We start from the raw sequence: 72089 nt of genomic DNA, 5'->3' as shown, positions 1-72089 counted from the left end.
AGGTCATCTGACCCGAAGCGTCTGGATTACCTATAGTCATCAAGTTTCGTCCGTCGTTGTGCGCCGTCCGCCGTGCGTAAACTTTTCACATTTTGAACTTCTTCTCCAGTTCTAACAGTGCGATTTGGCTGAAACTTGCCTGAAATGATCCTGATATGGTCCCGACAAAGTGATGGTTATTTTTCGGGTCAATCCGAAATCCAAGATGGCCGCCACAGCCGTCATCTTGAAAACACATTTTGAACTTCTTCTCAAGTTCTGCTGGTGCGATTTGACTGAAACTTGCATGAAATGATCCTGACATGGTCATGACAAAGTGTTATCATTGTTCGGGTCGAACTGAAAAAAATGGCCGCCACAGCCGCCATCTTGAAAACACATTCTGAACTTCTTCTCAAGTTCTACCGGTGCGATTTGACTGAAACTTGGATGAAATGATCCTGATATGATCTTGACAAAGTGTTGTTACATCTCTGGTTGATTCTTAATCGAAGAAGGGTACCATGACACCATATTTAATGAATTTCCTATAAGATTATTGCCAAGGTAGTCAGATGACCTTAAAGCCCTTGTGCCTCCTGTTTCAACATAAATTCATTTCAAACAGTAAAGACGTTATTGGCCTGCTTGAATTTTTTTCCATTAACAATGTCAACATTTTTTACCCTTCAAAAGATTTATGGAGCTCATAACTTATAGAGATCATCGATCTTTTGTTGTACAATTCACCTTTTTGATTTCTTTACAGATTTTGTAATCAGTTTGTTTAAATCTGTTCCGTACACATGTAAGAACGAAATCCAAACATCCGTTCTGCATGTCTGATTGCCTTCTTAGGTTTTCTGAGACAAAGTTTCCACTCACATATTCCCATCGCCTTTTGTCCGTCGTCGTGCGTCGTCCGTCGTATGCCCGTAAACAATTTACATTTTCGACGTTTCTGCAATTTGCACAAACCTTCTAAGGTATAAGGCCGATCAAAATTGTGAATTATATGACCCAAACACATCGCCCGCGGGGGATGATGTGGGAGGAGCCAAAAGGGTTAAAAATGACTAAAAATTTAAAACTCTTCTTCACTCATAGATGTGGTAGAATCAAATACTCTTTATAGATAGAAAGGCCTAAAGGCCCTTTACAAAAACTGAATTATATGAACCGTATGTCTCTCATTTCCCTCTGGTTTATAGTTTATATAGGGAAAACGCATTTTTGAGCATTATTTGTGGTTCGATCCCCGGCGCGGACGTGAAAAGTTTAGGGCCTCCTGCCCGATTACGTGGGCTTTCTCCGGGCACTCCTGTTTCTTCCCACGCTAAGACCCCTCGCGCGCTTATATCCGAGCCATCGAGGGTGATTTGCATAAGCTGTATAATTTGTTCCGTAATCGATGAACAAGAAAAAAAAAGATTATTTGTGATAAGAAATTAGTCAAATGTTGTAAGAATTATCAGTATGAGATGACCATCGAATCCTATTAACAAATTGTCCATGACTGACCCCAAGGGCCTTAGGGGAGGGGTCAAAAAGAGTCAAATATGCTAAAACTTCAAAAATCTTCGGAAATTCTGGAAATGATGGAATCAAATACTTTTTTTCATAGATGGAAAAGTATTTAGGTCCTTTACAAAAAAATGCGAATAATATGGCCCTGGAATGTCACGTGTCCCCCTGGGGAGGGGGTCAATTTTACTATAGTTTATATAGGGAAAACACATTTATGAACATTATTAGCCTGAGATATAGAGAATACATGGTTAGTATCTTACAATACAAGGTTTATTTTGGTGCGAGACTAAGGAAAGGCGATATGACGAGGCTTTGCCGAGTCATCTCGGCTTTCCGTGTCGAGCACCAAAATAAACCTTGTATTGTAAGATACTAACCAAGTATTCTGTTTATCCTGCAACCATTATGGCATTCAAAACGAAAGCAAATTGACAGTTATTTACTTGGTTTCGCTCGAAGCGTGACGCTTCTTTGATGCGGATGTAAATATTCATTCACTAAACCAAATGAGAGTGTACTCCTTTTTATTGCCGTGGGAAATAAATAAGCGAATTCACAAACACCATCCGTAAATCCATTCATTGTGATATATCACTGAAACAATATGAAAATACTCAAAAAACAATATATACCTGTTTAGAAATTACTTTGCAATAATACCTTTGCCATGAGCCAAGAAAAAAACGACACCGCCATACGAGATTTTCGATACCGTAAAAATGACGTCATTCCGGTGAATGTGACGTCACGTTTTAGCGGGACTGAATGACGTTTCATTCACCGGAAGGTTCAAGTTCTGTGTCATGTTAGAAAAAGTTCCGTCAGATATGGAACAAATTCACGTGATCGTATTGACGGATAAATCATTTCGTATTGACGGATAAAGCACAAGTTTTTCCGGCAGTAGTTATCGATCAGTATGTGGAACAGTTGCAGGATAAATAGCATTTTAACATCAATATCGGCCCTCACTGACCCCCTGGGGGACAGAGGGGTGGGGCAAAACAGGGTCGAAACGACTAAAATTTCTGAAAATCTTCTTCAGAGTTCATAGGTTTGATGGAAGCAAATACTCTTCATGGATAAAAAAAAAACAAATTTATAAAATCACTGATCGATTTCAATGGCAGGTATAGTGTCTTTATTTCATTCTATACCCGAACTCATTGTGACTTCACTCCGGCCCAACAGCACACTTTAACAGTCGATTTTAACATTTATTGGCATTTTTGTCAATAGAGTTTATATAGAAAATATTTTATAGGGGTGTAACAAAACAAGGTTTTATTGAACGGTCGGGATAATATAGTTGAATATATTATATTTCCTTATATATAGATATGCGTAAGCAAATTATGTATAAACCTACATGTACTTCTTGTAATGTCTAATAGCTTATCTTGCAGATTTTCAATACAACAGATGCATAGAACGTAAAAACGTCAATAATCAAGGATGAAAAAATAATATAATCAATAATCAAGGATGAAAAAATAATATAATGAAATAAACATCATTTACAGAGGCATTACAGGTTCAAAATGTGCATCAAATTTGATATGATTTGCCGTTTGATTGACAGGTAGGGGATGCTTATCAAGGTGGCGGAAATGAAAATTCCAAAGAAATCTTGATTTGAAATATAATATTTAGATTTATGTATGTCAATGATTCATGAACAGATTTTATTTCCAAATCTTTTATCATATCCTTTTTTCAAATGATGCTTGTCAATTTGGTTATATGAAATATTTCACGCTCCTAACGTTTTTCCCTTTTTTATGTTTTTCTTATTGCTATGGAAATAACAAATGGTGCCACGGTGCGACTATGAATATGGTGAATGTGAATCATTTATTTTCCGTTGCACATTTTATAGAAATCAGACAGACTCGTGAGCGGTTTGGCAATCAAATATTTCAGTTCAAACCCCTAAGGTGTTTGGCAAAAACTCATCAACTGACTTATAGGTTTGGTTTATTCTGTTTCGTTTGTCTGAATATATCGCAAATCTTATCAGGTTTACAAATAAATTTCTGTGTAGATATTTCTCATGAGAATTTATGATATATCTAGACATATATCAAAAACATAGTATGTCATGTAAACAATACGACAGCATTGACAATACATTCTAGTATGAGGTCGTAATTTAGAAAATGGTCAGCGAGTACAATGCGCATGCTATACATTGTCTTTTTGGCCTTTTTAGTTCGGTTTAATTTTTGATGTTTATACACTGTGTAATAAAACCGAATGAAACGACAACAATAAATAACGCTTTAATTTCGGAACGTCTTGTTTGGGTTGATTGTGGTACAGGCGATATCAAACTCCTATATTCCGGAGTCATATCTTAATTTCAGATATGCGACGATTTAAAGAATAATATATTTGCTACTAGTAGTTTTTCCGCTCGTTAAGCAACTACATATGACATTTCAAGCCGATGAACCAAATATGACATACTGCGTCTTTGTTAGGTAGAGTGCGTAGGTCAGCCCATCTGTCACCAACTGTTGTATAAATATACATGTTACTTGGTGTTGAGGATTAAGCAAAAACAGCCAATATTAACCTAATCTCATTTGCAGAACTGAGGCGGACGAAACCTTACAACCTGTAACCCTTCATATGATAAGAAGCATTGGTAGTTAAGGTCGATTCAAGTTTTTATTATCCCAAAAATTATCGATCGAGTACAAAATTGTATAATATATAAGTCAGTATGCCAATACCCCATATGTTCATACCTATAGTCTATCTATAGTAGGAGAAACTTTGGGTTATGCATTAAATTTGGAAACAAAAGTGCGCTCAAAAACATGTCGTCTAATATCTTGCTGAATGAAGGTACGATGTCTAAGAGAGAACGAATTCAGTGAAGTCGTTTTCTCTATAAAATGATATTTTCATGCCAAAGGGTTGTTATTGGTACTACCAATATTTTAGTGCGATACAATAGTTGTCAGTTTTCCGGTATTGACATGATAAATTTGTTCCGTTAGGAGGTAATAAATCAGAATCAATGTTAAATACATTATTAAGACATTTTACATATTGATATGACTTGTTTTCATCTTTTACAAAACAAACATCCTACTCTATCGGTTAAGTAGTATTTTCAGAGATGAAATATACCAAAGTTCCGTAATACTCCGAACAGTTTTAACATCCTTCCTGAAGGGTCAAAAGTATAGGTGTTTTACAGATATTTTAGTAGATGCCAGGTTCCAGGATCAGATTACATTACCCTTAGTTTTGGTACGGTAAAAATGGAAACTTACGCGAGGGAAAAAATTTTACGCTTGATCACGAAAACTCACCCGCACGTAATATTTTCTACAAACATGAACCTTTTTGTTACAAGTCTGAAAGTGTAACTACCGCGAAATAACAACACAGTGAAAGGCCAATGCATCCAAATCGCGAAATTAAGCATTTATGAAAATGTCCGGGTTTACAGTAATTGATGTCTGACCTACTGTAAACTAACTTATTTTCGCAAGCGATCAAATTCTGCGTATTTCGCAGGCTATCAAATTCTGCGTATTTCGCGTACGATCAAATTCTGCGTATTTCGCGTGCGAGCGAATTCTGAATATTTCGCGGTCGATCAAATTCTGAATATTCCGCGATCGATTAAATTCTGCGTTCTTAGCGAGCGATGAAATTCTGCATATTTTGCAAGCGATCAAACTCTGCGTATGACGCGAGCGATCAAAATTCGGCTTATTTCGCGAGCGATGCGAAATTTTATCATCGCGAAAACGTTCTTATCACAGGCGAAGTATCATATGGAATTAAGTCGCCGTGAAAAGTTCATAAACACGTGACATTTACTCGGCAACATGTTGTTTTACGGTGTCTTAGAAGGTCTGATGGCATTCATATCAAACGGCGAGTGATTCAATAGCTTATGAAAGGGACATCAGCGCAACCGTCGATCTACAAAGGTATCAAAGCCAGATGACTTCTTTTGTTCGTATGATATATTCCTCCATGAAAAATCGAGATAAAAAATCGGTCAATCTTATTACATTCCATGAGGAAACAGACACTTGAAGATAGGTAACACATTGTTATCAACCTGGATACCTGGCTATTGGGCTTGCTGAAGACATGACGACTAAGATATGAAATCAATAGCAACGACTTGTATTGTAATGATGACTTTCGCCATAAGGATGAGAGGGATGAACTTGTGTGAAGAAATGATTTTTCATTAAATTGCTATACTGAATCATTCACGCGGACGAACTTTCGCGTTTTCATATTTCGTGGGGAGAAATATTTGCACGATTTTCAATTGCCAACGGGTATAAGCTACAGATGTCACCTTACTTGTTATAATTACCGTTTTATTTCGGATTAATGACGTTCGGCGAAATTAATTTGGCCTCGAATGCTAATCCCCGAGAATAAAAACAACGATTTAATATGATAAAATTTGTAAATATTTAGCAATCAATTAATTAGTTGCATTTGAAATATTTAGTACATCCTTTATTGAAAGGTGGTGAGAGCTTTCGATTATTGTATTTCTTTGCCATGGTAACTATCCAAAATATGGATAAATTAAGAAAAAAGAAAATGATTGGTCGTTTTGATCTAGTTTTGATTGGTTTTTCCCTGTAAGAACAATAAAACACAATCTTGAACAAACTTAATGTTTACTTAGAATACTTAAGATGAGAAATATAAAATTTGTGTTAGGATTCGCTCTATTATGTATTTTTATTATGGTTACCATAGCAACCACAATCCCAAAAATACACGACTATCGTACCAAATTATTTAAGGTGAACATTTGTTTGACGGATATGGGGTTAAAGCATGCATATTTACACGGAGAAACCTGTAACAAACCACATCGGTACAAATGAAGGACTTCTATGGACTTCGGGTTCGACCCTGAGTAGACACTTTGTTTGTGTAATGTCATTTCCTATTTACATTCATGACAGGTTTGATGGTGGAGAGAAAAACACCGACCAACGGTAAATCGCTGACAATTGTCCCACACGGGATTCGAACTCGCGACCCAGATGTGGAGGGATATCTTATTTTTTCGGTCACTGCAGCCCCTAGAGGAAACACACTATGGAACAAGGAACAAACCGCCTTATTGGAAACAAAAACTGTGATGAATCAGTACACGCTTTTTGGCTCCGAACTTCGGGTAGGTGATTCAGTAATGTTTTACGTACGAATGTGGAAATGAACTAAATGTCCGTATTATTGAAAGGCAAGTTCATTACAACGTCATAGATCTACTACCACCAAAAGACTACAGATATGTATTTCAACTTTCAAAACTTCAATCCTATATAAGGTTCATGTCAAAAACATTCATCAAGTCTAGTATATGTTTCAAGCCAAAAGCATGTTTCAAACAAGCCTATACATATGCACGATACTGCAAACCTTTATCAGCAATTTCTCCGTTATGTGCAAGTTAAGTGCAATAATGTGTAGCAATGCAATCATAAAATGACATCCAATGCCATGAAAGTAATTAAAACAGAAAAAGATATTCGAGGCCATATAACAAAATGTGTCAGCAAAAAGAAATCCATCGTCAAAAACATAAAGCTGAGTATGCACATTATAACACTACCCCCCCCCCCCCCCCCCCCCCCGCCATTAGACATTGACCTACACTGTAAGACAATACTCCTTCTGTTCAATGGAGCTAGACGGATTGCGACGGCTTACAATCACAGCAGTGCCATCACAATCCGCTTTGCTGAAGCGTCAGTGATGCCGAGTTACACAATCACATAGAGAAGATTCTTTGTAAATCGACCTGAAACGGATATAGATCATAAAGGATATTCTATCCGCTTATCATATATAGCAACCATTCATTTGAGAGAAAAGAATGGCGCCAACGTTTTCTTTCCGACATAGGAAAGTTGATAATGTAAATGCACTTCAAATTCGATACTGCTTAATTTCGAATGTATTTGATGCATTGCATATTTATTCCCATGACGTTAAGGGCTCGATGAATTTAACAAGCGAATCAAATTACAATATCATAAATGATTACTGTATTGATATATCTTGTTTCCTTGATGCAGATATATGAACTTATTTTACTTAGTATATAGCATTACAAATAGTTTGAACAGATCAGAATAGAGTACCTTAGAATAGCCAGCTGGATACGTAATGTCGCACTGAAAATATTTCACGAAAACTGACTAGATGTCTAAATATACTGAATTGTTAAAGCGATAAATCAAAAATAGGGATATGTTGCCGGTAGCGATCATTGACCTGTTTGTTAGTTTATAACGATAAGATATGACAGCAATCCGCGGGAGGTAAAAGCAACCACAGGAAGCAGGCTTTTTATCCACTTCGTCCACTACCTGTTTATTGACATGTTAAAATAGCCAGCATTGATCCGCTGTCATTGTATGTACACTGCTGATGGCGATGTCACTGTTCGACCAAAGTATCACTGACCACATAATAGCTGGCTTGTAGAGAGTACGGACGTACTAACCAGGAGTTGATGTTGAAGAAATAGAGAAAAATCCATGTTCCGGTGAAAAACAATCGACCAACTGCCAAGACCTGGTAACTACATGTACCTTACATAGAGAAGAAAGGGTCAGAAAGCGTGACTGGAATAATGGGGACGGGAAAGGAGGTAAGGGGGCATCGAATTCGCAGAAGTGATTGGGTCAGACAGATCGACCATTCGGTCGCGTCGGAACAATGAAAAGTATCATCGAACAAAGGCATTGTCTTACAACCCAAATGAAAAATGATAATAAAATCCGTGCCCAAAACTTAAACCGGCATTGGTAGGCTTATTAAAGGGGCCAATGATTATTAGTTTCAGTAAGGGAAAATAGCCATGTTTTTCGTAAAAGCCAATGGGCATTTTATGTGATAGATTTTAATTTTAACCTTCTTCAACATCTTTATTTTCAGCTTAATAATTTTTCTTTGGCAATTGACATTATCGTTTTTGATTAGTTAATTCTTATTGAAAAATTATGAAACGTGATAAAATTACAGCACAACGCTTCCTTTTGCTAATCGAGGTTAAGGTCGATTTCGTATTGAGTATCGCTGTCAAACAAAGGTAGTAGTAAGTGGACGAACAAATAAGAAAGCAGCGAAGAAAACATGGACTGTGCTTCTTCCCTTCAGAAGCGAATTGATATGAATATATCTAATTTATATTCGCCCGCCAGCTTAATATGAAATGACCCATATATCATGACTTTGGGAACGCAATCTACCATGAAGAATGGTTCTTTATAAAGAAATACTTTGACAATGATGGCGACTCAAGGTTGCACACCTTGATTGATGACGCTCCCTATGAAAGTGAACAAGCGTTATTGGAAGACCTACATCATGGTATACTGCAACTAGGAAGATATTCACATTGTATAAAGCAGGTGAAGGTTAGTTTAAATTTTCCATAGGAAAGCATTTCAGATTTCAAGTTTCTTTCACTTTAACTTCTGTAATGCTTTTCTATTTGCAATTTTAAGTTAAAGAGTTTCTTAAAGTTAAGCAATATTCGTGAAACTAAGTTCAGATTATACTTTATGATCTTCAAACAGTATAAATTTCTCTTTCACAAATTTTCTGGTTCTTGGCCATCTTCAGGTACATAGAAACACAAGAAAAGCTAGGTGAAATCCATCTTGTTCCTTTTGATATGATCTATTTCAAGATGAATTTCAGCTAGCTTTTCTTGTGCTTCCATGTACCTGAAGATGGCCAAGAGGCCGAATTGGTGAAAGTGTCATTTATACTATTTGAAGTTTATATATATATTCTCCATTTGGAGGGCTAGTGTTTGGAAGTATACATTATGAGATTGTTGTAATATACATGGACCCAAAGGGATCATCAAACCCTTAATAATAGTACATACAAAGCATGTTTTTATTTTCCTCGTGCGCGTCATTGCATGTTGATACCAAAGTTGTCCAAGTTGGCCTTCATCATCACCATTAATCTGCCAATTTCATGTGCTTTGATTTTATGGCCAAAATAATGCTTCTTTAATCGGCTACTTCCATTTTGATTTGTGACAGATAAATCTTGGTGTTGTTGCTGTCGGGGAAGAATGACAATAAACAGTGTTGTCTACACTGGTAATTATAACCAATCATCGGGGGGCTTATTCGCGGACGATACTGGTAGTAAACTGGACACGGATAGAAAAACAAGCAATTTTTGGTAAATGCAAAATCAATACATTTGTGTGATGAAACATTAAGCGACAAGCATTCATCCCGAAGAGTGATGCATTTGTTAACGTTATCGGAACCAATATGTTGTTTATATGGTGCCGCATTATTAGTGCTGCCCTCATCACCGTGAAAGGTCAATTAGATTTACGTTACAATCAAACATCTACCTCACTCGGGCGTAAATTCGTGACAAAACATCCGGTACAAATAGGACAAGACATTGGCGATGTTGGGACAATCCAAACTGAATAATCAAACATCTGTCACTACTTATTCCTTATCCTTTCTCAAACGAGAGACATATTGATGCGAGATGTCGTTATAATTGTCTGCTGTTCAGGATATAAAACCTAGTCTTTGTCACTTTAATTCCACAATCAATACTGCTGAGAAGAAGTGTTATGACCTACTTCTGTCGCCTCATGTCGTCATTTATTCGGCACGGCACGTGACGTGACAAGATCTTGGCCATCAAACTCCAGTACCAATTAACCCACTTAATTAAGAAAATGCAGAAAATTTACAACAATTCCAGGCAATAGATCTTGTCTTAAAAACAATGGCTTTAATACATGTCCTTGTTCCTAATAAACTATTCCATGCGAAGTTCTTTTTTACTTCCAACAGATTCATGCGCCTAAACAAAGAAATGTGCTGTCTTCTTTGCGTGTCGCGGTTAACAGGTCATAAGAAGAATTAATATTTTTTTTTTAAAAACACACATTTTGTCCATCACATTCTTTCGTTTGTTTTTTAATTTGATTTTTTTTTTCTTTAAATCTTTATACTGTATATATATATTTTTTCATTTGTTATTTTTTCATTATCACTATCTTGTTATCTTGTCTTTCATATCCTTAGAATTACTACATTTTTATTCTAGTTGTATAGACACCTCTATCCATGTGTAATATTAGGTAAACTAGACGAATTAACACAGTCATTGCCGAGATTGGCCGTGATTTCACCCTGCCCTGTAGATCTATTGATTGTGGGGTCTGACTGTAATTGGTGATGTTCGTCTTTTAGCTGCCCGTGGCGGAAGTATGTAATCGTGTAAGTACAGTTAACTGACATTTTATCGGCATGCTGTTCAGTATCGCTCGTTGACCTGTGTCTGCAATCATCACAGCAATTCCCCACACTACTGCAAATCAATCATTTTATGTGAGGCATTATCACAGCGGCAACCACGTGGATGGGACAAGCTCCAAAAACTGCAAGCATCCAAAACTGCAAATAGATCAATTTATGTGAGACATTTTCTCGGTGGCACCAACGTGAATTGGATAAGTTCCCAAAACTGCAAATCAATCAATTTCTATGAACAAAATATCTCGGCGGCAACAACGTGGATTGGACAAGCTCCCATAAGTGCATAATAATCAATTTATGTGAGTAAACATCTTGACGGCAACAACATAGATATAACAATGATCACTGAGGCTCAAGCTATCGCAAATCTATCAATTCATTAGTGAGGACTTTGCAGACGATGAAGATAAGGTTTCTTGGTGTTCCGTTTTGTTATCGTCTTTGGGGATTTTTTTCAGCGATTAATTGACCCTGTAGGTAGGGCGTTTAAATTGTACCTATTGCATGATCGTGAAAGGCGACTAAATTTAGGATAGTATCTTTTCTCTTCTTCCTAACTAACTTTGTTCTTCCTAACGTCTCTCTTGACACCACCTTACTTTTGGCCTTCTGTATAGACTCTGGGTTCTGTCTAGTCCGCTAAACCTGCCTATATTATAAGGCTTTTTTTTTTTTTTAATTTTTTTTTGCCTAATATATATTAGGCAAAAAAATTTAAAAAAAACTAATAATATAGGCAGGTTTAGCGGACTAGGTTCTGTCCACTGGCCAAGACATATCAAAGTCTATAAAAGTGGTAGTTTCTACTCCTGCTAAGCGCTCAACATACTGGGGAGTAGGACGACTGGTTTGCCAATTGTCAGTATAATGTGACACGGGTAGGGTGTGTTGGTTGGTGTCTTCGATGGCATGCGTGATAAGGGGAAGAGTTCCACTATACAAGAAGACACAAAACGAATATATTGCAGTCTCCCAAAACACGCACCGCTCACTTCATACACGTTACACTCCGCATACATGGGAGGCCGTCCTTACATGACTCTGGCTGTTATTAGGACGTTGATAAAGCAAACAAACAAACAAAAAAACATGCAATGAAGATAAGGATTCTTGGTGTCCCCTTTTTGGGATTTTTTTTTCGACGATTCATTCATTTTTACGTGAAGCTATGGTTCTCTAAATTTTCACCAACTGTTCTTTATATCTGATTAGTTGAAAATAGTTTGTGTCACGGAGGTTCATGTGGTAACGAGAGCAAACCCTACAATATCATACCTTTAGTTTCATAATTAGTTTGTGATGGTAAATAGGTCAAACATTTTGATATCAGATCAGTTCAGACATGAAAACATTGTTGACTAAAAATGCAGAGTATTGTGCAGACATGGAAAAATCCCAATGATTAAAATATTAATGTCATTATCTTTTTTTTTTACTGTAATTTACATTTTAAAATATTGTTATAGAATTCTAAAAAAATGACAAATTGAATGTCAAAAGGTACATAAATGTAAGTTTATATTTTAAAAATTGTCATTAAAGATGTAATCATTGATTTATAAATCTAATGCTCCTCTCTTAAGTTGTCCTTTTTGAGGTTAAAATGAACGGTAATAAGCATGCATGATGCTGTCAGAACACATGTAATTGAATTTCCGAGTTGACATTTCAGTCAAGACAGACCCACATATCTATGAGAGCAGGTTATTCCTCTCTTCATGGTATTGCTTTTCGTGCAATTTTATATATCGTATTATATCATATTTCATATGTTGAAGACAAGCTTGAAAAGGCCAATTATTCACTGATAAGCGAACATATTATCACCATGCAATGTTGCCATTATTTCATATTGACATGGTAGAACGAATATATGTATCGGACCTACACACCATTGGTCAATGACATTTTCAGTCTAGATGTCTTTTGAGCTACAATATTGCAGTTAACTGACATCGTATCTCAGAAGTCAAATGCATTCTGATTTATGTATTATCATCTGATAACAACAACCAATATAAAACAAAGGATTTTAATCTTTATGCATATTTTAATATTTGATGATATCACATCCACATGTCATTTGTTATATGAGCAAGCTAACAAATGAACAATCATTGGTTTCCTTTACAAAGTAACAAATTAGGTCAATTAACAACCTGGTCCATCAATTGTTTACATGGGAAATTAAGGTCAGTTCTCATGACCAACACAATAAATATTTACATTGGATGATTCTGAAACATCTATTTAAACTTTTGACAAGTCAAAGACACCATTTGTATTCACAGTGAAATTAATGTTCAAGATTTTTCAATACATTGTTCACAAAGGAGTTTTGACAAAAAAAGCACATATTTCGATGCTGAGGAATTGTAGAAAAGCACTTTGTTCAAGGAGACATACGAAAGCACTGATTTGGTGGGAGAGCCTGTCTAGAAAAAATACAGTACGGGTACCAGGGCACACATAATTATAATCACGTACGGCAGAATACACACAAAATATATATCTCATATCAATGTGTTAAGTACTAATGACTTCTTTCAAGAAATAATGCCCTCTGAAAAAAAAAAAAGTAGTTTCTTCTTCTGGGAACTGCAGATCAAGAAATGTAAGGGTTCCACTGCCTGTAGATAAGAACAATAAATAAAGAACTTACTCTAAATGTAGCTGTTCATTTTTTTCAGTAATCTTTAGGAATTTTCCTGAATTAGTTTTTTCTGATTTCCCAAGAGAAGTTTAATTTAAAGAGTTGTGAGTGATTTTTTTGACAATAATTTAGTGTCTAATGTCTCTCCTCACATGGACAGTCAGTATGGAGTTTGTTTAATTTTTTCACAGATACTCAATATGATGATGGTGTAATTCTTTCAGTCAGTATGACATTGACCTATAAATCTCCACTAAGATTCCATTGGTGTTTCAGCTTCCATTTTATCCTCCTTCGTCAATATCCGGGGTCCATACAGCAGAACATAGGCACAATGCCAGTCACCTGAAACCATAACATATTATTCTTGAAACATTTAACAGTTCATCATCAAGTTAAATCCAAAACAAAGGTCATTATACTATTATGGAAAAAAACGTCTGTACTGCAAAAACTTAATTCAATCTGGTATAATTTGGACACCAAAACATTTGAAAAGATATCCAGGAAATCCAAAGATTGATGAATTTCCAAGTAGTTGTCATGTCCTACCAAGGGATAACTTATACAATTAAAACAATAACTATTAATTTGTAAGATTTTTGATATCTTGGCCATATGCAGGCACAGAAAATCAGGATGGCTTAGAAAAAAACTCTAAAAATTGACAAAAAGAGAGAGATTTATTTCCAAAGTTGATGTAAATTTGATGGTACATTTACAAAACCTCTTATCGTGTTATTGAACTTATTTTATGTTAGTTTCAGCATATCCTAATATGATACTGACCGCCGCCTGATAACTTTAACACATCTTCTGAAGTTACCGGCGTTACATGGTCATCGTCGTACATGAACCACTGATCTGGATAAAGAAATACACAAAATTAATCAAACAACAAATACACATACCATTACATCTCACAGAGAAGTTAACTTTTGCAGCAATGAATTACCGGTAAATATCACTTTTGCTCTTTAGTGTTAGATTATACCACATGCGAGCTTTAACTAAATTTTTGACTCCTTGAAGTCTTTCCAGTATAACACTATAAATAATTTGAGTAGAATAAATATCGAATAGTATTTTTTACCTCATCTGCTAAGTAAAGAGTATAAAGTATAGATTTAAAGCTAAGCTGCCTAAACAAATTTAATAATATTAGCTATACTTGTACACCACAAAAAAGGTCTCAATGTACAAAGGGAACTAACTCTCACTCTTATAAATATTTCTTTCTCTTCAGCACATGTTAGATAGAGTTCTGTTTTTGTGTGAATCTTTTATAATGATCAATAATTAACAGATATGGTCTAAATTGGAAAAAAAATACACTTCTGTTTTACTACATAAGATTACCTTCTTTCCGCTTCACCCAGGCAACATAATGTCCACTGGAACTAGACCTTCCCTTGTGTGTGAGGACAGCATTTAACTCATAGTAACCGCTGTTATTGGAACCAGGATCTAGGCCAAACAAATATAAATGTGTGATAATGACAATATCTTACTCATAGTAACTGTTGTTATTTGATCCAGATTCAAGACCAAACAAACATAAATGTGTGATAATGACAATATCTATCTCATAGTAATCACTGTTAATAGATCCAGGATCTGATGACAACAGTATTTAATTCATAGTAATCACTTATTGGATCTAAGCCATCCTCGATAATCCAGAGGTTGCTATCACTGACATTGTATCCACTCCTGGACTATGTCATAGCGAAACAACAGATGAGATAAGTAGTATGGTCCCCTCAACTGTACATTTACATCAGGAGAATTTAATACTGATACAATGTATGGCTTTGAAGTTTGGGAGTTGTTCTCTGTGTAATCTTAATGAAGTCTATGTAGACTTGTGATTAGTCAGTTTTTTTGTCTGAACTGCTTTCGATTTTGCCATGAAATAGTCCAGGGTGTATGGATATTACAACAGTAACCCCTGGAATAACGGAGATGGATCTAGGCCAAACAAATATAAATTTGAGTGTTACAACAGCTTTTAAATCATAGTAACCACTTTTATTGGATTCGGGACCTAGGACAAACAAACATAATTTAAGTAAATTTAGCCCGTTTATTACAGTGAATGCTTACAGACACTAAGATATGTCAATCCATATTTCTAGTCTCAAACACAACTTTTAATTTAGTTGAATAGATGTGTCTTTTTTATCCAGACCTCAACATTTGTAATTATAACATGTTTATCTATCTAAAAAACAAACAATAGACTAGAACTGTCATAAGAGAGGCCGATTAATACCCCCCACTGCACAAATTTATAGATGCTCCACCACTGACAAATGGTATTTTTTCATTATCAACAGGAGCACACGATTTAGTATTTTTCTTCAGTTACAAAAGTTACTCACTTACCAACCATTGAAAAGTTTGAGCTTCTAATTTTACTTCAAGTTAAAAATATTAAAAATAATAAATTGAATCCCGAAAAAATTCTGTGTCACTATATCCTATATGGAAGGAAGTACTGATTGCACATGCACCAAAGGCGAAATAAATTATTTCATATTATTTTTATATATATACACGATCAAACACCAATTATTGTTCAACTGAGGAATATCATTTATGCTTTGTCGGCAGTGGAGCATCTTTAAGAATAACTCCATTAATAGGGGACAATTTATGTAAGGGTTCTGTGTACCAAATTTCATCAAAAACCTCTCAAGTAGTTTAGGAGGGGTTTCCTAGATAAAATTAAAATTGTGTCTACAGACAGACAGATGGATAACTTGATACCAGTAACAACATCCCCCCACCTTAACTTCATTGCGGTGGGTTTAATATGTTAATGACATAAAATATAAAATAAAGATGAATGTTTTTACTCACCATTTTCAAATTCAAACGGTTCTGTTTCTACATCTTCATCTTTCTTTTTAGCAGGAGCTGCTTTACCAGCTTCTTTTGCCTTTGAAGGATTTTAAATGAGAGAAACATTAAATCATGATTTACTGAAGTATGGTATAAAACTAGAAATATGTCTGTTAGACATTAAGTGCTCGCTAAATACTTCCTAACCTTAATTTCCAGTATGAAATCATCCTCGGCAACAGGTGTACGTAGCACTTTTGCTCATTATCCTTGGGACTATTGCAAGGAGATGACTTACGCCCTTGGTGCATTGTATTAAACAATTTCCTTTACTTCATCAGAACTTTGAATGTGAAATTACTTTGAAGTTCTTTGTTACATAAAAGTGTGTTTATTATTATATTGATAGTGATACGATACACTTGTTTCGCTGATCAAAATTGTCGTCCACTAGAACACCACCCAGTCTCTGTGCATGGTTTCTCTTACGCAAAGCTGTGTAATTTTATAAATATTAATTAGAACTGCAGCAAATGCGGTCTATGGTCACAGGGTTTAGTAACAATAGTGCAATGTACACCTAGGACCTAGGATGATGTGAAATAGATTAAATATGTGGCCGGTACTAAAAGTTATCTGTTTCGTCACTTTCTTTTATTGACTAAATAAACCTGAATTGCATTGTATTGTTCCGGAAGTTTCCAAAGTGGATCAGATGCTTAGAATATCGTGACCGATGTAAGAGTTTGTATGATACCCCGCTTTAAGTTTACACAAAACAAATGCGTCTAGCACAGTGTAATGTCACTGTTGTTAATTTAAAGTAGATTATTGCTGACAAGTATATCTTAATAAATGTTTTTGAAAGTTTGGTGTCACTTAATCATGGCGAAATATATTTAATGCTATAAGACACTGACTTCCAGTATCACGTGCGCAGTTGGAATCTGCGCATAGCGGATGTACACAGACTCTACACCCGACAAGGAAAATAATTGTACTAGTACACTCACACTAAAAATTAATGAAATTTGTCTTAAATTGATAATGACAAACATCACACTCGTTGAGATATGGTATGAATGACACAAACCTTTTGCATCCTTTCTGTTTCTCTGTCTTCCATTTCTTTAAACTTATCTCTGGTGGTCGCTAGCCTTTCCTGTAGTTCTGGTGTACACAGTTCATACGTGTCGAGACTCAGTGGGAATTTGACATCCTGAATAATCAAAATTTACAATCAAAGCTGGACAAAGTGTTACTTTGTAATCAAAACAATATTTCATATTTGTTTAAGAAAAGGATGAATTTTTCAAAAGTTAACAAAGTGTAAGCAAGTGGAGTAAAATGCTTTTCCATTATAATGATATGCTCTTAAAGTTTAATATCTTCAGTTTTTTGTTGTTTTCTTTATTTTACCTTTGATTCAAGATTCTAAGCTCAGTCCTTCAATGGTCACTGCAGCTAAATTTCCGGATCCATAGAGTATTAACATACATACGAACCTCCTCCATCAATGGAAACTTCAGAACATACATGTTGACTCATGTGATAGCTTACCTTTAAGATTTTAGCATTAATGTTGTCTTTTTCTTTGTAATAAAACCGCACAAATTGGATTGCTAAATACCCAGGTAACCTGCTGATTTTACTCTGAAAGAAAACAAAAAAAACATGCTTTAATACATCTTTGTATTTACTCTCAGACATTTTTTTGGTAAATAACTTCCGTGCAATGTTGAGAAAACATCACCTCTAACCTAGATATTTTAATGTACATGGTTAGTTGTTCACTAAATTCTTTCTATGAGATGCAACAGAAGACAATGTCACAGAAGAAACTTGAAAGACTTTGGACATTACATCTCTGGACAACAATTATTGAAAAATCACTCTTTTCATCACTTATATATGTTTTGTTTACAGTGATACTCACACTTTTCTTGTAGACTGCATCTCTACCTAATGTTGGGGAATGCTTAGTTATACTTTCTTCTAATCTCTACAACACAAATCACAAATAACCGTAAATCACATGTAAGGACATTGCAAGCTTATCCAAACAGTAATAATTTAACAACTGGTCTAAGAAGAAAAACATTCTTATTACTTATCCAAAGTTTGGTTTATTCATTAAATTTGTGTAGCTGTATGTATTAAATGACATCTACTTACATTTCTCAATCCACTGTGCATATATTTCACCTCTGAAAAGATAAAAGTTAAGATTGGCTGTGAAGTGGGCGAATAAAGTTTGTAAAGATTTTACAGAATACCGAATCAGCTAAATTGGTAAAATGTCTCATTCCGACTGTATAGACTTCTTTGACAGTACTGTAACAGTTCTGGATGGGTTCAATCTCCTACGACCACATTTCTCAATAGTTTGAGCATTCAATTAGTGTTCGGTCATCAATCTGGCTGTGCAGTTTTTCTCTCCTTATACATTTGGTTATGTGCCAAAACCTTGTTTAAGCGAAATGAATGATTGGCGAAGGGATACCTAGAACTGATTTGTGTGTTTAAACAAACCTTTCTCTATAAAACAGCTGAGCTGGTAGAGCTTCTCTATAGACTTGGTGGAAGGTTCATCTTCAGCCTCCTGACACTGGAGGGTGACCTCAGAATCTATACCCATGTATTTATCTATAAACGAGGCTCCAGAGGAGGCCCCACCTGCTGCTCCCTGTACATGTTAAAAAGAATTCACCTTGTCATATCTGTGTATGGATTAATTAAATGTATATATTTTAAAATGTCATTCATATTTTTTTCTAAATATTATGCAAAAACTTAGTGAAATCTTTTGATAGTCAGTAGCAAAGAGATACTTGATCTATTAGTGTCTGAAGTTCAATATAATGAGTTTTAACTGTATTACTTTATAACAGTATTTAAGGTTAAAATAGTATATCAAAATAATATACAATTAATATATCAATAATGTACACTCTAATCTGAACTGAATGAAGTCTAAAATTGAATAATAGCACACTATCTAACACTATAGAGTTTCTATCGTGTGTTCAGAGAAAACTAGTCTTAGGTATTATGATTATGTCAATCAGATTTTTAACTAAAAGATCACTTTACCATCTATTTTCTATACAAAATGTACACACAATAGAAATCATGCAATCATACTTCCCCCATCTTATAGGATCTTACCTCAATTGCTGGCACCTTCACCTTTTGTTGTAAGCACCTGACTATTTCAGTCCAACATTCATTGGCATCCTGAAATGGAGAAACAAGAAACAATGTTCAGGGACGTTCAAGATAATACCTGGATATGAGACCTCTGTATGCAACTTGGTAATCAGTAACCCTGATCAAAACATGGTACTGCAGTAACTGCCGTTCACGGACAGTCAATTAATCACCACAACTTGCCCCCAAAATCCTAAATAAGGCATAACCCAATTACAATATTATTGGTTTTTACCTTAAAAATAATTGTTCTCCAACTAACATTGCAGATTTTATATTCAATAATACATTATTACTATGCACATGTAGTTTTTTCAACACGTGCACTTAATCTATCTTAGTCAACACTAAGCCTTTGTTTTGTACATCAAAGTGATTTTGTAACCACTTCTAAATCAGTGATAAACCTAAAAATTCCTCCCAGACATGTAACTTTGGAATACAGTAATGGACAATAAGCTGTTACCTTTTTATAGTTAATACAGACCTGCTGAGCGTAGCCTCCTTGTTCCGACTTTTCAGCAAACTGAGGGTAGGCCATGTGGAGTACTTGGAGGAAGATGATTGGTGGAATTGCTGATCCTGACTTTTCAACAGCAACACACAGATCCCTCATGGCTATAATAATAGAAATTCAATATCTGTCAGTTTGGACTATTTCTAATAAGTTTAAATCTAGACTTCTTTTTCTTTAAATCTAGACTTCTATTGTGTAGACTTAGGTACATCAAAGACAGATCTGTATAGACCTTTTCCTATTCAACTTGTATTTTGTCAGTCAATCAAATTTATATAAACACAATTTCTGAAGTTGATCAGCTCAAGGCCAACATTTTGATAAAAAGGCAGAATAATTCAGACTACCTTTGGAATTGATATGTGTTATATAACAAATCTCAGATTTACCTTTTCTGAACACAAAACAATGCAATGCCATTGTCTATATATACATCAAGGTCTGTTTTTAACAGAACAAATAGTGAAATTCTGGTTACAAAATAAAATGTTAAATGAAAAGCATTTTAAATGATATCAAAATCCATCCTGGATATGAAATGTAGGTCAAGTATTTCAGAATGATGAGAACATATCAACACAGTCAATAAGAAAGGTTTTTATTACAAGGCAGTGACTAATGGGATAAGAATCCTACATTAAAGACCGAGAAAAATCATATATTCTGGAATTAACATTTTTATCAGGATTACCTGCAGTAATGGAGTCAGCAGGAGAAATGGCTCCACCCATAGTTATGTCCCCTTTGTACCTATAAAGAAATGTTAAATATGATGTACAACAGGCATAATTCCGCACAAAAAATGGCTGAACTTTTGCAGAAAAAGACAATAGGTCTTCAAAAACAATAGTTCAATTTTTTATAAATTCAACTCTCTCTATAAGCTTACATAATATGCATTATCATTGTTAAAAAATTCATTTGCATGATAGCAAAAATGAATAAAAAAATTGAAAAGAAAATTTATACTTTTTGAGGGCGTCTGTGAGTTCTGGAATGGATCGTAGACATTGGATTGTAGCGTTCATATAACAGGTGTTTCCTAGATTGGTCAAACCACTTGGGATCTCCAACTGTGAAAATTCAACAAAATGACATCTATCACAGACAAAAAAAAAAAAATAACATCTCAATGAATTAAGAATCTGGTCCAAGATTGATCCAAAAATTATCTTGTATCAACACTGATAGATAAATACTGACCTAACACTACTTTAATTTTTGACAAATTGTATTTTCTGTATTATTTATATTTAGACTGATCAGTGAATTTAATATTGCTCATACTAAGTTATATTAATTACTAATTACACAATCCCCTCCATTGACTTTGGTAAGGAATTGTAAATATGTTATTTTATTGTAACAGAAAAACATGTTATTCCAAAATCCATGTTAACAGATATTGGTGTAAAGGGAGAAAACTTACTGCTGTAGCTAGCTGTTCCTCGCTCATATCCTCCATAAATACTGTCTTCTCTACTGGCTCCTGGGGTAAAGCCTCCGCTGTCCCCATCATCAGAAGTGTGGCTCCCTGATAACAATGTCAGGGTGAGATTCTAAATACTTAAAGTTTTAACTTTCTTCCATTAATATGGAACAAAAGTTAAAAGTTTCAAAATATCTGCATCCCAAAGCATTCATCTCTCAATGTGATTTAGTACTTATCATTTTCATCATTTTTTATTAAAATCATTGAATATCAATACAGCATTGATTTGTAACAATGGACTGTACCTATATAGCTAGATATTGTAGGCATGTTTACTTACATCCTTCAGTTTCACCTTTCCCCAATCATCATCCTGTAAAAAAAAAATATTGGAAATATTTTACAGCAGTCTACTGGATAATTAAAACTCAACAGTTGTACCAACAAAACATAAAACTTTATCAATATACCCCCATCTATCTCCAAGAAACATTCTCAAGGATCTTACTTCAAACTGTACCCTAGCCTATACCCTTTGAAATAAATGTGAAGATGTTATATGAGAGATCTGATAATCATTATATGCTTGAAACATTAGACAGATAAGTTGACTAATGCGATTTGTATTTTAAACATTATATGACCTTTGAACTCACCTTTAATACAGCTCCCTTCATCATAACTTTCTGTCTCTCTGGCTGGACACCCGACAGAGCAAACAGTTGAGCCTTGAGGACGATGGGCAGCTCGTCTGTGTTACAGTCCACATCACTAAACTTCTCCTTCCCCCACTTTACATTGACTGAAAGGATCAAACATATTCAGTTTAACTTTCATTTAAAAGAAAAAAGAAAGCATTTCTGATACCGATTATAAAATACAATATGAATGTTCCAAGTTCAGATATTCAAGTTATCTGTTGATTTTTTTGTAAGGGAGGGCAACACACCAATAGAAGGTGGAGTTATTGATGGTAGAGCTATTTTGCAGTTGTGTCAATATTACCTGGTACATGTAATATTGATTAATGTGCACTATATGAGGGGGTTCTCTAGGGTCATTTGGAACCATAGTACTGGGCCCTATTCTAAATGGAAATTATTTCAAATTAAAAATTAGCTAAAAAGGCCTCTGATAAGTCTAGATCTGAACTTGGTTAAAACAATATCATATATGTAAACATGTGAGAGAAACTTTTCTAACTAATATTACTTTGAAACCAAACAGCAACTACTCCATATTAGACCCATTGGGTATATTAAAATTAAGCTGCTAGCTTATCATGAAGCATCTGTCTATAAAAGTATGAACTTATTATATGGTACTTATACAGAATAATCACAATTGATTAATATTATCTCTTTTACATCTAAAAATGTCCCACAACCTGCAGCTTCGCTAGGGTTACATAATTTACACATGCTCCATTATCTCTATATACCCTCATAACCTCAACAAAATAAAGATTTATTTCTTAAATAAATGAATTTCTTCAAAAATAAAACAATTACAAAAAAAAAAATCAATTGATGCAATAGTAAACAGCTCATGTGTCCTGCAGTATATGACAGGGTCACAATTTCATTCAACAATTTTTATCACCAAAATGTTGACGAAAGGGCCTTTATTCGGTATTAATTGTAATAATTAATAATTCTGAGGTTTTGGTTAGGTGATTTGTGTAAGAATTTTCGATGACCATTGTCAGGTAATTGGCGTGCGAGCTCCATTTAAAATCCGCACTAAAACTTCAGAAGTAAGTAAATGAATTTTTGAAAATGCGAAGTTATTGGCGACAAAGGAGAGAGAGTAGTTCAAACTATTACCAACACAATTGACATATGTCGATGGATCATCTCATGAATTTTCAAGAACAAGTATGGGAATCAGGTATAACTCCGAACAGCCTAAAATGTCCAATCTAATTATTGCTCGTTGGAAAGAATGATGAATGTAAGAGATCGCCCAGCTCGAAATTAGCGCGTGCTACGCCGGGACCAGGCCGCATGTAAAATTTCGAAGCTCTACTAATCATAACACGTGTAGAGAGCAAATAGCTTTCCAATACACTGCCAGTACCGCCCATCTTGGATCTTTGAAATCTGTAACTCCCGCAGGAAAACGAACATCGTCTGCGCCTCCATGTCATGGACATAGGCAGTGCATGTTTTTTCTAATTCTCGTTATCAGCACGGACGAAGAAGTTGAAATATATCATTTTCAATAAGACTTTGGCGGAGCCATTGTTTTGTTATCAACACTTTGTATACCCGATGTCAGGATCAATTCATTTTAAAAATACGGGCCACTTGTAGAAGCTAAGTTCTAAAATTTGTTTTTCACAAGATGGGCGGGTTACACATATACAGGAGAACACAACACAATAAATGAAAGTTGTTCCATTTCAGCCTATATACTTGTGTATGAGAGTTCAAACAATCAAGCACGGCACTGTCAGCAACACTCTTGACGTCATAGATCATTCATGCAAAGTCCAAAATCTGACTTTGTAGAACTTGAAAGAAAGTTTCGGCACGGCTGTGGCGGCCAGATTTCGCACCCGACGAGTAACAACAACTTCGATAGTCATGGCATGTTTCATGCCAATGTTTCAGGCCTCTTGCACCTGTTAGAAACTTGAGAAGTCAATGTTCAGTGACGTCAGCATAAACCAGACCGCCAAAGACATAGACATACGCACAGATTCGCATGCGTATAGTTCATTGATATGCACTTCGCATCTGACCGTAAAAGAATCAAAAATGGTCTGAAGATGATGCCTGCAGTAGACCATTATTTTATGAATTAAACTTTCTAACAATTCGATAGTAGTTTGGTTAGCATGTCTAGAATATGATGGGAATATAGGCGTTTATTGTTAATCACGTAGAAAAATATAGACAATATAAAATTATGATGTTATAATCTTTTACATGTAGCTGCGCTCTTCTGAGGATTTGCATTAAATTCATAAGAGCGCAGCTCTCTGCGCTGCCGAAGGCCGCATAAAGCGAAGCTCTACTAATCATAACACGTGTGTGAGCATATAGATTCCAATACACTCCAGTACCCCTTGGACTTTGAAATTGTGTCCCGCAGGAAAAGTCTCGCGCCTCCATGTAGGCAGCCATGTTTTAATTCTCGTTATCAGCACGACGAGATTTGAAATTTCTTTACTAGACTAATTGTGTTATCAGTATACGATTTAAAATTACTGTAAGTAGTTTTAATTTACACATATACAAGAACAACACAATAAATGAAGTTGTCCAATATATACTGTGTATGTTCTCAAGCGCACGGCACTGTCAGCAGTGACGTCACAAAACCTGACGCCAAAGATGACGGCACAGATTCGCACGTATTTTCGATAGCATGGCATGTTGCCAAGTTTTCTCTCCAAGATTGAAGTCAGCAGTGACGTCACAAAACCAGACGCCAAAGATGACAGCACAGATTCGCGCGTATTTTTTGATAGCACCTGCATCTGATAAAAACAAGATTGAAGTAGACATTATTATTTTGAATTCTTTCTAACAATCGATAGTATGTGCATGTCAGTGAAATATTTTATTGTTAATCACGTAGAAAAATATAGACAATATAAAATTATGATGTTATAATCTTTTACATGTAGCTGCGCTCTTCTGAGGATTTGCCTTAAATTCATAAGAGCGCAGCTCTCTGCGCTGCCGAAGGCCGCGTAGAGCGAAGCTCTACTAACCATAACACGTGTGTGAGCATATAGATTCCAATACACTCCAGTACCCCTTGGACTTTGAAATTGTGTCCCGCGGGAAAAAGTCTCGCGCCTCCATGTAGGCAGCCATGTATTAATTCTCGTTATCAGCACGACGAGATTTGAAATTTCTTTACTAGACTAATTGTGTTATCAGTATACGATTTAAAATTATTGTAAGTAGTTTTAATTTACACATATACAAGAACAACACAATAAATGAAGTTGTCCAATATATATACTATGTATGTTCTCAAGCGCACGGCACCGTCAGCAGTGACGTCACAAAACCTGACGCCAAAGATGACGGCACAGATTCGCGCGTATTTTCGATAGCATGGCATGTTGCCAAGTTTTCTCTACAAGATTGAAGTCAGCAGTGACGTCACAAAACCAGACGCCAAAGATGACAGCACAGATTCGCGCGTATTTTTGATAGCACCTGCATCTGATAAAAACAAGATTGAAGTAGACATTATTTTGAATTCTTTCTAACAATCGATAGTATGTGCATGTCAGTGAAATATTTTATTGTTAATCACGTAGAAAAATATAGACAATATAAAATTATGATGTTATAATCTTTTACATGTAGCTGCGCTCTTCTGAGGATTTGCCTTAAATTCATAAGAGCGCAGCTCTCTGCGCTGCCGAAGGCCGCGTAGAGCGAAGCTCTACTAACCATAACACGTGTGTGAGCATATAGATTCCAATACACTCCAGTACCCCTTGGACTTTGAAATTGTGTCCCGCGGAAAAAGTCTCGCGCCTCCATGTAGGCAGCCATGTATTAATTCTCGTTATCAGCACGACGAGATTTGAAATTTCTTTACTAGACTAATTGTGTTATCAGTATACGATTTAAAATTATTGTAAGTAGTTTTAATTTACACATATACAAGAACAACACAATAAATGAAGTTGTCCAATATATACTATGTATGTTCTCAAGCGCACGGCACCGTCAGCAGTGACGTCACAAAACCTGACGCCAAAGATGACGGCACAGATTCGTGCGTATTTTTGATAGCATGGCATGTTGCTAAGTTTTCTGATAAAAAACAAGATTGAAGTACGTGTATATTGAACTATTCCATTTGGATTGTTTTGAATTCTTTCTAACTATCGATAGTATTTGCATGTCAGTGAAATATTTTATTGTTAATCTCATAGAAAAATATAGACAATATAAAGTTATGATGTTATAATCTTTTACATGTAGCTGCGCTCTTCTGAGGCTTTGCCTTAAATTCATATTATTATACTGTATTAAATCTACATGTACAAATACCAAACATTATCAGATTATGAACAAACAAACTTCACACGTGTACCGGCATACATGACAATGCATTTTTTGTGATTGAAATCTCGTTTGTATTTTCTAAATGATTACTACGAGACCTTTGAATGAATAAGTACATATGATCAAGATGATCTTAATCTTAAGCTGATAAATAACCTTTGTAAGTTGGCATTTTCCAAACTTTTCAGTCTTCTCGTTTAGAACCTGCTGCTTTTCGACAGGAAGTTATCGTCTGTACGGGCCGTGCGCATGCGTTTCAATTAGATACTGTTCCGCAGTAAACAGTATATATTTCAAATTAAAAATAAATAGATACATTCATTAATAGTGTTTGTTATTCATGTTTCTAAAACAAGTATATTGTCATACAAATTTTGAGTTATGTTTCACCTTATTTGTTTTCTTTGTCACAGATATTAGTCACGCACTGAATATTTTAGCTTCCGAAGAAACGGGCACCTGCCATTGACTTTAAAGTGGGGCAGTTTAACAAAGTTTTGGATTGATAGTCACAACAGTGTATCCGTCAGATATTCGGTGTTATGGTAAGTTTTATAGTTAGTCAATGTTTACCACATTCAATTTTCATTTGATCATGTTGAATTTTGAGCATGTTTTTGTAAACTTTGAAAACTTTCTCATTTCACCTGTTGTGGCAGTCTGTGTTGTTGTTTTGCAGCTTAGACTTTAGTCAGCTACATGTGTAGTGTCATGTAGAGATTCCGGATAAATGTTGATGTTGTAAGGCCCAGATGTAAAGTAATTTTCCGTTGATGGCAGTAGCTCGATCTTAGATATTCTTTCAAAATACAAATATAGTGATTATTAAATGCATGACAATTGACTTGTATAATGAGATTAAGAAAGAATCATTGTATTTTGATCACATTCTGATTTATATAATGTTAAAAAATAGAATGGAACATTGTTAACTAATATGACTAAAGGCAAGGCCTTAAAGGGCACAGCTAGCTGTTTCAGAAACCATTAATTATGCGATGTTAAAAAGTGCAATTTATGGAAATTACGGAGCTGAATTTTCTGTTTATCTTTTATTCATATATTCACAATTTATCCTTGCCCCAAACCCACATTTGTGAAGAAAGAAATTTTATTTCCGTAGCAGATTTCTGTTTTTGGTTAGTTGATTATTTTTGAAGCTGGTCCGAATCACTGGAACGCTTGCTTCTGTCTGATGAAGATTACGTTCGTCGGATCATAAGAGCGTTTGAACTGCTTGATGAAATATTAAGCTTACTTCAAAGCATCACATTCAGGCGGATACATAGGGTAAAAAAATGGCGATTGCAAACTGAAGCTGTCATTATGTAGGATTAGATTTTGAAGATTGGAGTTTTTCTTATATTCTCATGTATGTTTTACCTTAGAAGTGCTTCGCATTTTGTGCCCTGCGGACATGAAGGGCTGTGCCCTCATAACTCCCTTGATTCACTCTGTAGCATTGGATTAATCAGACAAGGATGTGGATGGCAACTCTTCCAACATCTAATCAGACACCATTCTGAATTGAATACAGGAATTTCCGTGCTGTAGAATTTTTGTACTGGAGATTTTTTGTACCGGTACAAAAATTCTTGACATCTTATGAATTTATTTGCTGTATATTGAAACATATGTAACAGGAGAGGAGAAAATCGTAGCAGGCAGAACAGTATTCGAACCCGGAACCTCCAAACACTAGCTGAATGCTCTACCACTGAGTTACCTGGTCAATAATGATCGACCCAGTCCAATCCAGCTACACATGTAAACTGAATTTATTATTGATATTAAGCAAGAAGTTCATCATACTAATTTGATTTGAGTATTTGTCATCAGCATTTTAATGCCAAATGTTCTTGTTTAGTTATCTAGATCTATTCTGAATAAAACCCACCAACTCTGATGAGGGACTTCAAAACAATGGGTATACACAAAATTATTTGAAAATAATAGATGTAAATACCCGGTATAGATGTATACAAACTACAGATGATTCCGCTTATTTGCATAGGTCATTTTCCAGAAGAAAATATGCAAATAACCGGAGTATTCGAATAGGCGGAGATGACATTTTGCACCTCCGTTTGACCCCACACATATGTATGTGAATAGGCAAATAGATATCGTTTCGTTTACTTGATAAATACGTAAATTATTTACACTTAAAACGAACCACAAGTAATTATTTTCGAAGTTGTAAATCGATTTTAATTGTTTAATAACAAAAAATAATCCAGTATTAGATTCTTGTTTACGTTAGATCGACACGTGAATATTTGAGAAACAGCTAAACGATCGATATCAAATGCAATTAGATTCTACTAAACAGGATTGGATTTGTGTCTACAATTCTATACCTAAATAATAAACAAATTAACGTACATTTGCCTGGCAAAATGAACTTACGATCGTGATTAAACTTCAAAGTGCCGATCAACTAGTAGTGTTGCTTTTACACATGTGCATATGAATTCGAAAATGGCGGCAGGTGATGAAGCCATGCGTTCACTCGACCTAAATGTCTTTTGAGAATTCTCCCTGTATTGTTGATCTATGCGGCGAATAGCTTGATAACATTTCAGAAATTAATGCATATTCAAGTAGCAATGAAACAATTAACGTAGCAAGTATCTTTTGCATCCTAAGCTTACATACTGTACGAAACTTGCCGTAGTCATTGCACGCCGACTTTGCATGCTTTTATGTCTCGTTCAACGAGACGCTTGATACGCACATGACTGTCGTAGTCAACAAGACTCTGTTTGAACGAGACTACTCATGAATGGCGATTGTTGTAAGGAAGCATGGTTTCTCCAACCGAACTAAGGTATTTTACGTTAATGAATAAACATATTTGAATGTGCAAATGCTTTAATTAGATGTTTGAGTCAGTGAATATACTAAAGTTATGATCAACCGCTGCTCATGTAAATCGTAACAGCGTCGAATACCTTTGCAGATTCATGCATAAAATAACAAGCCATACTATAACGTTAATCTGTTACCAGGATGATTTCTAGTAAAAGCGAAGTATCATGAAACATATATCGGCGAATTTCGTTTAAAATATATTGCAAAATTGAAAAATATTCGATTTTATTTTGAGAATTTCCCAAATATTTTATTCAAATAACCGGAGGTCATGTAAAAGTCTATGCAAATACACGGAGTTGAAAAACAAAGATAAAGAAGGAAAAAATCGGGACCGCAGAATTTTATGCAAATTACCGAAATATTCGAATAACCATTATTCGATTATGTGGAGTCCTCTGTATATATTCAAATGCAAACCCAACAGATAATTATATAATACTGTGGCTTTGTTGATTTGGGGATCAAAGCAGTGGAATAGGGTTAACAAATAAACATCACCTGACAACAATATTAATTTGATCCTGCTGTTTCACCATATTTGATACTGTGAAATATCTGAAGCTCCTTTTGCCATGCAATTCTTCAGTAAAAACCAAAATTCATCCTGATGGGGATGTCTGTTCTCTTTCTTGTCTAGAATATCAAGATAGATATTAAGAAAGGACAGAAAGACTTAGTTAACACTATGCAACATACCCCACCTATCATTTCACCATGAGGACATAGAACTAAATCTCAGCCAGTGACTTTTTGATTGGCATTCAGGCTAAATATAGACCACTTTTTCTTCAGAAGTTTTGCTATATTTTCCCAATTGCATGTGCATATTTCGCGATCCAAATAAGGAAATATTCGTTTATATGCGCCAGCCAGTATATTTCTAAAGGAAAAAGACATGTACTGTTTTCCCTATTCAAAAGGATGCCCTTGAAATTCTCGATCACTGGTCATTTGCTTTACCAGTTTTATATGTAATAATTTTTATAATAAAATCTTAATATTTTATAAGTTTATCATTATAAGCTACCAATAGAAACATTTAAAATCCAGAAGAGCTGTTCATTGCTATTTAGATAGACTATTTGAGCATTAACTATATACTCTATATATATATAGCTAACTCTAATTCCTTAAGGTTAAGCATTAGAGAAAGATCTAGAATTATCAATAACTTAAAAGCAGTTTTAATTTCCCAGTAGGTTCAATAAGAAATTTTAATCAATAGAATTGTGTTGCATGTGATAAAATTTCATCTCATCAATAATTTGTATGGTGAACCTCAAAGGTTGCTTTGCTGAAGAATGCAGATGCTGAGTTTAGTATGGATTTGATTCTTTATTGAATTTAATTTAAGTGTATATATATTTAAACAATATTATTGCTCCTACAAACATTTTTGAGGGCCTGCTGCACTGAAATAACTGAATATGTTTCGCAGATGATAAAAATAGGATTTTTCTGCCAGATTTTTATGATGGACTGTTACATTGGATAAATATACTTATCATATTAAGTAGATTTATATTAATTAAGAGAGGAGGGGTATACCACACAAACTACTATGTTGCTTGGGTCTATGAAACACATGTACATACAGTTTAATGGTCCATAATGAAATATTTAACAATTGTCTCCCCCTCCCCTTTCCCCAATTTTAACCCCCATGGTGTCACATGAATTTAAGTAGTAATTAATCGTTAGTTATTTTGTTAAGGGTTTTTTTTTTTCAAACTGATAAAACCCACCTAATGAAATAACTAACAATTATCTCCCCTCTCCCCTTCCCCCAATTTTACCCCCGATGGTGCTATCTGAATGAGTAGTAATTAAGTTACTACTTTTATATATATGTATACTAGATATATTTTCTACTCATTCTACTAAATGTGCTATACCTATATATGTATCTTTCTACATTGTATATATGCTTTCCATTGTATTGCGTTATATATAATTAGTGTACCGCTCTGTACAAGTCTTATGTTATTACCCTCTACCTGGTATTGTTAAGAAATTCTAATAAGCTTTACACCTATTGTACTGAGAAATAAATGGAATTGTCTGTAGTCAATATTACTCTTGTGTGGTAATTAGGAAATCCTTTCAGTAAAACATCTCTGCAAATATCAGTAATTATATAGTAATTCTGATCTGGTTTTGGTTTTTCGTGTAATTTCTTGCATCATCGATATTCTACACTTGTAATCTTTGATCAATTTTGATCTTCCAGTAAACTTGAAAACAAAAACCAACACTCGGCTCTCCTTTTCTAATCTTTTCCTATATTTAGACTATCGTGCATACAATACGCTCGTCTTTAATTTGAATTTTCAATGCCATTTTCTGATGTATCCGTCTATCTGAACCTTAATCTAAAGGCATATCCAATAAATACTATCAAATTCCTGTTTTTGAAATCTAAACTTTTAATAATTGGTTCTGATCGTCCGATTAAGATAGCAATTCATAAACAGGATTATAAATTATATAGATATATTAGTTTGTGTTTTTAGTTTTAATATAAAGATATCATGTTATTAACTTACATAATTATTCACCTCTGAAATTACTTAATGGACTGGCCTTGTCTTTGATTTAGAAGAGTCTAAGTGTATGTTTAGGGTGAATGAGTTGAAATAAGCATCACTATAAGCACTTCTTTTTGGCTGCTGGTAAAGTCTTTAACTACACTGTAATACTGCTTAATTATTTGGAAATATTTATCATTTTACAGATAAACATTGCTTCTATTATATATTGCGGATATTTATAATCCTACATTGAATTCAATTCAATTTAAAAGGCATCAGGTTCTATAAATGGTCTTCTCAATTTTCCTAAAGTATAATAATTGTTTCCCAAAAAGAATTTCAGAATACACCACACAATAGAGTAATTGTACTAGCCTGTTGTGTATGCTCGTTGTTGTGTGTTTATATATAAATAAGTAATGTAATATTTTAATTTCAAGTATTTTACCTCTTGACACAGAAATTAATTTACAGAAAAATATCATTACATGTTGTTTGACGCATGAGAAAAAAAGTTCTTCTCTTCAAAAGAAAGCAATTTTATATGTAATAAACATAAATAATTGAATTGTGGTTACAGCTAGGGAATATTGGGGGGATACTTTACAATGCTTTTAACTTATAATCCTCTCTCCCATTAGCTCTGAATATCTTTTCTTCTACACAAAACAGGACATGTTTTTTGTGTCAATGAAAATGATAATTTTCCTGAATAGTCCGCATACGCCATTTAAATTATTATATAGAAAAATGGAGCCAAACAACGGGGGTGTGGTATATAAAATCCAATATTTAAAGCTGACAGGTATTGACAAGGCATGCAGTGGCCTGGGTGTACTTATTGATTTAGTCAGGGTAGAGGTCCAGTCTTTAAACAGTCGGTGATGTAGACTGCGTAGACTTTTTACCTGCCAGGTGAGTCCCGTCGTATCTGTTATCACTGTTGCATATCTGGGGCTTTGTTCCCTGATCACAATACTCCTGTTTGTTGTTTACGGTGCCGTATTGTTTCCCACCGTACCTGTGTACTACTGCGCAGCGTTATTTTTTGTGTTCGGCAGTGGCTTTGGACATTTTGTGTATAATTCAATCACCTTATGTTTGGTCTGTCTAGATCGTCTGAATCAGATTTGAAAGATTTATCATAAGAAAATAGAAGGTGAGTTTATTATGTTTACAAAATATTGGTTTATAATTACTGGTATAAAACCATTATCGAAATGCCTTATATGTTTCATCACGATGTGTTTCTAATTTAAAATTGGTTTTGATTAATGTAGGCCTTAAGTTTTGTGAAACTGTATTTTAGATTCTAGTGCAGCCTATAAGATCAAATGCGAGATATCCAAATCAACATAAATCAAACAAATAGATTGATTCCTAACAATATGTCACAATCTCTTCAATAAATTATACACTAAATACACACTTCAAGTAGACCAATACTTCTAGTGAACAATTTATGTTGTGATTTATTGATGACATGTGCTAAGGTTCAGTACCCGGACACTCAGTACATCAATTTATCATCAGTTTAGTACTTAAAAACAGACAACATTAGATATCAATGGTAATTTATAGAGAATTAATTTTAATATTTACAAACCGTTTGTCATATATTCTGAGCTATTGTATTATTTGTTGTAAACAGTAAAACTTAAGTACTGGTGCTTTTAAAGTTTACTATTAGATTGAATTATTCATAATGTGTATTTCAACTGGTGTACTGTTAGAAAATGAGGGGAATGCAGAATTCCAGAAAAATTAATGTAAAATAAGACCTGCCATCATTTTGTGGCGTGTGTATTCTAAAGGGGCTAGAATAATAGAGTGTTATTCCAGACCTGCATGGCTCAGGTGTATCACTTCTTTGCCAGAGGACAACTGAGATTTTGGCTATAGATCATCATTATATCAGATATGTAAATTTTCGCTGGGAGCAATTTACTTTTGTTACATTGTTGATATCAGGTGTGCTACAGATGAATCAATACAGTTTTATAGTTCTATGTGTTTATTATGTAGATTGAACGTGAATACATGTATATATCTGATGAGCAAAATGGTTTAGTAATATTGTAAACAGATATTTGACATACCCACTTTATGCATGCCAGTAAAGCTTATTTGAAATCTCTTACTTGGTTAATTTCATATCCAAATCTCTTAAATTGATTATCATAAATTATATCCCTTGTTTCTCCAATTATCTCCCCTGTTTATCAAATTATTGTCCACATGTTTTGAATTATCTCCCTTGTTTTATATTGAGATAATTTCACAAGTTATCACCCCTAATTCCATCATTGACCACTTTACTTTCCTTGTGTTATATTTACATTGTATAAGGTGAGCGACCCCACAACAAAGGTATGTACGAATGTAAATGTTCCTGCTGTATCATTATATCTCAGCCTAGGTACCGATGTCCCCGGCTCATAAAGGTCAGGTTACAGAAAATGACGGTGGTAATGAAGTGGGTGACGATTGGTGTGTAACAACATTGTCAATGTATAGGTATTTAGTGTAAATAGGTTGTGTTATTGTATATATCTGATTTATGTACTGACCCATACCTCTCTAGGACACTTGTAATCTCGTACATTTATCACCTAGGCTGTCGTTAAACCCTAGCACTAGTCCGGTCAGATTGGACATGTTATCTGAGTGTAAACAGGGAGGCCACTTTGTCCTGAGATGGCAATTGCTTGATGGTGGGGTTAATAACGCTGATAACCGTGCTATAGAGCGGTGATAAGGTGTAATTATAAAGTCAAACTGCCCAATTTACACACACTAACTCACATTTCAACTTCTGGGATTTCAAGCTTGTTTGTATATACCCTGTCATTAGCATCAATAAAACTTGGCTATTAATGCTAATTTACACAATCACATTTAATATACAAAGATGAATAAACGTTTAAAAACCGTCATCTTGCTCTTGTAAAGGTTGTAGGTTATAAAAGTTTCCTGATACCATTTGTTTGATAATGTATTGACACTAAAATAAGTAACTAAAAAGAATAGTATGCTCCTACCATGAAATGGAAGAGGGTCAGGTACATATATCCTGGAAGTATTACTATATTTGTCTCTTATGTCCTGTCCAAATATCATATTGAGGCCAGGGTATATTGTTTTTTAGATATTTCTTGTTTCATTATTGTATACATCAAACAAAACATAATAGTTCTAATTATTGTCAGTCTTGTGGTACATGTTATGCTTTGTTGAATTTACTATAACAGTACATTATAACCTGTGATATTAAACCATTAATCAATGAAAACTGCCATGTGTCCCTGCCTGATCCAAGGTGAACCGAGGTTAATCCTGAGGTATTATCCAGTTTTTATGGCTACAGTAAAACACCGGAAATGATTCCGACACACCTTTTGAGCCATCAATATTTGTATCGAACATATAATCCCGAAGAAGTCACCTAGCTCATGAGCCATATTCTGATGTACCACATAAATTTAATTATTAACTCATTAACCACTAAAATGTTATAATTCACTGGTCTAGTCTTTGATTTAGAAGAGTCTAAATGTGTTTTCACGGGTAAAACTGTGATTTTATCCAGATCCATAAAAATATCATTTCGAAGGTAAATGTTTCAGTTCTTAATTTTCATTTGTGAAGTAAAGAAAATGTGATAAGAATGCAGCACATACATTAAGATGACGTTCACTTTTAAAGCCCAAAAGCTGCCTGGTCTAGCAAGGTGTGTAAGCATTTAAAAAGACATTCATCTTTTCAGGATTCATGTAGGAAACACAAAAAGTTCGGGTGGGGAATAAATGGAAGATTGATACAAATAGTTGTACTTGTTGAACCGTCAGATGTTCATACTTTAGGTAAACATTTGCCTTGAAAAAAGTTTACATACATCAGTTATATATGACCATTACATTTCTGTATAAAAGGGAAGGCTGTTAGAACAGAATGTAAACATGAATAACTCGAATAACAAGTCTTATATACAGAGATAATGATAAATGATATCAAGGACCTTGTCTTCATTGACCACCTGTTAATAAGTAGTTCTATAAAGCACTTTATTTATGTGTTTATATCAAGTTATGTGAAGCATGTCGGTTTTATTCAATCATTTTTAAAAGTAAGGCTATAGCTACAGGTGCATTTTCAGTATTTTTATGTTTAAACTTAATTTTGTATATGCTTTTGTTTGAACTATAGCTGCCAAACGGGTTACAGTAAACGTAGGTGTGGTATATATTGAGTATAATTCTCATCTGAACACCACCCAGCCTCCCAAACATGTGTTTGAGGTAACTTACAGGTGATAAGATAGTGAGTTTGAGGTACAAGGTGAGATAGTCTATGTGAGTTTGAGGTACAGGTGAGATAGTCTATGTGAGTTTCAGGTACAGGTGAGATAGTCTATGTGAGTTTCAGGTACAGGTGAGATAATCTATGTGAGTTTGAGGTACAAGTGAGATAGTCTATGTGAGTTTGAGGAACAGGTGAGATAGTCTATGTGAGTTTCAGGTACAGGTGAGATAGTCTATGTGAGTTTGAGGTACAGATGAGATAGTCTAGGTGAGTTTGAGTAACAGGTGAGATAGTCTATATAGCTACCTGCTATAATTTGTTTCCACCTCATTACCAGCCTCCTTTACTTTTAACTATAATTAACCCCTGAGATTTCATAATGGACTGGTCTAGTCTTTGATTTAGAAGAGGCTAGATGTATCTCGAGGGTTGAATGAGTTAAGATGTTTTTGTTGTAGAAATGATCTCCTTACAATATTCCTACTGTCATATTCCAAATAACCCTATAGACTTGGCTAATTACACACACTTTGAAAATCAACAGTGCTTACAATTTTTAGAACATCAAAGGTTTCATCTTCGATTATGGTCCACTTTGTAATTCATACCTGAGAAAATATCATTTCTTCATGCTAATCAATCCTGTCATTCAACCATCAAATGGTTTTAATTCATATGATATCAGCAAAGTTATGGCTAAACTATCTGTAATAATAAACCTGTTCCAATAAAAACTGCCTATCCCCTTTTTTATTTTTCATAAGCCTGGTGACTCAGAAATCATCTTCCTTTCATTCCATCTTTAAACCTATTCTACCCCCATTTTTTCCCTCCCTCCCTCCCCTCCTCAACTACAGTATCTGAATTCAATAATCCTCAGACCTTCCCATTTGCCTCCTTTGACCTTTGCTCTATATTTCTACACCTTCACATTGATCCATCTAGAGACTTTTTTTTTTGTGTTTTGTGACATCATTAATTCTTCTTTCATTTCTCTACTCTTTCACTCATCTTTGCTTCTTTAATTTTGCATTTTTCCATGAGCCTTTTATTTCTTCCTCAACTTGTCTTTCTTACCCATTATATTTTTCCCTTCTTTCTCCTTACTTTACTTTCAAGTCTCTAAAGCTCTCTTCATCTTGATCTGCTCTGTCTCTCTAGTACATTTTTTTTTAGTTGTGGTGGCCAGGTGGTTAAAATGTCCAACCAACATATTATCACAAGCCCTTGACCTTCAGATCCTATGTATGTGTACATACCAGTGGCAAGGCACTGATTGCTGTTCATGACTGAGTGTTTTTCCCTGGGTACTCCTGCTTTTTTCTACCTGTAAACTTGACATGTCCTTAAATGACCCTGGCCTGCTTCTGTCGTCATTTCCTTTGTTTGATTCTTATTTTTTATGTCTCTGCCTTTAAGTCAAGGTTTACCATTAATTTATTTTTTATATCTCTATCTTTAAGTCAAGGTTACACCCGATTCTCTTTTATGTGTCTTTTCCTTTAAGTGAAGGTTTTATTTCACTAGCAAGTTTACATACTCTTTTTTCAACATATTTTCTCATCATTGTCCTCTTCATTTGATGGTTTCATCAGATGGACATATAAAGCCCCGGTCCGCTACACCTTGTTGGTTTTACTGTCCCTGTACCTGGACTGACAGCCAGTATATATGTGTATTGAACCTATACAAGCCATACCTAAGTACAATAGCTACTGGTCATTTGTCTACTACACAAAACCCTGATAACCCTGAGCTATAGTTTCTGGTAGATTACATTTTAAAGGCGATCAGTCACGTCATTGAAGCGGCAGACTGACCGACCAGTGTATCGGATCGGCGAGTGTATCTGACCTGAGTCTATAGATGTCCAGCCCAAGGGTCTGGTATAGAGGGGGATCACTCTGTGTCAATGTTTATAGTGACAAATGATAGGTGAATGGTACAAGGGAACTCATTGATTGATATCTTATTTAGTCCAGTGATGACAATAGCAATCATATAAAAACTGAAACAGTTGAATCATCCTGGTGATGAGCGTTTGGTTATAGTATATGTCGACACCACCATAAACATACATGGATGTGGATTTTATAGGATATACATATTGGTAAGTAAGTTATATGTCCCTCCACAGATAGTACATATTATGTACCATACATGGTTAGTATCCAATAAGCTTAGTAGTTGGCAGTATAACAAGACAGCTAGTGGTGCTATGAGGAGGTAAATGGTCCATTCATCCAACGCTAAGTTAGTTCACCATTATATTAGTGTTACCTGGTACATGTATATGACTTGTTGGTTTAATTTACAGAGTTAGAATGGCATCAGTGTATGAAGAAATTGACGTTTTGCGAGCTGTCAATCAAACAGCATGCAATTTTGCATTGTGTTTGCAATTGCTACAACATTTTCTCCAACATTGAATAGGTACATGAGCTCGTGCGAGCACGAAGTATGGCTACATACGAACTAGTGGTCAGATATTAGAAGGGACTCTAGCTCTAAGCCATCAAAATTCAAATTACTACTTTCGCGAAAGTTTATCTCCGCGAATTAACATTTTGATATGTACATCATTGATCCTGAAAGAAATTTCCGAAGAGTTTTTATATCCGCGAATCTTTGTTTTGCAATGGAAATCGCCAGAAAAATAAGTTGGTTTACAGTGATCATCTTGTTTAACTATCGATAAATCTGTTGTCTAGAAATATTTATATTTACATAATCAAGGAATATGGCTAAGGAGGTTATATAAAAGAGAAGAGGAAATCGCAAAACTTTCTCCATGTAAAATTTATGTTCTTGCAAAATTAACAACTATACACTCATGATCAGTTGACATACTTGGATTGTATCTTGGGTAATAATTTTAAATTCATATCTCAGTTTGTAATTTGCTCTTGAGATAGTAACATTCCATATAAATGTATATAGTACATTTCAAAGTCTATCACCTACAAAGTACAATATATATTATACACTAGCCAGTTATGATGTACTAGCCCAGTAGATTGTGTTGAGTAAGTGAGGACATGGTATTATATGAGCATGTTTGATCTACAGATTACATACTACCAATAGACCTTAACCGAAGGCATCTTGTAACTATTGTTTGTCATATAATGGCATCCACACAAACATCCCCCGTGATAAAGGCATTAAAGAATTTCTTTAATTGATGTTTTACTTTCAAGTTTTTGCATTGAAATTAATCCTTTTGTGAGGAAATCTGGCATTTCAATCAGTATCGTTTAGTATTTAACTGTGATTTGTACACAATGAGTACTGCCACAGAGAAAGTCTTATTAGTAAATAGAAATTCCACTTGAATTAGTGGAGTTTTTTGTAGTGATTATGAAATATGAAAGGGATATTTATCATTGATCTTAGAGAAAAAATCATCAGTACATATTTTCTCGTGTAACTTCAACAGGCAAATAGGTATAAATCTTAAAGTTGATTTAATATTTCTAATTTTGTATTCAACACACTGTGTTATTTTCTTTTGCCAGATGTAATTATATACAGTTCATAGATATATATACGTCATCAAAAGCAATTACATCTGGCAAAAAAATAAATATATCATATGATGAAAGTTTCTGCAGGTTAAAGGCCTAATTTTCCAGACTGAAATTGAGATGAAAATAAATGATAAATCTGCTGATTTACAAACATACTCCTTTAACTATAATAGTTACAGATATACTGGTTTTATTCGTCCTGAATTTCAAAATATTGACTTATATCAATAGTGTCTCATTTCTAATGAATACTGGTATTTGCCGTGTGCATATACATGTATTTATTATGGTGCAGTTTGTCAAGACTTTGGCCATGAGGGGTCGCAGTGGCCAAGTGCATACAAGACCTCAACCTCTGGGTCGCGAGTTTGAATCCTTTGTTACACAGTTGCCTGTTACTGAATGCTGGTCTATAGTTTTTCACCAGGTGCTCCGGCTTTCTTCCACCAACAAACCTGGCAGGTCCTTACATGACCCTGACTGTTGATAGGACATTAAACTAATAAAACCCACAAACCAATCCTTTGGCCTTGATAAATTTGCTGTGGTCATCTGATCCCTACTAATGACAGTGTATGATTTTTGCTCTGGAATAAGTCAGAGAAACAAACGGTCTGCACTGTTGTGGATGCATGGCTGATGACTGATAGCTTTAGTTGACTACTTGTACATGTTATATAGTGGGTAAATCATTCGCCATGAAACTTTTAAACTAGATGCTATTGACTTCATAAACTCAACAAACATTCATGATATTGATGCATTAACTGACTCTCCGTTTATAAAAAAAAATCACAAACAATTTAATTATAAAAAATAGTAATGTATATATGTGCATGACGCATAATAGATGTCACATTAAAAAGTTAGGTGATGCATTAAGCATGGTGCCATGCTATTGTAAAATGATATTGTAGGTGCTATATTTAGCTCATGAAGATAAGGACAAATAAAAGCCGGTTCTAAGATTTATGTGATGTTAACAGTCATCGAGGTGATGTTAATTGTTTCCCAATACACATCAGGGTAACGTATCGGACGGACCATCGGGCGATCCCGACGGGGGAAATTCCATGTTTGATTTCCATCAATTCTTCTGTATGTTATAATGAATCAATATGAAGTGGCATAAGAATCAATGTCTGGGGCCAGAAAATTGATACCTCTTTCATGTTCAATACAATATTTATGTAACTGGGAATCGTTTTATGTTTGCTTTCCTGTCATTCATAATTGATACATCAGTATTTGAGGGCCATTTATGACCACCAGACAGCTGGAAGTACTGATCTGAATGGTTATTTTCTAAAGAATACAATTATATATGAGACCATCATCGATATTCCAGGGTTTATTATCACTGACATTATATCTACTGAACTCTCTCATAGTAAAACAAGTACTACCAGCAGAAACATATATACAAAGAGATTGGAAACTCCTTCTTTGTCTTTGTTGACAGGCAGAGGGTCCTCTGGTTTATAGGCATTTTGCCTTGGCTTACTACTTTTAAATGTATTCTTTTAAACATGATATTTTGCGATCAACACAAAGTTTAAACATTATATTATGGTTTGATGTGATCAGTTTTCCTGATTGATGTTATTTAATATGATTTTTGAAAGTGCGAAAATATTCAATTTTACCTGTTTTTTCGAAAATCAGGCATTCAAAACCGGAAGTGTGTTTTGTTTTATTAATAAATAAGTTAAAATGTTATTTTTTCTATCCAAAATCGTACTCAAACCATCTGAAAATTACTGAACTTTTACAACATACCAAAGTTATTCTTTTATATTCAACTATGTCTATTTAAGAGTTTATCTAAAAACCCCTAAGCACATACAGAAGTACATCTGCCGATGGCAAAATTGGAGGAGTTGCCAATCTCTATGTAGATATGTTTCTGCTACCAGTAGTAAGCAGGTTAAGGAGAAAAAAAAACACTGACCTATCACAGGCTTGAAAAGGCTTCCTTTGAAGATTACAGATATAGTGATGCCTAATTTCAAAGCCACACAGTCAACCACAGTGTACTGTTATTTGGTTCTTTTGATTTACATCAAAGGACCAAAATTACCTGTCTTCTGTTGCCTTAAGTTTATATATCCTAGGGGTGGATATAAAGACAGTGATAGTAAACCCTGGAGCATCAAGGATGATATGAGACATATATGCACAATTATTCCACTATACTGAATGGAGATACATAATCATATCTCAGATTGCACAAAAGTTACTTAAAATTATAAGATTATAAACACAATTAGACAGCACAGTATAACTGTTTTATCCTTCTAGTATCTTCAAAGTGTCGAGAATAAAAAGTGATACTTGATAGAAAGCAGCTGAATGGGAATAATTCATGCACCATGTGATACCGGATAATGCTTGTGTGATACTTAGTATTTCCAGTGGTGATGGAACTTAACCCTTTGTGTAATCTTCCCACTGAAATGATGTTAATTTTTTAATGTCATTCCATCACCAATAGAAACAATAGTCTGGCACAAACCTTGTCAGGTATCATGTGATACATAAATTATTTCTTTTCATATCTTTTTATATATCAAATGAAATGTCAGAGACATAATTGAAAGGGCAAAAAAGCCCATTGTTGGACTTAAAGTTGGTAGGTAGGACGCTATACTGTCTTTGACTGATCAGAGACATGGTCTGGGACCTTGGCCTATATTGTCAAACCTTTTGATGAAGACCACCCAAGTATACAGAAAAAAAATTGTCTTTATATTAAATCAAGTGATCAAATTGTGTTTAATAATCACACTGAGGTAGGTGCTAAAGTTGAAATATTGGAGGAAGAGTTGTAATCTAACTGAAAAGTCTTAATTTTTGACGAGAATTTTCTTACATAACAACTTGTCCAGTTATTTTATGACTTAATTTTTAAAACTTTTTTTTTTTTTCCTATTTTACCACAGTTAGACCTGCAAGTGCCAGATGGTCATAATTTGGAATTTAAATACTAAAAATGGTTTTATGGCATATTGCCTTTGCCAGAAAGTCCCAAAAGCCTTCTGATCTAGACCTTTTTCACCCTACTTCATTGGTGTTATAATATATTGATGTGACCAGTCTGAATGGCTTACTGAAACTGTTTGAGCATAGACGATAATTTGTGGCCTTTACCCATGGCCATAGGGTCATTTTGACATGCATGTTATAATCGGGACTGCCTTGTAATACTTCCACACTATCAATGATTCTTTGTGATGTTGTAGTGTTAATAGATACCCTGTACAGTATTCTTAGGGCCAGTCGTGATAATGTCAACACCTTCTTAGCCTAGTTCCCATCGTCTTTTATCTTACCTGGGTACCGATCCACCCGTCTGATACCGGATACCTATACTTACCTGATATAGTACTAAATACCTGTATAATTCTATACCCTATACCTGTGATAATTACCTATCCATATTTATACGTATCTTTAACAAGAGGAATAACGGACGTTCATTTACATATACTGGTATGTAGCTACTCATTTAATACATTCAGTGTCCGTAGAAGAACAGTAGAAATTCTGTCTTGTGACTAACAAATGCTCAACTAACAGTTTGGTGAAAAATCATTGTGCTGTGGCTAGTTCAACGCTATATCTAATTCACTAAACTGGAGACTATTCAGAGTTTAAACAAGACTTCAGCATTTCCAGATAGAAGATCTCAATATAAGCTGATTCATGTGATTAAACCAGAATAATTGAACTGCTATCGGACACTTGACAGTGTAGATAAAGCAGTATTGTGAACCAGTGAAGACCAGCTTTATATTTGTTGGGCCATTCTGCCGAGTTAATGTGAGTGAAAGAAAAGTGAACGAGGTACTTGGATCAATCATACCTCTTCGCCAATATCTTAACAAAGCGTATTGTCACAGAATAGTTTTACAGTGGTTTTGTATCGAGCAAAATATAGTACAACTGTTTGACCCTTCACATGATCTTTATGGATATAGTGGCCATACAATAGGAGAAAATGGTCGCTATATAGACTAATGTTAAGTCTAATAGTGAATTTGATTACTTTGAGTGAATTTGATTACTTTGCCACTGTATTATATTAAGGTATGTTTTGTTTACATCTAAGTGACTGGTAATACAAACATATTTATTTATTATTCATATATGCTGCTTGCCACAAGCTGAATATATTTTATATGTTCGTATCAAATATAAACTTCTAGAAACGTTATATATATTACTTACATTCTATTACTTTTATATTATTTTATATTTTATTTTCTATTTCATTTTACTTATATTACTTTTTCTGCATGAAAAATAACTTGTTTATTTATGAAGTGGAATTTGATGGCTGACCAGGGTAGCACAAGTGAATGTTGTAAACAATTTAATGCCTTATACACCTAACAGATTGGATTCCTCAATTAGATTTGAAATGTTAAAAGCCATCTCCCCATACACCATGTGATCATGCATGATTTAAATATCATTAAATTTATAGAATCAGCGTGAAATAAATAAATTTTACTTTTTGCCTATCAATGATATTTTCAGCCCATGAAATCCCCCCCTTAATCCATTTGCAGTGGAGTTCTTCTAATCTAGACACTTATATAATCCGGAAAACTAAAATTTGGATGGATGTATCAGGGAACAGATTTGATTATTGACTTATAAGTAAATGGAATCAGGTAGTAATAGGCTAAGGATGCAAAAATTCCTATTTTCGAGGGTTTACTGTATACAATGTAGAAGTATAGACCAGTCATGATACAAAGTTACTCAGACATAGAAAAGATACATGTTGTTTTGTAAACGATACAAGCTAATAAAACTAAAGATACATTTTACAAATATCTTGTCTTTTTGATAACAACTTAGGGCTGTTTTTTTCTAGTTAATATCTCCATTATATTTCGCCTTCAGTCAGATTTAATGGGTTATAAAATGCTGTCATGCAGTAAACTCCCCAGCTATAAATTCTAGAATCATCTTGATGTCTTTAATATGTAAATTGGACGTTGCTGAGATAACCAGGGTGAGTTGGTGTGGAGACTTGTTTCTGTGTACTCTGGGTATAGACAGACATTTGTACAATTCACCATTACCAGGTATATATTAATTCAATTGTCGCATCGCTGTGTTTGAATTTACATAACTTTTATCATATTTATTAGTTTTAAGTGAAATAATTTTGGGCTTAATCTGCCTGATAAGAATATAAATGGTGATTTAAGTGAGTTTATGTGGGCGATGTGGGGAATCGTCAGAAATATCTTTGTGTGTTACCTGAGTTGTCCTGTCACAGGTGGATGCCTGGATGATTTATATGAGTCTGTATTTGCAGGGCTGCTGTAGACATATCTGGATGTGATGGGGGAGACTGCTTCTGCACCTGTAATATGTGATGTACATCGCTTGGAATCCATCGACAACACTGCGGGATTTAACCACGATCAATAACACCAACACAATTATGTAAAAAACCAATATTTTGTCATGTAATATCAACAAAGACCATGTGTAGTTCTTATTTGTGCTTTTTACAAACCTGGTATGTGTGACCTTGACCTTTGTGTCTTTTATGACCTTGACCTGTGTGACCTTTAAAGACTAATCATGCGGGAAGAGGATATGGAAACGGCCATCAAGGTCGTAATAGTAGGAAATGGTGCTGTAGGAAAATCTAGTATGATTCAACGCTACTGTAAGGGGATCTTCACCAAGGAGTATAAGAAAACTATCGGTGTAGACTTCCTGGAGCGACAAATAGAGTAAGTACTGTAAATATAATGGTTATATAAATCTGACATCAGCTCTTTTCGTACTTGAAAGATTTCTGTTATATCGATTTAGTGGCAGTAACTTGCTTTGGTGTGTATCATTGATAAAGCAATCATTATAATGGTTGGGTAAATTCATTTCTGCACTGATTTGTCAGAAATCAATAGTTAACTTAGACATTATTGCTTCAAAATAGGTATGTTTACAACTTTACAGTGTGTACTGTAATAAAGAAAAAATATTAGCATACAGAAGCATATCCAGCAATTTCCAATGATCATTGAAAAATTCAAACACAAAAAAAAATACAAACTCCATTTTGTCTATAGAAACTCCATATAGGTACCAGACATCTTGAGACAAAGCTCATTTGATAGTGGAAATCTATGAAGATGACTTTTCAATCCCCATCCAACCTTGTTTTGTAATGATTTAGAATGTTGTTGTGTATTACAGAGTAAACAATGAGGATGTAAGACTGATGTTGTGGGATACTGCTGGACAGGAGGAGTTTGATGCCATCACAAAGGCTTACTATAGAGGTAAGTCATACATGTACCTTATGGCTTGATATAGATCTAATGCCATACTTTTATCCCTTATTATCCCTGAGAAATGCGTTTGTGGGTTAGCCCCCGCGAACCACTAAATTACTGTTTTGTTTCATTTCTGGACTATAACTCCAAAAGCGTTCAACAAAATAAGCTTCATGAAACTTTCTGTATATATCAGGCTAGCACTCAAGTTGTGCCCTAGTGCAATTAATTACTGAGCATCTCATTTTCTATAGTTTTTCTGTTACTTTGAAACACATATAGATTAAATCTACATCAAAATATATACTAATGTCGTGCACAGTGGATATTACCATCATGCTTGTTGTTTATTTGTTGTTTCTCAATCTGAACTATAGGAGTGCTCGTGTGGTCCTGTTGGCCAGGTGTTAGGGGTCTCCCCAGTACAACAGCTAGGTCAATTTAAAGGCAGGACGATTCCATTGTCTCTGATGACTTATCTATTGTTCTGATTAATAACGGTGATCATTAGATCTATAGCAATGTTTAGTACTGGTGAACTGCTCAAGGATCAGATTCCAAAATTAATGTTACCCTCACATGGCATAAACCTGCCGATACTTGCTAACCTCGAGTGGGGTTCTTAATTTCCATGACATCAACCATAGACCTTGCTTCTCTGTTACCTTCCTTTCAGTTCCATTATGAAAATGGAATTTGTCGTTGTTTCACCTTATATTAGCTAACTATGAGCTTTCATTGCCTCAAATCATTACATGTTACAAAATTGATATTTTGCACAGACATAGTATATGTACAAATCTATGCAAAAAGTTGTGCCATTTGATTGACCTTGACATTCATTCAAGGTTACAATAGGGTCCTGGTTTCATCTGGAAGCAACGTCAATATTACATTGAACAGATCAACATTGCTAGCTTTCACTTTTCATCTAAATCACTATTGTGAGCAAAATTAAGCCCTACAAGACTATGGTAAATATATACAGTCGGTTAAAAGCAAAGACCATTTTAACAATTTGTGCTCTACAATGATGTTTGAAACACAGACATTGTACATATACTACATATACAGGTAACAACAAGCAGAATGTCATTTCTGATCCAGCCAGTACCGATTTAAATGTATACAGTGTAAATATTTCCTCGTTTTCAAACAATGGACACCAAAAATTGGTGAGAGAAGTCCCCCTTGCATTGTTACTGATACCATTTACAAACAAACAGTGTATTGTGATTTTTCACCTGATCATTGTAATCCTAGTAAAAAGTGTATAGCTCGTCTGTCAACAGGTAGCGCCATCTATATATATACCCGGGGATTAGCGGCTTTCCAGGGGCTACAGGTGTAAAGATTTACCTATTGTTTATGGGTCATTAATTTCCCTATCAAATCTGACCTTTGTCACCTTGAATAATCACTACAATAGAAATAACACCAGCCTACCATAGAGTTTCTAGTACATGTATGTAAAGTAGTAAATCTGAATTAACTATCCCAACTTTACAGCTGAATGTGTATCAGTACCTATTTAATGTTTACTAAAGTTGTTTTAATTTGAATTTCCATACAAAGAATGGTGGCATAAATATGGAGATGTAATTGTGTTTAAATTTGACAATAAGAGTGAATACCAAAGTAGATATTTTTATATACGGCTATCTTAAAAGCTATTTCATTCGGAAAATCAGTCATGTTCAAAGCTAGAGATGCAGTAATTAGAGTCAGGCTCCATATGATCACCATACAACATACCTTAGTGACTGCCTGCTTTTTGGGAAGAAATTCATTATATACCTCACAGGGGCCTGATTTATTTGAGAAACAATACATTTTATATCCCACAGGGTCCTGTTTTAGTTTGCAAGCATTGCCAAACCTATATATAATATATCGAACCCCGGCCAGCTAGCTATATAGGTGAAGGGTGAGTGGCTTAACCACTACCCCACCGAATCACCCTATATATATTGATGTTACATATCAGTAATGCCAATTATATGTGAAAGATTACTACAGTATAACATATAATATTCATGTGTACAATCATATCTGGTTTGGGGCTTTGATATAATTGAATGATAATATTCATGGTCAGCCAATGGAACAATTTTGACAGTAACTATATAAAAACAAAATCAGTGTAAAATATTTGTGGTTTCACAGCAACCACAAAAACAACAATTTTCTTTTACACAATGAACATTTCATGTGATACAGTAGATAAATGTACCTCTCAGCCACCTAGGATAATTGTGTCATCTGCAAACTGAATATACCCAACAGGGGTATGTCGTTTGTATTATGTATGATAATTAAAGTGTATGAGATATTGTACATATAGTTATATTGACATCTCTCTAAACTGGGATGCCACCCGACCTCCTGCAGCCAAATAAGTCGGATGAAGCATAAATAACTGTTATAAAGCAATAACTCGTCATCATTATATATAATAACCAATCATAAAGATGTAAATCCAGTTAAGTCAGGAAATACAATATACCCCAATCAATATTTAGTCATATTATTATCACAAACATTACAATGTATATTAAGTGTCATATTTTGAGATAAGAATCATTTTTATTTTGCAAATTCATTACTTAGTCATATTATGTTTAAAAAAGAATTTCTTTAATCCTACAAGTTCATCAGTTTAAATACAAACATAGAGGTGGCCTTTTGTTCTATGTTATTTAATCAATACACACCTCATTATTCATTAAACAGTGGCCGTTTTTGTGGAACAACAAGGATTTTTCTCCTTATATAACTGGGGTCGGCAAACGACCCCATTCCCAATGCTAAACTCCCCTATATTTTTCCCAATTACAATGAAAAATTCCTTAATCAAACTGCTGAGACAAAAAAAACTGTCCTGATAAAAGATTGTTTTGTTGATACAATACAGGTCCATGTAAAAACAGCATAACTTACATCAAATAACACAGTTATACAATGTTTAATTAGCTATAACACCATGTTCAGTAATGGGTAACTTTTCCTAAAACCCCTCTTTTCGCGATTAAAAATTCCCAATTTGTGTCAAAAATGGTTTTCCCAAAATACCCTGAAAAATCACTGAACAATTAAGGAATGTGATGACTGTTTCTATAACCCTTTCACCTATTGATCGATCGTCTGATTTTTGATTTCACATAATTAAAGAACAGCAGATTCAGTGAAAAGTTTTATGTTTTGAGAGTTGAAGTTTAAAAGAATTAATCACATTGTTAATGGTTGACAAATTATTGAGTTTATTGACAATTCATTATGTATTCAAGACATTATGTTATAAATAATATCATGTACCATTATGTTGCATTCTATGTGGTATTTAACCGAGTTGAAATCTCTCTGTGAATTATAGGTAAAATCTCTGTTTTGCCTATAGACACCTATAATCAAGCCCTGCATAGATAGATTATTTATATTATATTTAATTTACAAAAATCACCAAAAGGCCCAATGGGTATATTGGAGATTTAGTACTGTGGCCATTTGATTACTGTGCTTAGCTTTATCATGATCATATTACAATTCCTTGCGGTATATACCATATTATTAAAGAGACTCCACTGTTTTAAACTAATTTCCAAGTTAATATTTATCTCGGTACATATTTGCCCTTTTTCCCTGGGATTCAGCATGTCCTGGTGTGTTCTATATGGCTTTAGAACTGATCCCTTACAAACATTTTCCTAACCATGTTTTTAAGCTTGGTCCTTAACAGTTCACCTTGGAATATGACCTATAAGATAGAGTCTGTCTCAATGAAGAGTTAATATGTTTAACTTTTGGCCCAGCAGGTGACTTTCTGTGTGCAAACATGAACAACCCTCTGATTACCTGACTTATGGTTTTAATATGTAGAACCACAGGCCCTAATCCACAGACAGACCTATAGCTGTTCAGATTATCACCAGATGTCTGGATAATCCAGTCACTAAACAGAATAAATCCTATTTATAATCCTCTCCTACTGTAGTACTCATTTCTAAACAAATAAATAAACCGTTAAAAAGAATCGTGTTTCTTTGTATGCCTTATGTGTGTATTGTTGAATAAGCATATTTATAATAATGTATCATCTATTTATACATGTAAATAAAAACTGTCTAATCCAGCCCTTTTATAATTTCAATTCTTGTTTATTCTGGCTTAATTGGGGTTTGGTTTTTTTTTTAATTTTTCCTTGTTTCTGTTTTAGGAGCCCAGGCATGTGTGCTGGCTTTCTCAACAGTAGATCGGGATTCATTTGAAGCAATAGAATCATGGAAGAAAAAGGTAATTTGCATATGGATTATTATGTCATTATTTGAAGAACTTCAGTAGATATTTATTTGAAGCTACTTAATTGTGATGATCTTTATCGGGCCAAGTCTAATTTAATGTATCAGCTGGTGGCTAGTTTATCAAACAATATACAGGGGAGATAACTGCAACAGTACATACCAGTTTGTTTCTCAAAAAATGCAAAATGACAAGGCAGTTGAGGTCACAAACTCGACACCTGAGAGTTTGAGTTAGCTAGAATAGGCTGATGATGACATAACCAAACTCAAAACCTGACTTAAATCAAAACTTTTCACATTAGTTACATCAGGTAAAAAACTTTAAGTTTTGACTTAATGAAGTCTGCACTTTTGTTATGAGAAATCAGAGCCAGGCCTCATTTTCTCAAAACAAACTTACCTATGGTAAGTCATCATTTCTCAAACAAACTTACCTATGGTAAGTCATAAACAAACTTACCTATGGTAAGTCATAAACAAACTTAAGGCAAAGAGAGACTTAACTTCAAGAGAAAACTTAAGTTTTCATCTAAGTAAGTGCTTATTGTTTTGAGGTGCAAGACCTATAGATAATTTATAGATTGTTCATCCCCATCTCATTATTCAACGTAATATCATAAACAGGAAAATGGATATTGTGTAATTATTAGTATTTGTTTTATAACATGATCACTAACAAGCTGTTTGTGTACCTTCCAGGTAGAGGATGAGGTGGGAGAGATTGGAATGGTCATCATACAGAATAAGATTGACCTGATAGACGACACGGTGGTTAACGAGTAAGTAATATAGACCTGATAGACGACACAGTGGTTAATGATTAAGTTTATAGACCTGATAGATGACACAGTGGTTAATGAGTAAGTAATATAGACCTGATAGACAACACGGTGTTTAAAGAGTAAGTAATATAGACCTGATAGACGACACGGTGGTTAATGAGTAAGTAATATAGACCTGATAGACAACACGGTGGTTAATGAGTAAGTAATATAGACCTGATAGACGACACGGTGGTTAATGAGTAAGTAATATAGACCTGATAGACGATACGATGGTTATAATGAGTAAGTAATATAGACCTGATAGACGACACGGTGTTTAATGAGTAAGTAATATAGACCTGATAGACGACACAGTGGTTAATGAGTAAGTAATATAGACCTGATAGACGACACGGTGGTTAATGAGTAAGTTTTATAGACCTGATAGACGACACAGTGGTTAATGAGTAAGTAATATAGACCTGATAGACGATACGATGGTTAATGAGTAAGTTATATAGACCTGATAGACGACACAGTGTGGTTAATGAGTAAGTAATATAGACCTGATAGACGACACAGTGGTTACTGAGTAAGTAATGTAGACCTGATAGACGACACATAATATAGACCTGATAGACGACACGGTGGTTAACAAGTAAGTAATATAGACCTGATAGACGATAAGATGGTTAACAAGTAAGTAATATAGACCTGATAGACGATACAGTGGTTAACAAGTAAGTAATATAGACCTGATAGACGATATGGTGGTTAATGAGTAAGTTATATAGACCTGATAGACGATTCGGTGGTTAATGAGTAAGTAATATAGACCTGATAGACGATACGGTGGTTAATGAGTAAGTAATATAGACCTGATAGACGACACAGTGGTTAACAAGTAAGTAATATAGACCTGATAGATGATACGGTGGTTAACAAGTAAGTAATATAGACCTGATAGACGATACGGTGGTTAATGAGTAAGTAATATAGACCTGATAGACGATACGGTGGTTAATGAGTAAGTAATATAGACCTGATAGACGATACGGTGGTTAATGAGTAAGTTATATAGACCTGATAGACGACACGGTGGTTAATGAGTAAGTTTTATAGACCTGATAGACGACACAGTGGTTAATGAGTAAGTAATATAGACCTGATAGACGACACGGTGGTTAATGAGTAAGTAATATAGACCTGATAGACGACACAGTGGTTAATGAGTAAGTAATATAGACCTGATAGACGACACAGTGGTTAATGAGTAAGTAATATAGACCTGATAGACGACACGGTGGTTAATGAGTAAGTTATATAGACCTGATAGACGACACAGTGGTTAATGAGTAAGTTATATAGACCTGATAGACAACACGGTGGTTAATGAGTAAGTAATATAGACCTGATAGACAACACGGTGGTTAATGAGTAAGTAATATAGACCTGATAGACAACACGGTGGTTAATGAGTAAGTAATATAGACCTGATAGACGACACAGTGATTAATGAGTAAGTAATATAGACCTGATAGACGACACGGTGGTTAATGAGTAAGTTATATAGACCTGATAGATGATACGGTGGTTAACGAGTAAGTAATATAGACCTGATAGACGACACGGTGGTTAATGAGTAAGTAATATAGACCTGATAGACGACACGGTGGTTAATGAGTAAGTAATATAGACCTGATAGACGACACGGTGGTTAATGAGTAAGTAATATAGACCTGATAGACGACACGGTGGTTAATGAGTAAGTAATATAGACCTGATAGACGACACGGTGGTTAATGAGTAAGTAATATAGACCTGATAGACGACACATAATATAGACCTGATAGACGACACGGTGGTTAACAAGTAAGTAATATAGACCTGATAGACGATAAGATGGTTAACAAGTAAGTAATATAGACCTGATAGACGATAGGTGGTTAATGAGTAAGTAATATAGACCTGATAGACGACACTGGTTAATAGTAAGTAATATAGACCTGATAGACGATACGGTGGTTAACGAGTAAGTTATATAGACCTGATAGACGACACGGTGGTTAATGATTAAGTAATATAGACCTGATAGACGAACAGTGGTTAATGAGTAAGTTATATAGACCTGATAGACGACACGGTGGTTAATGAGTAAGTTATATAGACCTGATAGACGACACAGTGGTTAATGAGTAAGTAATATAGACCTGATAGACGACACGGTGGTTAATGAGTAAGTAATATAGACCTGATAGACGACACAGTGGTTAATGAGTAAGTAATATAGACCTGATAGACGACACAGTGGTTAATGAGTAAGTTTTATAGACCTGATAGACGACACAGTGGTTAATGAGTAAGTAATATAGACCTGATAGACGACACATGGTTAATGAGTAAGTAATATAGACCTGATAGACGACACAGTGGTTACTGAGTAAGTAATGTAGACCTGATAGACGACACATAATATAGACCTGATAGACGACACGGTGGTTAACAAGTAAGTAATATAGACCTGATAGACGATAAGATGGTTAACAAGTAAGTAATATAGACCTGATGGATGATACGGTGGTTAACAAGTAAGTAATATAGACCTGATAGACGATACGGTGGTTAACAAGTAAGTAATATAGACCTGATAGACGATAAGATGGTTAACAAGTAAGTAATATAGACCTGATGGATGATACGGTGGTTAACAAGTAAGTAATATAGACCTGATAGACGATACGGTAGTTAATGAGTAAGTATTATAGACCTGATAGACGATACGGTGGTTAATGAGTAAGTATTATAGACCTGATAGACGACACGGTGGTTAATGAGTAAGTAATATAGACCTGATAGACGATACGATGGTTAATGAGTAAGTAATATAGACCTGATAGACGACACAGTGGTTAACAAGTAGGTAATATAGACCTGATTGACGATATGATGGTTAATGAGTAAGTGATTGATGATATGATGGTTAATGAGTAAGTTATATAGACCTGATAGACGATTCAGTGGTTAACGAGTAAGTAATATAGACCTGATAGACGACACGGTGGTTAATGAGTAAGTCATTAAGTGTAAAATAGGTGTAAAACTTGTTTTTGTAAAGATATGATAGTTTTAAAGATGAAATGCTGAAGTAAATATTGTCACTGGGTTTTTTTGTTTGGTGTTCTAATTCATTATCTATGGTACCTATTTGATAAGATGAAAGACATGGTATAAAGAAATTGAACTCATCAGAAAAAGTTCTTTCTGTAGTATGTTTGATCTCTCCTAGTTCAAGGATGGAATAAGTCTATTTTAGGGAAGAGAAAAGACTGTACATGTATACTGAATTCTTAAATGTTAAAATAGAAGAAGGAATTTAACACTGGCTAGTAAATTGATTAAGTCAATACCTGCACTGTATGATATATTGTGTACGTTGATACATTTTTGTTACAGTGAAGAGGCGGAGGACCTGGCAAAAAGGCTGCAACTACGCTTCTACAGAACCTCAGTCAAGGAGAATCTCAATGTGGAGGAGGGTAAAGTATTACACACTCAACAGATAAATTCAGGAATTTGTTTTGTCGTGAAGCAAAAATGTTAGTCAGAATTCAAAAATATTACTTTAACAAGTCAACTTTTCCTAGGCGGAGGCCATAGTGCAAGAGGTCAATGTCACTTTGTTTCATGTTGCTAGGTCAAGGATGAAATTTTCATCTTTTCATTGGTAGAGATTTTCATTGACTTTATAACATAGAGTTAGTTCAAATAAACAAGCTGTTTGTACTTCAGATTAAGATTGTTTAGTCAAAGGCCATATGGGATCATTTTAAGGTAAAAAATGCAAGATTTTGAGAATATCACGAGGCTCAATGAGTCTGATGTGTTTAAGTATTACTAAACTCTTTGTGTCTAATGTTTTCAGTGTTCCGGTACCTGTCTGAAAAATACCTAGACCAAATTAACTGTGAAGTGGAAGAACCAGAGTCTAAAATCTCAATAGGCCAAGGTATAGTATCACTGACTGTATATACAGTAAAACCCCTATAACTCGAACTGCAGGGGACCAGGTCAATAGTTCGAGGAATACGGGGTATTCGACTCATCCGAGGTTGGTCAAAATCGACAGTTAAAATGTCCGGTTTCAAACTATGACAAACAATGCACGGCAATGACATTTTAATTACTCTATCTTTCAGCATTTTGGATTTCTTTATTTAAGTGTTGTATTAATAGCAATATCAAGTTGAAAAAAATGTATAACATAAATTTAGCGTTTGGAAAAGCTAATGAGAAAGCCCTTAATCAAATGTCATTCACATCAGAGTAAGCGATCGTCATCTAGGTTAATGTACAATATCCATGTTGGTCAACAAGGTGTACATTTTCTATTATTTAAATATCACAAATTATTTAAAACATTTACAAAATACATACTCACAATAAAGTTATTAACCAGCATATTTACGGACATAAGAAATGATATCTATAGATGTTTGTTTAGTATTTACGAGTAAGGTTACAAAATACAATTTACATGAAAAGATACGGAACGCACTGATAAACTGTACTTTGCATATATCGTTTGATATTGTTTACATCTTTCGGCAAATAACATTGTGTTAGCCTGTCGAATGAAACCAACGAAGAAATTAAAAAAAAAACTTTTATAATTAGGCGGACGTCAGCAATATCTTCCGCCTCTTTTGTCATTTCACAATGCGTACTTTCTGTTAACACGGATCAACAACTTCCGTATTTACAACGAAGATTATTACGAGAGAAACATCAATAACTTAATTTAAATAAAGTTAGCATCAAACAACGACTTGCGATCGTGTAGGTAGGTAATAATGACACCGTTAATCCCTTAATTACCTAAAGGCTTGACAAGCCAATTGTATAAACACAAGATCGTGAGCAATTATCCATGTCGGTCGGTGCAGTCAGGTGTGACACAGGTAAAAAAAAATCTCAAGGGCCGAGCACCTGTTCGACGAATACATGGGTAAATACTATGTATTTGATGCAACGGGGACATATTTCTGTTCGAGGAATAAGGGGTATTTGACGAATAGCTGTTCGAGCTATCCGGGGTTTTGTTACTAAGATTATATAGAGAGACGGTCGGGACCGTACGACCAGTTCGACGAATAGGGGGTATTCGAGGAATCCGGGTTCGAGTTAGAGGGGTTTTACTGTATATAACAAACAAATGTAAATAAAAAAAACTTGATAGATCTGCCAAGGGAGGTAATACAAAGATACAGTGGACAGTTGTCTTCAACTGGAGTATGATAAAGCTTGTGTAAAATTTAACAGTTTCTAAAATCAAGAGAATATCTTTAGCTAGAAATATGAACTGATAAAATTAAGGCCCATTTCAGATGCAGGAGATAATCTTTCCCTACCTAGAGGGTGTGACAACGAAATCACAACCCGAGGGATAATTCATGAACATTAATGAATTCCCCAAAGAGATTGGGTAAAGTTGCACGTGGTAGTAACCTTAAGCTTATGGTGTGTAGATAAGGTTTAATTTGTTTCTAGAAAGCATAGATGGCAGATGGAGTCTTACTTCTGTAAACAACACTTAGGACTTAAGCACATATCTTTTACTACTTAAGGTAAACTTTGTAGGCCTAAGACTTATTTTTATGGAGGTCAGTTTCCTAGTTGTTTACCAATAAAGATTTACTGACTTTGTTTGTTCCAGGCTTAATGGACAGTGGTCTAACTAACCATTCCAAGGATAAAGACAGTTCAAAAAATAAAAACAAAAAAATTGGAAATGGTAAAACATCACACAAACATCGATTCAAAATGCGGAATGGTGAGGACTCCACGATTAAACTGGAACCGAGTAAAAGAAGGACACGGGGCAAGAAAGCAATAGTGACAGCGAAATGTGTTATATTATAGAATCGTGCTGTGAGGAAATGGTAGACACACCTAGAGTTGTCATCTAATCATGTGACTTCTTTCTGTAGCCAATCAGAGGAGGTACTTTCTGTAGCCAATCAGAGGAGGTTCTTTCTGTAGCCAATTAGACAGGAGGTATTTCTGTAGCCAATAAAACAGGAGGTATTTCTGTAGCCAATCAGAGAGTAGGTACTTTCTGTAGCCAATTAGACAGGAGGTATTTCTGCAGCCAATCAGAGAGTAGGTACTTTCTGTAGCCAAATAAAAAAGGCGGTATTTCTGCAGCCAATCAGAGAGGAGGTGGCTTCAGAATGAGGTTCTGAATGTTTGTGGACTTGAATCAAACTACTGCTCACTGCACTTTATTTTATTACATTTTGTGATGTAAAGTATGTACAATGATCTGGATGTTGGTACTCTGAGTTTCATAAGATACAAATAGTCATTCTGAAAATATGAAATAATGTTGCTTTTTGATTTCTTACACAAATATTATTGTACAATACTGTATAAGTTATATTTACAGTATCATGTAAGAGAACTCATTAAAATCATGTAAACTAAGAGAATAATGAAAGTTAATTCCTTTCCAAAGAATAGGGAATATTTGACCTCATTCAATCAATGAAATCTTTTTGTAGCAATCGCTCCCTTAAGAGACTTTTACATTTAAATCAACACGACCCGAGAGTATCTACATGTATATTGATTCATACTGCTCAAAAGTCATAGCCAATTTCATGGGGGTTTCATTGAGGTTTTAAATTCCTCATTTTTACCATGACCAAGATCTTTCCAAATACTGTGCTGTACATTTGTAACTACTGTATACATGGCTGATAGTTATGATTCAGATGGTTCAATTTACAGAAAAGAAATTGCCTGAGTTATAGTTTAGATTAAGCTGAAGTGATATGCTGTTACATGTAGATTACGAAAACATTAAATTTAACCAGTTTTAAATGTTCTGAAAACTAATTTTTCTATGTTTAATGTTAAAAAATGAAAACAGAACTTGCCAGAAAATACATTTAAAACATCCTTATCCTGTCTGTGCCATTATACAATAGATAACCCACCAGGTAATTAGGTTTCATAAATAATATCTAACATATCTTGTAAGAAAAGTGTATTCTTGCCTTGTAAATATATAATCTTTTCTGCTTTTCTATTTACTAATTATCTCTCACTTCGACTGGTTCCCTAGTAAGTTAAATTTTTGCATTAACAACATGAATCGTAATAATACAGAAACTGCAGCTGTGCAATGTATCATAGCTCATTCAGTGGGAAAAAGGTCTTAGTACTGAATCGACCATCATGAATATCTGAAATTCCATATGAAAAAACAAATCTGCCTTTTCTAGCGCTTTCGTAGGTAACGCTGCTCCTCAGGGAATGTTTATTGATGATGTTGATTAATTACCATCAATAATTCCATATTATACATATATATATATAAATCTTTTTTCATAGTAGATTTCCAATTTGACTCAAATTTATTTGCATTTTTAAAACAATGAATTTACAGGATTGTGCCTTCCTGGAGAAAATATTTATATACACAGGTAGATATTTTTTTCCGTGTTTAACCGTCCATTTCAATTCTACAGAACCTATGCAAAAAAACTCAAAAGTTCTGCCTGTTTTAACAAGGTAAAGTTTTATAGATCTGATATCTTAATTTCATTCTAGGCTTTGTTGTTACCAATGTATTTTTACCTGCTAGGAATATGATGAAGATTAATTCTCTATATATATGTTGTAATGCATAACTGACTCTTCCAGTTTAATAGTGCTCCAGTATATAGCTGGATACATACTGCTTCTAATCTTTTACATTTTTCTTTATTTACTTGTCTTCATTGAACTGAACAATTGTGTCCTACTATCTAGCTTAGTTTGTCCCCATGAGTAGCCAAAAAACATATACTACTGGTATACGGTAATTATTCACTGTGCTAGAAAGAATTTCAGTGACTGTAAACCAACTTATTTTCATGGCGATTTACTTTTATGTATTCATGATTTGCGACTATTTCACAGCAGTTTTATTTCCCGCTTTTGATTCATGTGTTTCTACTGTACCTGTTCTGGAAACAATGCATTTATTATCTCAACATCAATTTGCCCTTAAAATACCCCGAAAATTAAGTGCACCAAAAATAGGTTTGTTTACAGTTATTTATTCATAAATTGTCAAATAGAACACTTAGAGAAGAATTCTTTTAAGATATTATGTAATTAAGCTTAATTGTATCTGCCAAAATTAAATTAGTGCATGGTCCAATTTGGAGACTAATTGTCTCCCTTTGTAATTGTGTCCGAGGATTATCTCCCTTTGGCATGCAAGTTTATTTGTCCCTATATACAAAACTGGACGAGATGTTTTGTATTAACTGAAGTGCAATATCTATTTCTGATCTGGGGCACCCTCTGACTGTAATGTCAGTTATATATATTATGTATCGATGATCAATTATTTTTATTTCTAAATTTTGATATTTATAATTCTGCACAGGTTGTAGTGAAACTGTCGGCTTTGGTGAAGTGTTATCATTATATCGAGGCTATCATTATTGAAGTTCTGGTATTATGTGAGCAATAAGTAAATTTGAAATTTAGTTTAACCTCACTCTGCATCATAATGTAATCATGCAAGTCATAAAACATTTTTTTTATTTGTCATACTATGATCATTTCATTTTAACATAAACCATATATTTTTTATGGAATTGACTACCCTGTACCCATTCCAGTTCTGTATTTGTATTTATATATGTGCATTATTTGTGCTAAGCTGGTATATTGATGAAGATTTTTGTATGGATGATGTTATAGTCAGTGTATGAAAGGATTTGTTTTTAAATTTAATTGTGCTCTTATAATATATGGAGCTGCAAAAGTTCATTTATGTTCACTAAATCTTTTGGTCAAAGAAATCAGTATCATACACTCCACAGATAATAATGGATCATTTACATTAAAATTAGGACTTAAAATTTGTAACAGCTGTGATACATTGACTGTATGTGACAAATGCTTGTGAAAATGGCAAGAGAGATATTATGATTTGCTGTAATTAGCGTCCAGAGCGCTTAAAATAATTGTAACAAAGGGGCCCTTATTAATGAACCAAAATGAAGGTTGTTGATGAAAATAGTCAGCCATATTTTTACTTTTTTCTGTACTCATGGTACATTAATCTATTACATTAAACTTGTAAATGCCTTTTATCCTTTGAGACGCATTATCATATCGTGATTCACATGTGAAAGTCTCGCAATGTTATATGTAATATGGGATACAATGCTGATGTCAGAGGCATCACAGGTTGTAAAACATATTTTAATCCATTTGATGTGGGCCCTTATGCAACTTCAACTCTTCTCCAGAAAAGGGGAGGGTCGCTTATAGGGGAAGGAGCGCTAATTATAGCGAATATGGTGTTATTTACTAATTAAGATACCATGATGATCTAAAAGGGTGTAGTGGCAGTGCAGACTTGCTTAAATAGGTTATAGTTGTTTATAAGTCCTAAAAGGGAGTAATTGCTATGCTTACAATGTAGTCAATTGATTCAATGGTGACTTTATTTGGCTTGTCGTAAGAAGTTGTAGTTTCTATGTGCGCATAGTGCTGGATCTCAGTCATCCTGTTTACGGAGAATGTCAACTACGAACTACTCTGTTGGCATTCAAATGCTGTAGTTGCTATGGTGACCATGATGTCATGTTAGAGGTTGTAGTTGCTATGGTGACTTGATGACCTAAGTCATTTACTTGCTATGGTGATCTGATATAAAAGGTTAATAGTTGCTAAAGTGACTTGATGACCTAAGAGATTCTAGTTATCTGACCTAAAAGCTAATAATTCCCATACAGTGACCATACTTGAGATGCAGTTGCCATGGTGATATGATTTTTGATTGCTGACCTATATCCTTAAAGGTAATACGGTAACTACTTTGATGACTAGACCCAAGTACTATAGATACTTTGGTGATCTCTACCTATGTTATCCATTTCATATACATGTATTTTGAAAGAGAATATTGTATATTTCATGTACGTTACACTTGTATCAACAGTACTAATAGTGTAATACATGGGAGGGTTTACCGAGTAAAATAAATAACATCCTTCACAATGTTATCACACATTTCCATTACTTCAACATTAGAGGTATAGCACGCAGAGACACTTTTGATCATTATGTAGTGTCTAACTATCGTGTTGATATTGCCCATCAGAAGTTTCTCAAAATCGACATCTAATATTATTGGATTAACATTTCCATCAGCCTGATTCTGTTTATGTGAGAATGTATCATTCATCATGCCAGTATTCTGTAGAGTACATATTATTTGAGTGATTTTTATATGTATAGAATTAAATAAACAATTATGAACTCCATCCAAATTTCATTTGTTTTCTTTAAGCCAGATTATATTCCTGTAGTTATAATAACATCGTCTAAAGAAAGCAAACACTATATATTGCTGGACTGATGGGAACTATGCGCACGAAATTTAATGTAAGCTCTTTAATCAATAAGATTTGGTAGTAAAATCTCCTTTCAAACAGACAGTCCTGAAGTTTTGTCATTTTTACAAATGGATTTCTGGAATACACTGTATCATTGTTTTTAAATGTATGTGCCTTGCTCTTCAAAATTAAAAGAATTTATGATAATTGACTTATTATGTTGGACTGGGTTCTAATAAAAATTAAGCTGTTGTATAATTTTATTTGAAATATTTTATTGTAACACATAACATTGAACAAGTTAGTTCTAAACTTCTACACAACAAATACAAAAAAGTATAATAAAATGAGCATGAGCAAACAGAATCTGAATTTATCTTAAAAGGTATTAATTAAGGCTCACTGATTATATAGCTACCAGGGTATATGAGAAAAATCAATGTACTATATAGATATCCCATCAACAGACCTAAATATCTCATGGTATATATGTATACTATGTCATCAAAAAGTGTGTGACCCCAAGAAAGGTTATATAATTTGTGACCCTGAGCAAGGTCAAAACTGTGTGACCCCAGAAAATGTCTATATATCCTGTAACCTGTCTTTGAAGCCAAAAAAGGTCGAGAAGTGCTTCACCAGGACAAGGTCATTTTATAAATATGGCCTTAGATAATGTCATCCGAAGACTCACAAATTATTTGATTTATGACTACAGCTGATTTAAACAATATGGCCAAAACCTGATGACGTTCTTACACAATGGCATACATATACACACACATTTTTTTCTGTGTGTCCAGATGATAAAGAAAATGCTATAATAAAATAAAATATTATATAACCTGGCCTAATGTTGAAAATAAAATGCAATTTAATGTATCCCTCCCCTTTCCTAAATAACAGTAGTTGACATTTGGAGGTACCCTAGTAATGTGTATCCATATGTTACTATGACCGACAAAACAATAAATAAGGGGCCTTAACTCTGTCCAATAACAGTGACAACATGATATTGGCATTATATTTTATCTTAGTCTAGGTCATAAGTATGTTAAACAAATATCTTGTCATTAAATTTGAATAAGATATAACATGTGTGCCAAGTGCAGTTACCAAAAACTACAGAAAACATTAAATTTTGTTGATGAAATTAAAGAGGCTATAATTTAGTATAGGGAAGCCTACTGGAAGACAGTCAGACTTTGCCCAGAGAATTTTTGTACCAAAAACATTACCGTATTCAACCTAATAAGCGCCCATGTCCTTATAAGCACCTCCTCCTCCTTTTTGAGGCCTCAATGTCAATTGAAGAAAGGACGATGGTCCAAAATGACAGACAAAATTACTATTTCACATTCCCGATGGAACATAAAAGACATTTAATTCATAACAAATATATTACACCTAATCTGTCTTTGCATATTACAATGTTACCTCCCTTGCGAGTAGGTACCCATTGTGATGTCTTCATTTTAAGAGCAAAACTCGCATCATTTTCTCTGATAAGTATGATGTTACACTCACAAATACATGACATCACAATGAAGGGCAGATAGCACTGTAGTATACAAATTACATGAATGTTTTAAATCAATATCCTCCATGAATTTTGATGACTTCAATTACAGGATAATATCTTTGTTATAATGATACATATATGTATCTTAACCCTGCAGTACTGAACAGGTATCTTATCCATCTATCCTCACAATTCAACACCACTGGGGTTAAATACATAACAAAATATCATTTGGGCACATTTAGACTTCAAAATTGTTGTCACAATTACAAACATTCAGGGTTTTTCCAATAATGATGTTACATGTACCAACACCCATCATGTACCATTATCACTACAAATACAAACAATCCTACATTTTGTAGGTTTGATTAACAAAGGTTTAGTGGACTCTAATATTGCAGTTATTAAAAATATATAAAATGTAAATTTGAATAAAATGCTGCCTCAAAATTTTATTGAAAGGCATATTCCATTATAACATGTATTCAACTTTCTTGTGCTGATATTAACTTTCATTCTTGGAATTTGAACAGTTTCCAGATGTCAGAATGAAGGAATGTCCCTTTAAATATCCCCCTAAAATTGAGGAATGTACCTTTAAATATCCCCATAAAATGTACTTTTAATTTGAAAGACATGTTTTCCTGATTAAATCTAAATGAATATGAAAATTCATGACACTGGTCAACGACTATAAAACATATTTGAACAAACTGAATATTCTATGTTGTTTGACAGAAAGTTGTTGCTTTATGATGAACAGGGCTCTTACCAGTAATTTATTCAATTTTATCACTGATAAACTATTTAAACAAAATGATACATGTACATTGTATGCTGTTTGATTGTCGTTTTCATTCTTCTCATAAACAGCTATAGTCAATTTGTGTAGTGGTAATGAAATAAAACTGTTAGATAGTAACCCTAGACTTAATGATATAGTACCTATATTAATAGTTCCTTGTAATCAACTATGTTTAAAGTGAACAGTTGGGCAAGGATGGCTAAAGTCGGTAAAATGGTGTGAATGTATCCAGTATAATTTCTTATGAAATAGAAAAATAAAATCTCTCGTCAAAATCTGTCTGCGTACGAAGAAATTAATTTAAAGTATAGAAATTCTAAAACGTCCTCCCGGCTCACTATGTCCGTGGTTACATTTCCACGCAGCCTCGCTTTCAATGCTTTCAACTTTTCTTTACTTTAATGGTCAGAACTGGGAAACTAAGCAGAACTTGACCGTCGTATTGATATGTGAGAACTTTTGGAAGGCCAATGAACGCATTTAGACTGGTTTTCTTTGCCCGACTATTCACTTTAAGCAACATATTTTGCTACCCTAAATCACAATTCTACGGACAGTTCTTGATAATTGTACCAAGTAGGCTTCAAATTTGTTGTCATGAGCTAGTTTCCTTACATCAAACTACCAGTAAATAAACTACTGAAGTAAACTTAAAACTAAATTAACAAGAGGCCCATGGGCCTTAACGGTCATCTGACTCATTGCACAAAACAACAAAGTCACAGTATAAAGTATTGGTTAACGATTAATATAAACAATACAAGGAACTCCTTAGTTGAATATGTAAGTTTCTGAAATAGGTAAATGTCATTCGTTGAACAAACTTGGTAGCCCTTCATCCATATATGGTTGTAACCCATTTACGGATTTTAAAGCCAAATTTCAGCAAAGCTTCCATTTTGGACATCCACCATACTATCGCCATGGGTCTTAGCTCGGTCCTTTATAAAATATGATTGTCCTCACCTAAAGTTCCCCTTCAGAATCAATTAAAACCCCTATAGACCAATTTTCCTTGAGATCGGAGACTGAAACCTGAAAACAGGAAGTGGGCCAGCGGCCATCTTGGAAAACCAAAGTCTTAATGAAAATGTTTGCATGTTGTTCGGCATTAATTTAAACCCCTATAGACCAATTTTCATTGAGATTGGAGACCGAAATCTGAAAACAGGAAGTGGGCCAGCTAACATTAAGAAAATTTGCCCTTTTGGGGCCCCACACCTCAGCCCCTAGGGGTTGGACCAGACTCATATATATAAAATACAATTGTCCTTCCCCAATGATGTTTCACACCAAATATGGATGAAATCCATCCAAGGATGAAGGACTAGTAGGATTTTAAAGCTTAAATTAAGAAAATTTCCCCTTTTTAGGCCCCGTCCTCTGCCCCTAGGGGTCGGACCAGGCTCATTTATATAAAATATGATTGTCCTTCTCCAATGATGTTTCATACCAAATATGGATGAAATCAATCCAAGGATGAAGGAGGAGTAGGATCTAGCTTAAATTAAGAAAATTTGACCTTTTGGAGCCCCGCCCCTCTGCCCATAGTGGTCGGATCTATTTCATTTATATAAAATATGATTGTCCTTCCCCAATGATGTTTCACACCAAATATGGATGAAATCCATTCAAGGATGAAGGAGGAGTAGGATTTTAAAGCTTAAATTAAGAAAATTCCCTCTTTTGGAGCCCCGCCCCTCTGCCCCTAGGGGTCACCAGGCTCATTTATATAAAATATGATTGTCCTTCCCTAACGATGTTTCACACCAAATATGGATGAAATCCATCCAAAGATGAAGGAGAAATAGGATTTTAAAGCTAAAATTAAGAAAATTTGCCCTTTCGGGGCCCCACCCCTCAGCCCCTAGGGTTCGGACTAGGCTCATTTATATAAAATATGATTTTCCTTCCCCAATGATATTTTACACCAAATATAGATGAAATCCATTCAAGGATGAAGGAGGAGTAGGATTTTAAAGCTAAAATTAAGAAAATTTCCCCTTTTGGGGCCCCACCCCTCAGCCCCTAGGGGTCGGACAAGGCTCATTTATATAAAATATGATTGTCCATCCCTAATGATGTTTCACACCAAATATGGATGAAATCCATCCAAGGATGAAGGAGGAGTAGGATTTTAAAGCTAAAATTAAGAAAATTTGCCCTTTTGGGGCCCCACCCCTCAGCCCCAAGGGGTCGGACCAGGCTCATTTATATAAAATATGATTGTCCTTCCCCAATGATGTTTCACACCAAATATGGATGTAATCCGCTCAAGGGTTAAGGAGGAGTAGGCTTTTGTATAAATAGTCTTACGCAAGACGCACGGCGCACGGCGCACGACGACGGACGAAACACGATGACAATAGGTCATCCTGACCTAATGACCTAACTGAATAATTATTTCACTAAAATTGTAACTTTGCTTGATATTCAAACAAGGGTTTAATTATTGATAAGTGTTAATCAACTGAAATTCTCTGTGACTTAACATCCAGTTCTCATACCTAACTACTTATTCACATTGATTTATTTTTGTAATTTAGAGTCATATGGTTATCTGTAAAGATTCTTTTTGTGGTGATCAATTTTGATGATAAAACAAATCTGACAGGACACAAAAAACAAGTTGGTTTACAGTAAATTGTAAAACTCATTGACAAAAAAAAACTTAGTAGTGATTAGTACCATAGTGTTAAATACATTAAACTCATTTCTACAATTTATTAAACATAACTTTTATAATGTACATTGTACATAAATTTCTCATATTGATCTTCATAGCTGTTATAGCTATAGAATGTAATGATATTTGGAAGTTCATGTATTTGTTTTACATTTATCAATAATATTGATTATATCTATTTGACAATTATTATGATATTGACATCTCTTTATTTCATTGTTATTTCTTACTCAAATTGGTCTCTCCACAAACAAGTACTACATTGAACACATAAAACAAAATATTTAAAGTTTAATTTTGATAATAAACACTAACAAATTAAGTATAAAAATATGTTTCAATCTGAACTAGAATATCAGTGACAAAATATCTTACTTTATATGGTGCACTTTCATTCCAATGAATTGTTAACAATTTTTTTTAAACTTATCCTTCATAACCACTATACATAATTCCAATATTAAAGGATCAATTTGGCAGAATACAAACATGTCAAGAAAACTACTGAATCTACATTTTGATTGTGTTTTAATAAAAGAGAGAGATATGCTCTTATGATGTTTATTCAAAAACATATTCTCTTATAACAACAATTTTAGGAAAACTACATGAAAACTTTGAAAAATTTGAAGATACAATGTTATCTAGAAATTTAATTTACTTTTTACATTGAAATTAAATCTAGATTTAAAGATACAATTGTTTCAATAGGAAATCCTTATAAATACTGTATTCGACCCAATAAGCGTCCATGTCCCTATAAGCGTCCTCCCCCTTTTTGAGGCCTCAATTGCAATTGCCCATGCATAAATAAAGACCAAAATTACACAAAACTGTATATATTTGTAATAATTTCGACTTATTAGCACCTTTTCATCTTTATCAATTTTAAAAGCGCCCTGGGCGCTTATTGGGTCGAATACGGTAGAAGAGATACACAAGGGTTTTATGTAAACCCTATTGAAATTGTAGAATTAGGAAACTCACATATATTTCTAAATTTTGAATTCAAACTATTTACTGAGCAATGCACCTAAAAGGTAATTGAAAAAGCAGAACAAAGCACTTAAATGTATACATGACAAAGTAAAAGCAATAAAGCTGACATACTCCGTAACAGTGATAGGATAACAAGGGTTACATGTAAATATAATGAAATATTGGAGCAGTTAAGGAGATAATACTTATCTAGAATTATGTATTGTTATAATACTTGTTCAGCCTTTTTAAGTTTTTGTAGTAACTTTTGTAGCCTAGATTTGATTTTCTTTTGATCATCAACAGTGCACCCTAGGATAGAGCCTTGAAATCGTTGGTCTATACTTCCGGTTGGCTCTGCTAGACAAGCATTTAGGTAAGTTTCTGTTTTCCTGATTGCTTTCTCCACAGAACAGGCACATAAGTCTTCCAGCTGCTGCAACAACTCATTAACACGCATCAGTGAACTTTCTTGGGATTCATTTCTAGGTGTTGTCACAGCTATCTCGACTGTCAAACAGCGACAAACAAGTCGTTCAGCCAGGGCTTCAATTTCATCTCTCTCATCTTTAAAAATAAAAATATGTTCTACCTTTAAGTGAAGGACAAAAAGGCAACCTGTGATAATACATCAATGTTGATTAATAGCAAAAAAAAAAAAAAAAAGAAAAAAAAAAAAACATTCTGAATTATAATGTACAGGTTTAGGTAATTCATATATAAATTACATAGAAAACAAATATCCATTTTGGAACAACACTGCACATGTAAATCTGTTGATTCATTTAAAATTCAATTGAGAATCATATTTTAAATTTATCCTTTAATTCAATAAACTGATCACTTTTGTACTACATTTGCATATACAAATTTCATATATATGGAATCACTAGATGTGAAATGCTTACCTATACTTTATATGCTTTTAAGACTATATAATGAGTTATTACGATAAAACATAATCAGACATCGATATCAGATTAAGTTAAATTTTATTTCATAGCCATATACCGGCCTATACGTTAAACGTATGTAGGAGGATGGACCCTACCCAGGTTCTATTTGGGGTTCCGTGAAGAAATTACAATGAACAATTGAAATACATTTGAATGCTATTTATTATATACAGAGAAACATGTAGAAAGACGTATGATATAAATACATGACACAAAGCCCCGCCCATACCGCGTATGGCTAACTACAATGTTGCACGTGCACAATACACCACTCACAGGTCAGCTCATACATAGCTACCTCCGACAACAAACACAAACTCTACACACAGAGAAGAGTACGGAGAGAGATAGAGAGAAGATCAGAGTGAGTCTGCTCAGGCAAGAAAGTTTCTACAAACTGACGAAATAGAAGGAGGCACGGTCCTATATAGTTTCTCGGCCCAATGCAAGAACAGTTTAGAAACAACAAATGTGCCCTTCAGGTAGCCAAGTGCACATACACGACAATTCATTAAATAACAATAAGCATTCACGGGTAATTAAAGTATTTAACATTCTATAATATCATTCGCTCATATACACTCATAGTCATACTTCACCATGGCCATGGTCAACATACAAAAATATCGAAACTTCCACACGTACATGTGTATGCATTGCCATGTATCTCTTACCTTCAGTAAATTCAATATTTGTGTCGTTATCTTGTATCCGCTGCAATTCCTGTAACAGAAAACACTTCTCTTGTTCCATCTCAAGCGCACGTTCTCGAAGCTTCTCAACTCTACTTTCAATAGAGTATAGGTGACCTAAAATAACATTTCGACCTGTATCCTCTTCAGTCATTGTTTCTGTTTCTTCAAATAGTGCATCATCTTTTCCTGTTGATTGTTCAATCTCTTCATCTGGCGGTATTTCTTCTAAATTTACCATGTTGTTTTCGTTCACGACAGCCATTTTTGTGGTTTTCAACCTCCTCGAACGAAAGAGTGCTCTTCTACGTTACAGTGATGCTTAAACATTGCGTGTTATTTAGCTGATCACATTCAAACATTTCAACGACTTTGACATTTCTCAAGGTTAGTGGAAACACCGAAAACGCTTATAAGGTTTGTCTTGTTTGAGAAAAAACAATTTATTTACTTTCAAAATAACTACACATGCATAATTTAAGAGTAATTCAATCAGAGCCTTTCTTTGCGTTTGATTTTTCAATGCATCAAATGTAATCTAGGCCTACTGACTGATTAAAACTCGTCGTTGGCCATTGAACTGTCTGACTGTAACACAGTACTACTCAGTAAGGCCTTTCATCTGTTCCAGTCAGAGCCGGCGCTCCTTGTTCTCTTATTCTGTATTGCTAAATATATATAGTGTGTATTTATTATAGAAGAAGGAAAAACCCTATGGCATTACTGGGATTTAAACTTTTAAACCCGGAACCGCATAACACCATTTTAATTTCTGGAGTTGTCAATATTCCCCAAATTATCATTTCATTCGGCCATCCCTCTGTCAAAAGTGTCGTCTGCTTCTTCAAAGAGCTTTTCCTGTAGATTAGCATGTCTGTCTGCATATGTCTATTCAATGGTATATATACAATGAAGCAAAAATGTTACTTCATTCAAACTATAAACAATGCAAGTATAAGTCTTATTCCGGATCCTTTCTTTTCTTTACCTTTGAGCTTCTCTATCAATTTCACACCAACAATGTTGTAGTACTGTATATGTGTTCAGTATAGGTTATGTGACGCTACACAAATTGGTACACTTTTTGAAGATAATTGTTAAGTTTTTCTTACTTGTGTTTGAATCCAGACTTTTTTCTTAATATTCCACAAATAGATACTTTTATTTTTAATTTCATGATTTGTTTACTCTTAGTAGTTCATATATCTATAAATACAGAGCTTTGAAGCATGCCTGGTCTAGCCCTGTGTTTCAGCAGGTTTGAGTACCCAAAAAGGAACACCACCTAAACAAAGTTTGATTAATAAATGCCCAGGCATGATAAAAAAATGTTTGAATTCATTTAAAGAAAGTTCAAACATTTTTTCAGTTTATTCAAGTCACATGTCTTTCAAAAATATTCCATTCAGCAATGGTTTTTGTTATTTTAAAATATATGGTGTTTTTAGGGTTGTCGCACAACATCGTTTCCCGGAGTTTTTCAAAATTTCATTATTTTCAATTTTAAATACAGATAATAAGCAACTGGAAAGAAAATGAAATATTAAAAGTGTCATCGTTATTAGTCTTGATCAGCACCTTAATTTTTGTTCAGAGCAGAAATGGTTAGTTTAGATTATAAACTGAAAATTTGATATCACATATTTTAAAAGTGTTCCATTTTGGGTAGCATTTCAAATTGGGTAGCGTCACATTACATGTGCAGCAAGATGTGTACAGTGTGTAATCTCGCAACTCTGATCCAAAATCTTGAGAATGCAAGGTGACTTAAACTCCATGGTCACCACAGCAAGATGTGTACAGTGTGTAATCTCGCAACTCTGATCCAAAATCTTGAGAATGCAAGGTGACTTAAACTCCATGGTCACCATAATAAAGTAATAATTGTGAAATATTGGAAATGTAATCAATACAAATTAATGCCATTTTTTATTTTGTTCATTGTAGAAATGGCGGAGGAGAGGCTGCCCGTTTTATACCAAAAACATCTTTGCCGACTTATGGGCAATATGTTCCCAATGCATGAAACAAATCCAAAATGTCAAGATTTGGAAAGAGAATATTTTACCTGCATCAGTAATTATGGCTATGATCTTGGAAAAACGAAATGTTATCCAGAAAGGTCAAACTTCAGGGAATGCAAATTTTCAACAAAATCGGTAAAATACGATATATTTTTTACATTGCAACTCACATGAATTAGAAAAAAATCAATTTAAACATGTCAGCTTAATATAGTCAGAATTCTTTATGTCTGTAAACAATACATGTAATGGAGCAATTAATTGAGCCTAGATATATTATCTACAATAAATAAATCTTAATAAATCTTAATGGGCTTTGAAGGCAGATCATTATGCAGAATTTAGTTAAAATCCATCAATGGATCATGAACAATTGGGAAAATTTTAAGAAACATAGTGAAAATAACTAAAAGTATGGGGGCATAATTTTGTCTTGACACTGCAATAAGAAATACTGCAAAATGCATTTAGACTTATGATTGTCACTACAGTGTAGTTGTAATGTATGCAAAAGAAAGGTGGAGTCCTACACCCACAATTACTATATTTCACTGCAAATAAGATACACCCACCCTGCACACCCCCACACCACACCTAGAGAAGAAAATAAAAAAACTGGTGTTATGTGTGTCTTTTCTGCAGATGCTCTAGCATTGATGATAATAATAAAGACACAAAAATAAAATTCAATCATTATGATAAATTATAAAACCGTATTAGCTGTAATTAGCACTCCTTCCCCTCTAAGTGCCCCTTCCCTTTCTTGGAGAAGAGTTGAATCTTATAAATGCCCCCATCCCATTGATTTAACAATGTTTTACAACACGTGATGCCTCTAACATCAGCATTGCATCCCATATTTTAT

The 72089-nt window shown here is 34.4% G+C and overlaps 3 protein-coding genes across 6 annotated transcripts; 1 reads left to right on the top strand and 2 right to left on the bottom strand.

Annotated features, from left to right (window-relative positions):
* Positions 1–12854: 12854 nt before the first annotated feature.
* On the bottom strand, positions 12855–26792 carry LOC138325227 (ubiquitin carboxyl-terminal hydrolase 14-like). Its single transcript, XM_069270726.1, has 17 exons — positions 26699–26792; positions 22154–22299; positions 21838–21870; positions 21495–21599; positions 21035–21138; positions 20757–20815; positions 20036–20166; positions 19507–19575; positions 18871–19024; positions 18514–18545; positions 18275–18340; positions 17899–17991; positions 17432–17557; positions 16357–16435; positions 14851–14958; positions 14281–14355; positions 12855–13836 (listed from the first exon to the last, which is right to left on the bottom strand). The coding sequence occupies exons 1-17, from the start codon at positions 26712–26714 to the stop codon at positions 13745–13747; spliced, it is 1488 nt and encodes a 495-aa protein (XP_069126827.1). The 5' UTR covers positions 26715–26792; the 3' UTR covers positions 12855–13744.
* A 169-nt stretch (positions 26793–26961) lies between these two features.
* LOC138325224 (ras-related protein Rab-23-like) lies at positions 26962–61486 on the top strand. 4 transcript variants are annotated; one of them, XM_069270721.1, is made up of 8 exons: positions 26962–27087; positions 45118–45544; positions 46011–46096; positions 50304–50380; positions 51088–51167; positions 54606–54688; positions 55075–55158; positions 56866–61486. In XM_069270721.1, exons 2-8 carry the CDS (start codon positions 45390–45392, stop codon positions 57069–57071), a joined length of 771 nt encoding a protein of 256 aa, XP_069126822.1. In that variant the 5' UTR covers positions 26962–27087; positions 45118–45389; the 3' UTR covers positions 57072–61486. The 4 variants fall into 4 exon arrangements, with proteins under 4 accessions (XP_069126822.1, XP_069126824.1, XP_069126823.1 ...); XM_069270723.1 differs by lacking the exon at positions 26962–27087 and adding an exon at positions 32753–32865; XM_069270722.1 differs by lacking the exon at positions 26962–27087 and adding an exon at positions 32953–33109.
* A 3140-nt stretch (positions 61487–64626) lies between these two features.
* LOC138325226 (BAG family molecular chaperone regulator 2-like) lies at positions 64627–69504 on the bottom strand. Its single transcript, XM_069270725.1, has 2 exons — positions 69183–69504; positions 64627–68119 (listed from the first exon to the last, which is right to left on the bottom strand). Exons 1-2 carry the CDS (start codon positions 69463–69465, stop codon positions 67779–67781), a joined length of 624 nt encoding a protein of 207 aa, XP_069126826.1. The 5' UTR covers positions 69466–69504; the 3' UTR covers positions 64627–67778.
* Positions 69505–72089: the final 2585 nt, after the last annotated feature.

The sequence above is a fragment of the Argopecten irradians genome, chromosome 6, assembly GCF_041381155.1.
Source record: "Argopecten irradians isolate NY chromosome 6, Ai_NY, whole genome shotgun sequence".
Classification (NCBI taxonomy): domain Eukaryota; kingdom Metazoa; phylum Mollusca; class Bivalvia; order Pectinida; family Pectinidae; genus Argopecten; species Argopecten irradians.
The sequence above is the reverse complement of the archived record's forward strand: the minus strand, read 5'-3'. Positions and strand labels throughout refer to the sequence as shown.

Coding starts and splice junctions, on each gene's coding strand:
- LOC138325227 (XM_069270726.1), bottom strand. Junction 20,816..21,034: donor CTCACAGACGCCCTCAAAAA/GTATAAATTTTC, acceptor ATTTCTTTATAG/GTACAAAGGGGACATAACTA. Junction 13,837..14,280: donor GTTAAAGTTATCAGGCGGCG/GTCAGTATCATA, acceptor TTATGGTTTCAG/GTGACTGGCATTGTGCCTAT.
- LOC138325224 (XM_069270721.1), top strand. CDS start 45,390: ATGCGGGAAGAGGATATGGAAACGGCCATCAAGGTCGTAATAGTAGGA. Junction 45,545..46,010: donor TTCCTGGAGCGACAAATAGA/GTAAGTACTGTA, acceptor TGTGTATTACAG/AGTAAACAATGAGGATGTAA. Junction 54,689..55,074: donor GAATCTCAATGTGGAGGAGG/GTAAAGTATTAC, acceptor TAATGTTTTCAG/TGTTCCGGTACCTGTCTGAA.
- LOC138325226 (XM_069270725.1), bottom strand. CDS start 69,465: ATGGCTGTCGTGAACGAAAACAACATGGTAAATTTAGAAGAAATACCG. Junction 68,120..69,182: donor AAATATTGAATTTACTGAAG/GTAAGAGATACA, acceptor TTATTTTTAAAG/ATGAGAGAGATGAAATTGAA.